A 71,562-nucleotide genomic window follows, 5' to 3' on the forward strand; every position below is an offset into this window, starting at 1 on the left:
TGGCAGACCTCCGTCTCCTGAACCCACTCTGACTACGCTCATCACCTCTTTTATTGTCAGGGCCTTGGTTATCTCTGTACTAACTGTAACCAGGGAATCCATGGCAGACCTCCGTCTCCTGAACCCACTCTGACTACGCTCATCACCTCTTTTATTGTCAGGGCCTTGGTTATCTCTGTACTAACTGTAACCAGGGAATCCATGGCAGACCACCCTCTCCTGAACCCACTCTGACTACGCTCATCACCTCTTTTATTGTCAGGGCCTTGGTTATCTCTGTACTAACTGTAACCAGGGAATCCATGGCAGACCTCCGTCTCCTGAACCCACTCTGACTACGCTCATCACCTCTTTTATTGTCAGGGCCTTGGTTATCTCTGTACTAACTGTAACCAGGGAATCCATGGCAGACCTCCGTCTCCTGAACCCACTCTGACTACGCTCATCACCTCTTTTATTGTCAGGGCCTTGGTTATCTCTGTACTAACTGTAACCAGGGAATCCATGGCAGACCTCCGTCTCCTGAACCCACTCTGACTACGCTCATCACCTCTTTTATTGTCAGGGCCTTGGTTATCTCTGTACTAACTGTAACCAGGGAATCCATGGCAGACCTCCCTCTCCTGATCCCACTCTGACTACGCTCATCACCTCTTTTATTGTCAGGGCCTTGGTTATCTCTGTACTAACTGTAACCAGGGAATCCATGGCAGACCTCCCTCTCCTGAACCCACTCTGACTACGCTCATCACATCTTTTATTGTCAGGGCCTTGGTTATCTCTGTACTAACTGTAACCAGGGAATCCATGGCAGACCTCCCTCTCCTGAACCCACTCTGACTACGCTCATCACCTCTTTTATTGTCAGGGCCTTGGTTATCTCTGTACTAACTGTAACCAGGGAATCCATGGCAGACCTCCGTCTCCTGAACCCACTCTGACTACGCTCATCACCTCTTTTATTGTCAGGGCCTTGGTTATCTCTGTACTAACTGTAACCAGGGAATCCATGGCAGACCTCCGTCTCCTGAACCCACTCTGACTACGCTCATCACCTCTTTTATTGTCAGGGCCTTGGTTATCTCTGTACTAACTGTAACCAGGGAATCCATGGCAGACCTCCGTCTCCTGAACCCACTCTGACTACGCTCATCACCTCTTTTATTGTCAGGGCCTTGGTTATCTCTGTACTAACTGTAACCAGGGAATCCATGGCAGACCTCCGTCTCCTGAACCCACTCTGACTACGCTCATCACCTCTTTTATTGTCAGGGCCTTGGTTATCTCTGTACTAACTGTAACCAGGGAATCCATGGCAGACCTCCGTCTCCTGAACCCACTCTGACTACGCTCATCACCTCTTTTATTGTCAGGGCCTTGGTTATCTCTGTACTAACTGTAACCAGGGAATCCATGGCAGACCTCCGTCTCCTGAACCCACTCTGACTACGCTCATCACCTCTTTTATTGTCAGGGCCTTGGTTATCTCTGTACTAACTGTAACCAGGGAATCCATGGCAGACCTCCGTCTCCTGAACCCACTCTGACTACGCTCATCACCTCTTTTATTGTCAGGGCCTTGGTTATCTCTGTACTAACTGTAACCAGGGAATCCATGGCAGACCACCCTCTCCTGAACCCACTCTGACTACGCTCATCACCTCTTTTATTGTCAGGGCCTTGGTTATCTCTGTACTAACTGTAACCAGGGAATCCATGGCAGACCTCCGTCTCCTGAACCCACTCTGACTACGCTCATCACCTCTTTTATTGTCAGGGCCTTGGTTATCTCTGTACTAACTGTAACCAGGGAATCCATGGCAGACCTCCGTCTCCTGAACCCACTCTGACTACGCTCATCACCTCTTTTATTGTCAGGGTCTTGGTTATCTCTGTACTAACTGTAACCAGGGAATCCATGGCAGACCTCCGTCTCCTGAACCCACTCTGACTACGCTCATCACCTCTTTTATTGTCAGGGCCTTGGTTATCTCTGTACTAACTGTAACCAGGGAATCCATGGCAGACCTCCGTCTCCTGAACCCACTCTGACTACGCTCATCACCTCTTTTATTGTCAGGGCCTTGGTTATCTCTGTACTAACTGTAACCAGGGAATCCATGGCAGACCTCCGTCTCCTGAACCCACTCTGACTACGCTCATCACCTCTTTTATTGTCAGGGCCTTGGTTATCTCTGTACTAACTGTAACCAGGGAATCCATGGCAGACCTCCGTCTCCTGAACCCACTCTGACTACGCTCATCACCTCTTTTATTGTCAGGGCCTTGGTTATCTCTGTACTAACTGTAACCAGGGAATCCATGGCAGACCTCCGTCTCCTGAACCCACTCTGACTACGCTCATCACCTCTTTTATTGTCAGGGCCTTGGTTATCTCTGTACTAACTGTAACCAGGGAATCCATGGCAGACCTCCGTCTCCTGAACCCACTCTGACTACGCTCATCACCTCTTTTATTGTCAGGGCCTTGGTTATCTCTGTACTAACTGTAACCAGGGAATCCATGGCAGACCTCCGTCTCCTGAACCCACTCTGACTACGCTCATCACCTCTTTTATTGTCAGGGCCTTGGTTATCTCTGTACTAACTGTAACCAGGGAATCCATGGCAGACCTCCGTCTCCTGAACCCACTCTGACTACGCTCATCACCTCTTTTATTGTCAGGGCCTTGGTTATCTCTGTACTAACTGTAACCAGGGAATCCATGGCAGACCTCCCTCTCCTGAACCCACTCTGACTACGCTCATCAAAACCCTAACTTCCAACAGATACATCATTCTACTCACTATCACCTTTTCCATCAATTAACACATGTTGGATGTCAGAGCGATAGGCCTATAACTGCCCGCCCTAGCAGGATCTTTACCTGGTTTTACAAACGGTAACACAACCACACGTGTCCACCCAGCAGGAATCATCCCAGTCCTCCACAGCACCTTTTGGGGTGGCAGGTAGCCTAGTGGTTAGAGCATTGGACTAGTAACTGAAAGGTTGCAAGATCAAATCCCTAGCTGACGAGGTAAAAATATGTTGTTCTGCCCCCGAACAAGGCAGTTAACCCACTGTTCCTAGGCCATCATTGAAAATAAGAATTTGTTCTTAACTGACCTGCCTAATTAAATAATTAACAAAAAAATACAACCCTAACACTGCTTCCAACACGCTGTCTGGTGTGTGCTTAAACATCACAGAACACACACTATCTTCTCCAGGGGTAGTCTGCCCGCAGCCCTCCAACGCCCTTGTCATCTCAAACATAAAGAACTCTACATCCATAGCTTCTCTGGACTCTCCATACTCATTTAACTTTTCCCTGTCTCCTCTTACTCTGATCACACAGGTGTCTACATCTATGAACCACTGTAAATGCACCACCTAGGACATTTGCCTTTTCTTTACTTGATACAGCTGTGACGTTTCTTTTAAACAATTAACAATCCCTCTACCAATAATGGAGCAAAATTCCCGCCATGCTGCTGTGGGAGCTTTTATTCTGAAAGCTCAATTTACGCGCACTTACACCGGAACTAGAACCTAGGTAAATTTCCTGAGTCATGTTGATGTTTATTTCAGTCCAATTTACCGCTTAGTGAGTTGAGCTAGCTATCGTTCATGATGGAGCAAACTGTTTCAAATGTGGAAGTCTGTAATTTAGCCTTCACTGGTGAATTTGACAAATTAAAGAAATGTATTTTAACGGATAAATCGCTCGCTTGCAAAACGGACCAGGTAAATTATCATCACTTGAAATACATTACCAGAGCTAGCTGCTTCAGGCACCAGTCACTTAGTCAGTCAATTAGCTAGCTAGCTACATTTGCTGATACATCCACATGTCCCTTCCTTATTCATCTGGTCTCCTGTGCTCTTCCCCTCTCCCAGGACCAAAGGACCGCTCTCCACTGGGCCTGCTCGGCTGGACACGTCAAGATCGTTGAGTTTCTGTTGGATTTGGGGGTGGAAGTCAACCTACAAGATGATGTAAATATTGAGAAGCCATTGTCTGCAACATTGTACAGTTATATTGACTTGCTGTGTTGCAATAATCTGATCTTAAATCGATCTTGTAAATACTGTAGATGTTTCAGCTATTGATGTCACTATAGTGTATTTGTACAGATGAACAGGGGAATTGGTTATAAGTGTCTTTGGTAGTAGTTTCCCCAACATTTATTTCTACGGGCTCTGTCAAGAGGTCTGGAGACACTGGACCTGTATGTTACAGGAGACACACGTACTCTAACCACTGAGCCTCTGGTTCATACCTGCTCAGTTACTCCCTCTATCACTACATGACTATCCTAGAAGAAGAAGAAGTTACTGTCCATCTGAGAGTGATGTCTCATCTTTTGTCCTTGTCCCCAGGCCGGTTGGACTCCCCTCCACATCGCAGCATCTGCAGGCAGGGAGGAGATAGTGAAGTCACTGATTAACAAAGGAGCCCAGCTGAACTCAGTCAACCAGAATGGCTGCACCCCTCTGCACTATGCTGCCTCCAAGGACAGATATGAGGTACACCAACACTGGGTCCACAATGTTAGACAGCTACTGTTCTGAAGTAATCTGGTTTACTCAATACCAAGTGGGTTAGTTAGTTGGCACAGGGGCCATTAGCTCCGTCTGGGGATTGAGTGTTGCTAGTTCAATCCCTGCCAGAACCAACTATGTTCCCCTGGCTTTGCTACAATAGTTCTGCAGCTATTAAAGCAGAAAATAAGAACTGTATAACGTTATATTGATTGATCATGCAAATGGTTGTTCTTCTTCACAGATCGCCCTCCTGTTGCTGGAGAGTGGAGCGAACCCTAATGTCACAGATAAACTGGAGTCTACTCCCCTACACAGAGCTTCAACCAAAGGCAACTGCCGTCTGATCCAGCTGCTGCTCAAACAGCGCGCTTCTACCAACATACAGGACTCTGAGGGAAACACTGCACTGTAAGCACTGGAGTGTGTGTATTGAAGTTGTGTTCTAGATGCTGTGTGTTTTACTGTGCTTAATGTTTGTGTCTGTGTGATGATGCTGTTTTCTACACTTTTTACACCATGCTAAATATTTGTCTCCCCCAGCCACCTGGCGTGTGACGAGGAGCGTGTGGAGGCAGCTAAACTCCTGGTAGAGAACGGAGCCAGCATCTACATAGAGAACAAAGAGGAGAAGACGCCATTACAGATCTCTAAAGGTGGTCTGGCCACTCTGCTGCGGAGGATCGTAGGAGGAAACGTCTGATCCATCTGACTACACACTGAAGCAGCGAGAAGATCCAGTCGACGTGGTCTAAATGGTCTTCCTCATCTCACCTCTCCATCCTTTTTCCTCATCTCACCTCTCCATCCTTTCTCCTCATCTCACCTCTCCATCCTTTCTCCTCATCCATCCTTTCTCCTCATCTCTCCTTTCTCCTCATCTCTCCTTTATCTGCACTGATTTGAGGAAACTTGAGGATGAACGCTTCCATATTGCGTTGACCTATCCTCTCTATATTCCAGTCCGGGGGGAGGGTACTTCCACCAGGCCAGTAACAGTTCAGTGGAGATGAGGGAGAGGCGATGAGGAGGCCACTGGACTATTGAGATGCAGTCTGTATGGCAGCATTTTTGTTGGAGGAAAGAGATTTTCTGCCTGGACTGGATGTATCTCAGAGACTGACCATGATAATACCCTACAGCTACTTACCAGAGAAACCTATGTTGTAAGTTTGAAACTGTTCTAGAAATTCAGCTTCTTAAAACTTGTTTTAAAAAAAAGATGTAATAAGTTGGTGTCTTAACAACTTGATTAAATGAATCACCTCAACTACATATGTTAATATCCAGGCCTATTTAAAACATGTTTCACTGTCTGGATGTGTAATTTGATTTGGTAGTAAGTTCATTGCATTCATTTGATTCCAATTAAATTGATCATCTGTAACAAGTTACATTAAATTCCTATTTTGGTTGTGAATCTGAATGTGTCAGTGTTTGATAATGAACAGTAGTGATTGAGGAGGAGCAGGAACCGTGCTTGAACCAATAACCGTGCAGTATGGGGTGAGTGCACTATCCTGTGCCATAAAGGTTCAGACCTCTTGGCAGAGGCCATAGCACTAACCTCACATACATCACATACTATTTTTCCCATGTCAGCCTAGTGGTTAGAGTGTTGGGCCAGTAACCGAAAGGTGGTTGGATTGAATCCCCGAGCTGACAAGGTAAAAATCTGTCCTCCCCCTGAGGAAGGCAGTTCCCCAGATGTCGATTAAGGCAGCCCCCCGCACCTCTCTGATTCAGAAGGGTTGGGTTAAATGCGAACCTCTACGTTGTCAGTGTCCCCCTAATGCTCTACCCAGCACCAATTGTATTGTGGACTTTGCTGAACTGGTACTAACCTCCATCTATTTTCTCTTCATAGGAGACTTCTTCCTCCAGACAAAAGGGACAGCGATGGGGAACACTATGGCTCCTAATCATGCTAACCTATATCTAGGAATGTTTGAAAAACAGGTGCTGCTGAATCCAGACCTTAACCCTTTTCTCTCCAACATTCTCCTAATTCTGAGATATTTGGTGACATTTTCGTGATCTATACAGACACACAGGAAGAACTTTTGGAATGCCATGCTTATCTAAACTCTATGAATGAACACCTTCATTTCAGCATTAACTATGACCTATAACAAATCAGTTTTTTGTTGATGTGATGGTTATTAAGGACAAACCTCCCTCTCTACAGATCTCTATAGGAAACCTACGGACAGGAATACCCTCCTTAGAGGTGACGGCTTTCATCCATGTCCACTTATTAAAAGTCTCCTTATAAGTCAATTCAGTCGTGTCAGAAGAATATGCATCTCTGATGCTGCTTATCTGAAACAGACCACGGACCTCACACAAAGATTTTTAAGGAAAGGGGGTACAAAGATAATTGGGTAAAATGCTAATGATCGTTTTGAAGGACTAACAGCTGGAAAGCCTAAAACCAAAAGAAAAAGCAGAACATGTCCCATCATAATTTACCCAATACTCACCATTGGGGAAGGCATTTAAGGACAGTATCAGGAAGCACTGGTACATTATTGATACTGGCCCACAACTGAAACCCATATTTAAATATTTCCCACGTATTAAAAGACCTCCAAAGGTAAGTGATATTGTGGTTAAATCTGATTACCCACCAGAGAAAAGGGACACTTCCGAAGGGTAATTACAAATGTGGTCAACGTGCTCAATGCATCTTCACATACAAATGCAACTCATTTACCCCCAGTACTGCCTCTTTATATAGGACCTTCCACCCCCACCTGGGATATGGATGCCTGATGAAGACCTACGGGTCATAACGTTGTAAATAAATGTCACCTGAGAGAATGAGAAGCACTGTGCTGCGTTTTCCTTTCTGTTTTCCATGAGTTTGCCTACAACTCCAGCACTTGCAGAAAGTACCTGGATGTGCGGATGTTCTTGAGCTTTTGAGCTAATGTAGGCTAATGTGATTAGTATGAGGTTGTAAGTAACAAAAAAAAATCCCAGGACATAGATGTATCTGATATGGGCAGAACGCTTAATTTCTTGTTAATCTAACTGCACTGTCCAATTTACAGTAGCTATTACAGTGAAACAATACTATGCTATTGTTTGAAGAGAGTGCACAAGTATGAACTTGAAAATGTATTAATAAACCAATTAGGCACATTTTGGCAGTCTTGATACATTTTGAACAGAAATAAAATGGTTAATTGGATCAGTTAAAAAATGTGAACATGCACTACTGCCATCTAGTGGCCTAAATCTAGAATAATACATTATGGTCTTACATTTTAAAGATGGTACCAAAAAAAAACGTTTTTTTTCCTTTATATTATCTTTTACCAGATCTAATGTGTTATCTCCTACATTAATTTCAAATTTCCACAAACTTGTGAAACAAAGTGTTTCCTTTAAAATGGTGTCAAGAAATTGACATCCTTGCTTCAGGTCCTGAGCTACAGGCAGTTAGATTTGGTATGTCAATTTAGAAAAGGTTCAGATCCTTGAGGTTTAAATGCGGAAGACACATTTCAGTTGAAGGCTTTCAGTCGTACAACTGACTAAATATCAGTTTTCTGGCACACAGAGCTGCTGAGGCGTCACCCAAGTGGCTGATACACAGAGTGGAAGAGGAGAAGTTCAGTGGCTATAAGAGCAGTGCTTTCTTGGGCAGGAGCTTATTGGAGCTGAGTAACTGGAGATGAGTAACTGGAGCTGAGTAACTGGAGATGAGTAACTACACCGCAAATGTTCTACTGCTTGAGCTCCTGTTCCTCTTGTAGAATATTAGCTCAAACGTATTGTTGAGTTCCTGCACCTAAACTGTAAACTGTACCGACACCCAAAATGAGTACCGGCACCTATTTCAGTCCAAGTCGAGCGTTGTATAAGAGTCAGGCTGGTTCCCAGACTTGCTCTCTACAAGACCATCAGCAGACTCCATCATCTACCATCCTCTGACCAGCTGTCTCCACTCAAGCCATAAATAAACTGACCCACTCTTCTGAGGATGCAGCTTTCAAAGACTTGGCCTCTATTGGTTGACCTGTCATGATATATTGCTTGTTTGTTTTTTGCTCTTGAAGTGCTTTGAGATTCTATGAAAATCACTGTGGAAATGTAATAAATAATAATTATTATTATAGGCTATTTGTTCATTGAATCAGTCATAAAAATACATTTTGGGTAGGAGGATGTTTGGATTAATGAACAACTCCAAATATGGAAATAAATGCATCACATTTCCGATGTCACATAGGCCTAATGTGTAAACTTCACAGAAAGTCTGGGGTGGTTTTAGAAAGAAGGATCTGTGCTGTTTCACCTTTAAAACCATGGAAATGCCCATATTCTTCCCATATCACTTTTGTTTTGGTCAGGGTTTACAAGATCTCTCTCTCGCTTTGTGTGTGTAGACTTGGGAGAATCAAATGGTGGATAATTGGTTTGAACATATAACATAAAAAGCAGGCCCTTTGCCTCCCTTGTTGAAAGTCAATGTATAGCCAAAGAGTATCTATTATGTTGACAAGATGGTCGAGTGACTGCTCTAACAATGAAAATACATGTCCTCAAACATGGAAGGGAGGTGAGGTGTGACCATTCTAGCCCATGAGAGGGCAAATAGGTGGGAATAACAGGCACAACTCCAATAATATATATATTTTTTTATTTTTTTCAAAGTTTCCCACGAACATCCACTTATATCTGTGCAGTCATAACAACCTAGCCATTACGAAACGTATATTCTATCAAACAAGCCTCACCTAGCAAATTAGCAATTACATTTTTTTGTTGACCAAATTCGACACTCATTGATCTTCATACAAAAGCTCCTCACTTTGTGGCATTATTTTCGTGGACAGGTTTTGGTTAGAGTAAACCCTATCGCTTCGCCTCTTCCTCTCTGGTATAGCCTACATCTCTGTCCATATATCCACTGTCATCAAAACAGCCTATTAGTCATTTCTCATTTATAATTTTTTATTTTATTTATTTCACCTTTATTTAACAAGGTAAGCCAGTTGAGAACAAGTTCTTATTTCCAACTGCGACCTGGCCAAGATAAGGCAAAGCAGTGCGACAAAAACAACAGAGTTACACATAAACAAACGTACAGTCAAGGCAAATGTAGAAGAGTAGGGAGGTAAGGCAATACATAGGCCCTAGAAGTGAAAATAATTACAATTTAGCATTAATACTGGAATGATGCATGTGCAGATGATGATGTGCAAGTAGAGATACTGTGGTGCAAAAGAGAAAGCGGGTAAGTAATAATATGGGGATGAGGTAGTTGGGTGTGCTATTTACAGATTGGCTGTGTACAGGTATAGTGATCGGTAAAGCTGCTCTGACAGCTGATGCTTAAAGTTAGAGGGAGATATAAGACTCCAGCTTCAGAGATTTTTGCAATTCGTTCCAGTTATTGGCAGCAGAGAACTGGAAGGAAAGGCGGCCAAAGGTCAATGAGCCAATGCGAGCATACAGATCACAGTGGTGGGTTTCGACCCCAATGTAATGTAAATGCGGCGTTGAAATACTAGTCGGAACTAGGACTTGCCTATTCAGGGGTGTCAAACTCATTCCATGGAGGGCCAAGTGTCTGCAGGTTTTTGATTTCAATTAAGCTCTAGACAACCAGGTGTGGGGAGTTCCTTGCTAATTAGTGACCTTAATTCATCAATCAAGTACAAGGGAGGAGCAAAACCCTGCAGACACTGTCCTCTGTGGAATAAGTTTGACAGTTAAGTTTGGTTGTAGTTATAAGTTTGGTTGTAGTTATAGACGTGCTCCGTTCAACCATTTAGCAAGTCAGAAATGTCAGTTTCCTAGTTCTGATTTGAACTTGAACACAGCAAAACTACGCACTAATCCCCCTATACTTCCCCCCTTTCCGTCCTACGTCATAAACGATCTATTTCCACAATGGTGGTCAGGTGGCCTGCGCCTTTACTGGTGCGCAGAACAACACCAACGCTGAATTTACTTCCCCAAACCATGGTTAAATAGTCTGGTCAAAAAATACTGGCCATCTATCTTATTTGGAAAGGAGACAGTCAGCATTCATTACCTCAGAGGCACTAGGTGACATCCAAGCTTTTCCAAGGTATGTGTATTGGGTATGTCTTTGCATGCATTTTCAACTGTTACGGTTGACAGCTCGTCGGTCGTGCTATGGCGAAACAGCTTAATATCGACTGATCAAAGTGCATTTAAAGTTGGTTTGTTTGTTTTCGTTATTAGACAACTTTGTTTTATTTAACTATGTCCTAAATATCATTGGAAGAGTGCTTAATCCCTGACAGCGCGCATCCATGCCCAGCAGAGTACTCAACTGTCAAGCAGGACAATCGGCAGCACATTGCGATCCGCGTCAACCTATATTTATGTTTGGCGCTTTTGTCTGACTATAGACACAAACAAGAGCCTGTGAACTTTCCAGAATGTACGTGGTCGTCCATCTGATTGAGTGGGAACAGTGAGTCGGAGTGGAGTTTGAACCAATGACACGGCGATAGTGTGCGGAAAAGGTCACCCAGACCCCTTGGCATGCACTTTGCACACATATGGTCAGCCTATTGCTGTCATTCGACCAAGTGGCGCCACATCCATCCATCCATCCATATCTATCCTTCCTGTGCGTTGAGATTAAGATTCAGCTCTGGTCAGCAACAGACGGGCCACACATAAAAGTACTAAGCTGTAGTTATAGTTAGTTATACAATCATGAAAAGCTAGCCAGTTCATAGTCAAGAATATGTTATGCTCAGGGCCCTGTTTATGATGATGCCATCCACATGATGCCTTTTGGAGCTGTCAGGGAGAGCATGGGATGAGTGGATACAGCACATTTTCCTAGGATATCATCACATATTTACTCAACTGTTTTCACAGCAATGTGGCAGGTTCATATTAGTGTGAGAGTGCTGCCTGCCAAACCATGACAACCTCCAGTCTAACTGCGTTTTTAAGTCTGAAGCTTGCCTTGCTTGCTGCGATGGGGATGGCAGGTATACAAAATATTAAAACCAGCATGACCAATATTGATTGGTAGCATTGACAGTAGCCAATTTATATTCTCGAAATTATTGTTCTATGTTTGGTAGCCTGGGTGCGAGTCTGTTGCTGCTTTAACAAACTTATCTAACCTAACACAAGGCAGCGATGTGCTATATGTAATTGATTGCATTACTGTTGATAGCAGGAACAGTGATAGGATTGGATCATATTTGATTGGTGAATACAGCCTGAGGGGAAATATCTGACTGTTCTAACTGACAATGGTTCCTGATCCTCCCTGTTGGTGGAGGTGTGTTAGGTGTGAAAGTAGCATAACGCCTAGCCTACAGTAGCCCAACATTGATAAGGCTGGGTATTGATTGTGTTGCAACACACTACTCAGAGGGCTGATTGATTCACTTCAAAATAAGTGTTATGTAACCCCTTTCCTATGAAATGCTGAGCTTTGTTGATCATAGGAACGAATGGAAAACTGAGGCCAGTGCTCACTTAAAATAATAGTTACATTTGTTACATTTGGCTGTGTGTGTCATTGTGTGCTCGCTGTGTGTGTGTTATGGTCTATGTATTCCTGTGGTGAGCAGGGCGGCCTAGTAGTGTGAGAACATATCCTAGAGCCTGTTCCTGCCTCCCCACCCCTCACATGTAACAGCCAACGCCTCCATGTGACCATAGCAATGTGCACATTGCCATCTAGTGGTACTCTAGCAAATACAATGCTCTCTCTTGTCAAACTTATGCATTTACATGGTGTCTGTCCAGATTCCTGATAGCTTGTTCACTAGCGCCTCTAGAAATGACTTTATATATATATTTTTCAGCTCATTCATCCTAGGCAGCCCAGCCCTGTGTCTTGATGTCAGGCCCCGGGAGAGACGGTGATATGGAGTCAGACCACGCAGTAGACTGGTCCATGATGGACATGCGGCTGGACTCGTTCCGGGGTTCCCTCCTGGCCCAGCAGGTGTCAGCGGAGAGGCTGGCCCGCGCTGGGTTCTACTTCACGGGACAGGCCGACAAGGTGCGCTGCTTCAGTTGCCACAAGACTGTAGAGAACTGGTGTGGAGGTGACGCACCCGTGGAGAGGCACGCGGAGGTGAGGGTGAAAATGGGATGACGATGATGTGCAAAACTTTTTTGTATTTATTTTTTATTTTTCCATTATCTCATGTTTCTGCCAAATTATCATACTAATGTTGCAATGTTTCAGGTCTCCCCCAGCTGTAAGTTCCTGAGCTGCACCCATCGATCCAGGGTTAACTCTCTTCAAGGTGCCATGCTGACCAATGAAACCTCCTACAACGAAGACGCTGAGGACATGGAGTTCCGTCTGAGGACGGGAGAGGTGGTAGACGATACCACCTACCCCATGGCCCCACACATGGCCAGCGAAGACTCCCGGTTCAACACCTTCGGCCCGTGGCCCTCCACATCCCCGGTCCGACCTAGAGAGCTGGCCCAGGCGGGGCTCTTCTATCTGGGGGAGGGAGACCAGGTGCAGTGTTTCTGCTGTGGAAGGATGCTGAAGGGCTGGGAGGCTGGGGACACGGCGTGGGGAGAGCACTCCAAACACTACCCCTACTGCTTCTTCATCCTGGGGCATGATGTGGGGAACCTCCCCTCTCAGAGGGGGAGGGAGGTGGAGGAGACCAGGCCATGCCCGGGTCCTCGGGTCCCCATGCAGAGCTTTGAGGAGAGGCTAGGCAGCTTTGCAGGAATCCAGCACCACCCTATTGACCACGAGAGGCTGGCCAGAGCAGGCTTCTACAACACAGGTGAGACCTGGGAGTGGGGTAGACAAGAGCTTTGGCTGTGAGAAAAGTCATTAACAAATGCAATTCCTGCTTACCATTACTTGCTATGGTAAAAGGGCCAGGGAGGAGTTGACATAGAAAGTACTGGGTTTATTTTCTAATGTGTGTTGGTGCAGGTGCACCAGACCATGTGCGGTGTTTCCACTGTGGTGGAGGTCTGAAGGGCTGGCAGCAGGATGAGGATCCCTGGGAGGAGCACGCCAAACACTATCCTGGGTAACGCACACACTCACAAGTAGAAAGTAAACAACCATATGCATGCTTCTTCTCCCTGTCACTAACATTGCGTGTCATGTTTTAATCCAGGTGCAGTTTTCTACTGGCAGAGAAAGGACAGGAGTTCGTCAGCAGCGTTCAGCTACAAGGTCCTGGCCGGAACAATGCTGTAAGTCTCCAAGACTTCATCCTCCTAACCCTGACCTCTAACCCCTAAACCTGTGGTCAAACATATTAAACTGCACCCATCCTTGCATGACTCCTACCATATCAAATTCATTCCTTCTATTGATTTCCCAGGCTTCAAGTCACCTAAATGGATGTTCAAGTCATGAGACGGGTAAAAACCATTTTTTGAAGTAACATAAACATTTTTGTAAAGTTGTACCCCTTTCACTTTTGTTTTGGAACTTTAGCTAAAGGTATTGTTAGATTATATATATATATATATATGCAGTACCTGTCAAAAGTTGGCACACCTACTCATTCAAGGGTTTTTCTTCACTTTTACTATTTTCTACATTGTAAAATAATTGTGAAGACATAAAAATGAAGAAATAACACATGGAATCATGTAGTAACCAAAAAAGTATTAAACAAATCAAAATATACCTGATGACAGCTTTGCACAATCTTGGCATTCTCTCAACCAGCTTCACCTGGAATGCTTTTCCAAAAAGGAGTTCCCACATATACTGAGCACTTGTTGGCTGCTTTTCCTTCACTCTGCGGTCCAACTCATCTCAAACCATCTCAATTGGGTTGAGGTTGACTGATTGGTCAAATAGCCCTTACACAGCCTGGAGGTGTGTTTTGGGTCATTGTCCTGTTGAAAAACAAATTATAGTCCCACTAAGGGCAAATCAGATGAGATGGCGTATTGATGCAGAATTCTGTGGCAGCCAGGCTGGTTAAGTGTGCCTTGAATTCTAAATTAATCACTAAGTGTCACCAGCAAAGCACATCACACCTCCTACTCTATGCGTAATGGTGGGAACCACACCTGCGGTCATCAGTTCACCTACCCTGCGTCTCACAAAGACACTGCGGTTGGAACCAAAAATCTCAAATTTGGACAGATTTCCACTGGTCTAATGTCCATTGCTCATGTTTCTTGGCCAAAGCAAGTCTCTTCTTATTATTGGTGTCCTTTAGTAGTGGTTTCTTTGCAGCAATCGACCATGAAGGCCTGGTTCACGCAGTCTCTTCTGAACAGTTGATGTATCTGTTACTTGAACTCTGTAAAGCATTTATTTAGGCTGCAATTTCTGAGACTGGTAACTCTAATGAACTTATCCTCTGCAGCAGAGGTATCTCTGGGTCTTTCCTGTGGTGGTCCTCATGAGAGCCAGTTTCATCATAGCGCTTGATGGCTTTTGCGACTGCACTTGAAGAAACCTTCAAAGTTCCTGATTGACTGACCTTCATATTTTAAAGTAATGATTGACTGTCGTTTCTCTTTGCTTATTTGAGCTGTTCCTGCCATAATATGGACTTGGTCTTTTACCAAATAGGGCGATCTTCTGTATACCACCCCTACCTTGTCAAAACACAACTGATTGGCTCAAACGCATAATAAGGAAAGAAATTCCACAAAGGAACTTTTAACAAGGCACACCTGTTAATTGAAATGCATTCCAGGTGACTACCTAATGAAGCTGGTTAAGAGACTGCCAAGAGTGTGCAAAGCTGTTATCAAGGCAAAGGGTGGCTTCTTTCAAGAATCTCAAATATAAAATATATTTTGATTTAACACTTTGTTGTTGGATACTACATGATTCCATATGTTATGTCATAGTTTTGATGTCTTCACTATTCTACAATGTAGAAAATAGCAAAAATAAAGAAAAACCCTTGAATGAGTTGGTGTGTCTATATATATCTCTCACAGGGTGCGATTTCCAACACCTACTAGTACATGCTCAGTCTCCTCCCTCTCTCTACAGAGGTGCTGCAGTCAGCCAATGCCCAGAAGGCGGTGGAGATGGGTCTGGAGCCTGCCTTGGTAGAGAGGACTATACAGGAGAGGCTACGCAGGGATGGGACAGGCTACTCCACCCTGGAAACTCTGCTGCAGGACTGCTTTAACAGAGACCTTGACAGCGACGCAGAGAACCATGGTATGTGTCTCATAAGGGGGAACACTGTTAACATTGCTTGGTAGTATCATTATATCCGGGCACTGTTCTATTAAAACTGGTATTGAGGTTTACAGTATAAGTCAAATAAATTCCTGAAATAATTCCACAGGATTTTGCAGTTTGACTTAGTTTATCCAGGAACAGTGCTATTCACACTGTAGGCCTACATGAGGCTTGGCTATAGAAAGAACATTAAAAAAATATACTATAATAATATTTAACCTTCATTTAGGCAAGTCAGTTAACAAATTCTTATTTACAATGACAACCTTGGAACAGGGGGATAACTGCCTTGTTCAGGGGATTCGATCTAGCAACCTTTCGGGTTACTGGCCCAACGCTAATAACCACTAGGCTACCTGCCGCCCCCCAAAACATGATCGAGTTGTGTTGGTCAGTATTCTAACTACTTCATTGTGCTCGGTTACCAACTGCTGTTTCTCCCCTATTTCAGACGAGGGTCCCCTTGAGAAGCTACGGAAGCTGCAGAGGGAGAAACAGTGCAAAGTGTGTATGGACAGAGACATCTGCATCGTCTTCATCCCCTGTGGGCACCTGGTCGTCTGCAAGGAGTGTTCCGAGGCCCTCGACAAGTGTCCCATCTGCTGTTGTGCCATCACACAAAAGATCAAGACATACATCTCCTAACATGCAACCTGGTGCCAGGGATTGTTGTCTCAGAGTAGGAGTGCTGACCTAGGGCCAGGTCCCGTCTCTTACTCATTATGTTTTAAAAGGCAAAAGTGATCCTAGATCAGCACCTAATATGAGATGTTTAAATAATGTGGGCCCAAGAGGATGAGACTCTTTTTAAATTGCAATGCTGCTTTACCTTCTCAATTATTTTATTAACACATGCTTTCCTACTACAAATGTACATAAAGATATATTATATTTGAGGAGGACCACTGTAAATATGAATAAGAGAACCATGAGTAGTGTGGGGATTTTGTTTTTCAATGATTGTTTTAAAGATAATGAGAGACACTTCCTTGTTATGTGATGTAGTGTTCACTCACTGATACAATACCCAAGAGGCAATGGGCCTCAATCTTCAAACCAAGATGAGAAACTAAGGTTGAGAATAGATGGAGTACAGCTACGGACAGAAGGGACTTTACGTAGCAGGTTAGCAGGACTAATGAAGGTGAGTCAAACAGGCAACTTCTTGTCCATGGCTGTACTCCATATACCCACAGTTTTGATACTTCTGCTGTACAGAACCATGATCTACCATTGCAGTTATCAACAGTGCCTTTTCAAATAGTTTAATTTACTTATTGTGTGTATATTTTCTTTATTCTATTATGCCATTTCCATGTTTTTGTCATATTTCTCTTAATATTACGAAGTTGTTGACTGGGCATTCCTTATTGGTTTGCAAATGACAGGTTTCTGAAATAGAAGTCCTGAGGGTTCCCAAACGTATGTTCCTTAGGCCAACTAGTATGCTTTCACTTGTATGATTCATTGTGTGCTCTGTGAATAAATGGATGAATTGTATACTTGGATCAATTTCCAATATTTAGGTATAACGGCATAACTGATATCATGTTATTCTGAAATTAATCTTTCCTTTGCACTTCAGTGCAACTCCTGTTTGACCAAAGTGGAAAATAATGTTTTCAAAATATCTGCACTTTCATGTATGCTGCTAACACTACCTACGCTGCTATTACTAACACTACCTACGCTGCTATTCCTAACACTACCTACGCTGCTATTACCAACACTACCTACGCTGCTATTACCAACACTACCTACGCTGCTATTACCAACACTACCTACGCTGCTATTACCAACACTACCTACGCTGCTATTACTAACATTACCTACGCTGCTATTACTAACACTACCTACGCTGCTATTACTAATGCTACAAATATTACTAACGCTGCTATTACTAACATTAATAGCTCTGCTATTACTAACATTAATAGCGCTGCTATTACTAACATTAATAGCGCTGCTATTACTAACATTAATAGCGCTGCTATTACTAACACTAACATTAATGTTGCTAACACTGCTATTACTAACGCTGCTAGCATTACCAACGCTACTTACACTGCTAACATTACTAACACGGCTAACAATGACACTAACGCTACTAACACTGCTAGCATTACTAACGCTACTAGCATTACTAACACTGCTAACAATAACACTAACATTATTGTAACCCTGGACAAGCACACCTGATTCAATTTATCATCAAGCCCTCAATGAGTTGAATGGGGTGTGTTTGTCAAAAACTACAACGAAACTGTGTACTGTTGGGTGTACTCATGGACCAGGGTTGGGAAACACTGTCTTACACTATATGAGTCTTCAGAATCTGAAACAGTTCTGATAAAGGAGAGAAGGAAGGAGGAAGATTATTCCTCCCACAATGGGATAATCTCAATTAGATTTCCTTGATTCCAGATGTCCTCCCCTCTGACCTTCTCCTCCAATGGATTTTGAGGAGGTGAGAAGAGAGGACATGGGGAGTCAAGGAAATGCAATTGAGATTCACTTGGTATTGAGATGCGGCCACTCCATTGACTGCAGGGCCAAAGATAGTACAGTATGAAGATAGTCAGAAACTGCTTCTCCAATAGAAATCCGTATGTATAGATTATGTCATGGCGACATTGGTAAACTAAACTGATGCACAAAAACCCGTCATCGGGTCTAACGTTCGTCTCGCGCCTAACTGCGTAAGTGCAGGCCGTCAAATCAAAGGCATTCCTCCGATGTAACTTTTTTTTACGAAAATGAAAACGTGTCAGTTTGTCACTTTCACGAAGTTGGAGAAATAACATGTTCCTCTACTCAAAACATTGGCTCAAGTCTAGGTTGTGGCTTTAGATTTTGAGAAAATGAACAACTAAGGAAGAATTGTTCACTTCTCTCATTGACTTCTCAAACCAAGGGCGCCACTTTGGTTTTAGAAGTGGAGGGGGCATATCCTGGTGTGGGTTCTGAGGGTCCTCCCCCAGAATGTTTTGGGGGCATCGAAAGTTTATTTCCTGAATTTTTACACAATCCAATATGCCGTCTCTATGTAGAGCAAAAAGTAAGCAAAAATGCCCAAAGTCATCAAGCTAGGTAAGAGATCATTATTAAATAAAGACTAAACTAGATCAAAGATAATTCAATAATAAATATTGTGTTGCACCTTTAACCAATAGCCTAAAAAAACAACAATTCTTGAAAAAATACAGACTTTTGATTGTCTTTATTAAGACATCCTCTATATCAAATTTCGGCCAGACCGACCAGCCAGCCCGAGCTGCCTGCACGCCCAACCCCCACCAGTCTAGTCAATAACTCAACTCTCTCCCAACACAATTTCCTTCCCAGTTCACACCTTTAATTGTTTTAATTCCCAAGGAAATGGTTTAGAAACAAAAAAAACAACAAAAAATACACATACACCTCAAATATACATTAACACACAGAAACAGCAAATTCTCCATATAATTAATCTCATAGGCCTAATAGTACTGTAGAGGTCTTTTTACTTGCACACAATTTAGCTGGGTCACCCAGTCCTGTCCCTAGGGGTCCACCACCTTGCCCCAACCCAACACACCCCACTCAGCTTTAGGATCTCAGTGAAACATTCACTATTGGTTTTAGGTGTGTTAGGCCCAGGCCAGAGTGACAACCCACAGGACGGCAGACCCCCAGGGCCAAGACTGAGCACCCCAGCAGCTAGGTATTGCCTAAATAGGTATTTCCCCTGACGTGGCCATGTTTTCAATACAGAGTCCTTTACTTCTACTGTATTCCATATAAGGCATCCAGACCTTATGAAAGTTGCCCAGTTACCCTTAATCTTGTAAAAATGTCAATCTAATGATACATAAATTGACATTGTGGAAGGATAACCAACCTTCCAATTAATGGCAATGCATTACTTAGCCGCTATAAATGCTTGGTTACAGTTTCTTCCGTATCAACATTTTCAAGCAAACAAAACAGGGAGAAGGGAGAATCTGTAGACATGATGAGATAAAAGAATATACTATTTGACAGAATTCAGCCAGCCTTCACCAGACTATATGCAAATGTGTCTCATTTTGTGTTTTACACCTTTATTTGAGGAATGACATTTCTGAGTGCATGTAATTCAGTTTCACTGACTACGCAGACGCTCATTGACTGGAGCAAGCAGTTTGGATGAAATGATTGAAAAACATGTGTACCTTTATTTTGCAACACTCACACACGTAACGAGAGCAGTGTGGTCAGCATGCTGTGACCCCACCACAATACGAGCGTTGCAAAATAAATGTGCACATACATGTTATTCAATCGTTTTATCTAAACTACTCGAGTGTGTCAACGACCGTCTGCGTAGGCAGGCGCTAAAATAGAACTTGAGGTCCACACTCCAATCTAGTTGGTGGCGGTAATGCAACTTAAAAGTTGGTTGCCAACTGACATATAAAGTCCACAGAAGAAGAAAAAGACTACCACCACAGATAGAACAATAAGACAGATATTAAACTCCCCGGGTGTATAAATGTGAAGCATCCGTTTGGCGTTTCCACTCACTACCATATTTGGTAGTGAGAGGAAGCCCAGTGGCCGGCAGTGGGGAGAAGATGGAAAAAGATGGATTTTGGCCATCGTTCTGCTAATTTTCTCATCGATGAAACATTTCATCTCAATACCGTTTTCTGTTCCCAAAACTAGAATCTGTTACGAACAGAGTGGACTAAGTTTTGTATACTTTACCCTTTGCTAAAGTTTTTAAAAATTGGGTTGTTTAGGAGGCGTGCAAAGGAGAATTGAGTTATTGCACACACACGCTTAACAGAGAAGTCATTCCCTAACTGAAATATGCAAATGTATGCTAGAACGCACCAATAGGATCTCGCTAGCTTGTGCTTGGCTCTGCCCACCTCCTTGCTTGTTCTGCTCACTCTTTGCTACTACTACAACTACTGAAGGAGGAGATTTTACTAGAAACTATTAGATTCCCTTTTTATCTGTGGATTAAATGTCTGAGTAGAGAACACACTATTTTGTGTGACTCAAAATGCGTCCAAATTCTAAAAAGATACAGAAAAAAAGAACCTTGTGCATTTCAGGTAAAATAACATCCCAATGTTTATATCCCAGGACAAATTAGCTAGCAACAGAAGGTCGAGCTAGCTTAAATGTCCATTAATATTTAATTTGTTTCGACCTGTCCCCAAATTAATATAGTTGGGACAGAGTTTGTTTTGATATTTCAACCTGTGTGTCTGGATCGCGTCTGGTGTGGATGTACAAAATCAACATGCGCACGATGGCGCACACGGATGCATCTTTGTGCCTGGTCTAGACAGCAGGTAAAAAAATATATTGCGGGACTACTGTTGTTTTTGGGACCAGTTCTTGCAGTAGCTGGTAGGAGTCAGACCCGAAAGCCAGTGGGTGTGGTGGGAGCAGGATGAAGAAATCGGTTCTGCGCAGACCTCTACTGTGCACCATGACAGTGAAGCCTGTAATGTTAGAGCTGTTTATTAATGTGCCAGTGTGAAAAGTAGGGAATTAGCTAGGAAAACTGATAGATCAATAACATTGCCATACTGACTAATAAAACTCACGCTGCAATGAAAAAAACGTCTGGTTTCATCGTTTGATTCAGGTCTAGTGTGATTGAGGCAAAAATAATAGCTAAAGTTAGCCAAGTTTTGGCCAGCTCTCTCTAACAGTACACCAACTGGAGAAAGCTAGCCAAGTTAATTTACTTCTGAAACGGGACAAAACAAAGGCTACAAAACATGTCTATAAACAACAGCTGTTAGATAGCGATATGAGGTGGCGATTATTACTATCTGACAGATAACTGGAGGCTAAAGCTGACCTGGCTGTGGTAGCTACTAGCTAGTGTAGCTTATATATTCTCCTCAGTTAAGAGGGAATGAAACATTAGCTAACATTACATGTCAGTTACAATACTAGCTCAGCACTGCAAATAAACAATAGTTCAAAAAAAAATGTATGTTAAGTTAAACAGTAGTTACCTTGACAGCTAAATTACAACTCGGTGAATGAGCGCAACACATACACACTGACCTAAGCTCAACTCTCCTGTGCTGGTCCAGCCAGCCTTCCAGAAGCTTTGCCTTCACACAGCCTGTCTGCCAACTCTGTGGTGTCTGTGAGTCCTAAATACAGCCTGCTGACCACTCCAAACAGCCAACCTGACCGCTCGGAGGCGTCCGCATGGTCCTAAAGCACACCATTGCCGTTTTTTGTATCACATTGCAATGATAAAACTGTGGTGGTGGGGGGGGGGGATTTCAGAATGTGGTGGGGACATGACCCCTGTATCAAACCCCAAACCCTGGCCTGTTTGGTCTTTGCAAGCGTATCCGGAAGTCTTGCGATGTTGCGCCTTTAGGTTTAGAAACTCAGCAGTAGGGCCATCCAACCCCCATCTGTCACGTACTTGCTGGTAGCTGGCAGCTGCACAGCTTGTAAATAACCGCTAGATGTCAGATCACTTACGGTCACGGGGAATCGGAAGTATTTCATCTGGCCGCTAGGGGGCAGCTGTGCACCAAGAGTTTTCCTTCCCTCTCATCGTCGAAACAACAAACCCTACTACGGAGCAAGTGGCGGGGTGAGAGAGCGTCCAAAACCGCCTCTGACCGCCAGTTTCAAACTCATTTGCGGAAATCGTGGTAATATCAATACAAGAACAGACAACGACTCAACAAAGTAGTATCTCGTTTGGAAATAAATTGAATAACGGGGTAAGTTATAAAATGGCGGAGTGGAATCTCGAAGTTAGTTGGTTTGTAGCAATTTTTTGGTAGCTAGCTTTTCATGCTAGCTAGCTAACAGGCTAGAAGTGCGGAGGCTGCTAGCTACGGAAAGTCGTAAGCTAGCCGCTGGCGCTATAAGCTACTTTTTTTTGTCTAGAATCTGTGTTACGCATACCCGAAAGTAGACCCATTTCACTGAAACGTATCTAGCAAGTTAGCTAAGCTAATATATAACAAAGTGTTTGTTTACATCCAATAAATGTTGTTCTGTTGGGGAGTTAACGTTAGGTAGGAAACGTATCGGAACTCCCGAGGCAAGATGGAGGACGTAGGGACGAGGTGTTTTTATGTAACTAAATGGTTGTATTGTTGCTCCACAACAAGTGTGTTGTATAAACAAGCTAATTTAGATATTTACATTAACTTTGAGGGCCACGCCGTATTAGCTAGCTAGCTAAATATCAACTGTTTTATTGATAATATGGCTGGCTATCCGAACTCCGTTCGATTGCAAGCAACGGGCTAGGATAGCTAATGTTAACATGGCTAATTAGCTAACTAGCCATGAAACTAGCTAGCTAACATAACAAGATGGAGAATGGTAGCTATGCTGTAGCTATGCTAAGCTAACGTTAGTTAGCTACCCAGTCAAAATGTAGATTTTCCCGAATGTTTTGCCCTGTTTGAACTGTAACTAGTTAGTTTACGGAAAAGTGGGTACTACCGTTACTTGAAGGATACCATTTGAACTCTTTGTTTAACGTTAGCCGTAGAAGGCAAGTTGTTATTTTCATGTACGTAAAGGGTGACGTTCTGATGACAGCTGATGATGTTAAGCTAGCTAGCTTCGTTAGCTGGCTAGCTCTTTGGCAAGCCAGTCCGGGCAACCTCTCGACATTATACCGGTGTCAATTCGGGACAGTGGCCGTCACGGAGCAAACCCAGGAGAGCGGCTGTCATACTACCTAGCCAACGGTAGTTAGTCTTTTTCAGGATGCTCTCCGTCGGTTATTTCGACGACGTTAGTTATCGCTAATATAGTTTTAACGTGCTTTGTGTTGTCCAGGCACCCGGGTTTGGCGCCACTTTTTCAGTCCCCATCTTCAAGGCTTCCTCTCTAGTCAACCAGCCAGAGCGAATACTGTCTCCGCTTGTGCAATAAGAAACATAGGATGTTGCTTGCTGATGCTGTTTTATTGCTTGGCAATACAGTTCTAGTTTTATTGTACAATACACTGCTAGCATGTGTAGCTGTATTTGACCCAATTTCAAACAAAGTATGTATGAATTTAGCTTGTAATAATGGCTTTGGGCAATTAGATAACATTAAATAAGTCTAATGTCCATTGGAATTGTTGAATGTGTATTGGATGTCACGCGTTCTAATTCAAGACCATGGGATAAAGTACTTTCCTATCTGTCATTTTAAAGTTTAGTTTGAATCCATCCATTTCCCATTCCTTACATCTCACTGGTTAATGAGGGTAAAGATGCCCCACTTCTCCCCCATAAGTTTTATACAACCTGCAAAAAATCATAAACCGGTTACTTACAGACATGAGCAATTTTATTTTACAGTCAAATGCAATTGATTCCTCGTTGGTCCTTACAATTAATTTTTTGATTAACACACCTACTGTAATCCTCAGTACAGTATGCCCCGATCGTAATTAAGACACACCCAGGATAGGGTCGCTGCTAGGCTCATTTTGGCCTCCTGTAGCTCAAAACCCGTCCTGACGACATACTAGTATTAACAATATTGTTGATTCATTTTTATATATAAAAATGAAAACTATTAGATATGTGTTTTTAATGTCGTAATTTGGTTGAGTATCCCACTCTCTGCTCCCTGCTGTTTGCTTTGTAATATGTCAACTAGTGTTAATACTTTGTTCTGATTGGTTAGGATCTCTAACGGAGGATGAAGTGAACTCTCCTTTATATGGTCACGGGGGACGTTCCAATGTCCAGCCCTGGGGTGATGTTTCCTGTAAACCAAGGAGCGACATAGCCAATCAGCTCACAGTTGAGCATGACAGGAGGGATAGAGCCCGCCCCCTGTTACCATGTGAAAGCAGTATTTTGGTGTTTTTTGTCTGTGTGTGAAGAACCACTGGCTGATACTGAGGCCTGTTCAGGGGATGCAATGTGTATTTTGTAGAAGTTCAGCAGCAGGTTATCGTACAACTCCTCTCAAATTAAATTGTATTAGTCACATGCGCCGAATACAACAGGTGAAATGCTTACTTACGGGCCCTAACCAACAATGCAGTTTAAAAAAAATATGGATAAGAATAAGAGATAAAAGTAACAAGTAATTAAAGAGCAGCTGTAAAATAAACAATATCGAGACTATATACAGGGGGGTACTGACACAGAGCCAATGTGCTGGGGCCCTGGTTAGTTGAGGTAGTATGAACATGTAGGTAGAGATATATTAAAGTGACTATGCATAGATGATGACAACAGAGAGTAGCAGTGGTGTAAAGAGGGGGGGGGGGGGGGTCACTGCAAATAGCCTGGGTAGCCATTTGATTAGATGTTCAGGAGTCTTATGGCTTGAGGGTAGAAGCTGTTAAAAAGCCTCTTGGACCTAGATTTGGCGCTCTGGTACCGCTTGCCGTGCGGTAGCAGAGAGAACAGTCTATGACTGTTGGCTGGAGTCTTTGACAATTTTTAGGGCCTTCCTCTCTCGCCTGGTATAGAGGTCCTGGATGGCAGGAAGCTTGGTCCCAGTGGTGTACTGGGCCGTTCGCACTACCCCCTGTAGTGCCTTGCGGTCGGAGGCCGAGCAGTTGCCATACCAGGCAGTGATGCAACCAGTCAGGATGCTGTCTTCTCTGAATGTAACTCCAATACCCATGCATTATTTTCCCCTTCTGTTTTCTCCTCCAGGTCCTATGCTACCGTTCCACTGTCTTGTGGACACTGAGGGTCTGAGGTCTGTTCTTATTTGAGTTGGGTCAGACATGATAGAGAAATGATAGCAGCACCAGAGTTACCGTCAGAGTTCCACTATCCTCAGTAAGTGGCTACTTCCATTGTGTGTGTGTGTGTGTGTGTGTCAACCGGCATGCAGCAGACTTTCTAATGTGTGTGTGTGTTTTTGCCAGGGATTCGGACACCCGTTTCTCCTCAGACACAGACTTCTCTGAGGCTCCTGATGTCAGTATCAACCCAACCAAAGGAAAGGTATGACCAGGCTTCGTCTTCCTCAAGCTATACACCACAGCATATTCTTCCTCACTCTGTTCACCACAACGTCATATTAGAACCTCTTCCTCACGCTATACACCTCAACATATTTTTTGAACCTCTTCCTCACGCTATTCATAGGTTGCACCTCTGTTTTGGTCATGCCATTGTTATGAATGTTCACAAGATGTCCTCTATCGGCGATGTCCTAAAGTGGTGATAAGCCCAGTCATTCTGGATGGAGGCTAACTACTGTTTAGTCTAAATTACACTATAGTGCCTGGAAATACCATGACATTGGTAAAGTAGTAAAATATTTAGTAGGTAACAACTTTTCCAGCATTATCATGTCGTCAAATTTACTTTAAAGAGATGGCAATGTTGTTATTAGCTAGCAAAGTTTGTCAAAAATGGCTAGCAATGCTAAAGTTAGCGAGCTCAAATCCGATGGCCTCCCCTCATTGTTAGCTAGCTAGCTAGCTAGCTAACGTTATACTGCATCTAAAGTCAATCTGGTGACATCAAAAGATTTTCCTACTAATTATTTGACCCCCCCCTTGGAATGTCATTGTATTTTCAAGCCAATGTAATGCATTTTTTGATTAAATCTTCATCAGCGCTCTTTGATGATGCATTAATTAGAATGCTCATTCGGGCATCAGTCCAAAACAGACTTTCAAGACAATATTGTGGCAAAACATGCAACCCATCAATACACACCACGTAATGTTCACTTCATCCTCAAGCTACTGTATACACACACCACGTAATGTTCACTTCATCCTCAAGCTACTGTATACACACACCACGTAATGTTCACTTCATCCTCAAGCTACTGTATACACACACCACGTAATGTTCACTTCATCCTCAAGCTACTGTATACACACCACGTAATGTTCACTTCATCCTCAAGCTACTGTATACACACCACGTAATATTTGTAAGTATTATGCTGTTTACACCTTTATTGACTTTTCTCAACTCTTTCTCTCCACCACTCCCTCCATCCCAGGGGGGGAAGAAGGGGAAGAAGGCGGCAGGAGAGAAGGGTAAAGGAGGGAAGGGAGTGGGGGGTGCAGGGAGGATGAACGGCCACTACCAGGAGAATGGCATGGAGAACCTGATGCTGTTCGAGGTTGTCAAGATGGGCAAAAGCGCCATGCAGGTGTGTGTGTATACGCTGCTTGACCAAAAGTATGTGGACAGCTGCTCGTCGAACATCTCATTCCCAAATCTTAGGCATTAATATGGAGTTGGTCTCCCCCCTTGCTGCTATAACAGCCTCCACTCTTCGGGAAGGTTTTCCACTAGATGTTGGATCATTGCTGCGGGGACTTGCTTCCATTCAACCACAAACATTAGTGAGGTCGGGCACTGACGCTGGGCGATTAGTGCTGGCTCGCAATTTGTTGTTCCCAAGGCAGTGAGCTTTACACCACTACAGTTGACGCTTGGCATTGCGCATAGTGATCTTAGGCTTGTGTGCGGCTGCTTGGCCATGGAAACCCATTTCATGAATCTCTCCACAAACAGTGCTTGTGCTGATGTTGCTTCCAGAGGCAGTTTGGAACTCGGTAGTGAGGCTTGCAACCAAGGACAGGTGATTTTTACACGCTTCAGCACTTGGCAATCGTGTTCAGTGAGCTTGTGTGGCCTACCACTTCGCCAAGTTGTTGGTCCTAGACATTTCCACTTCACAACAACAGTTGACCGGGGCAGCTCTTGCAGGGCAGAAATTTGACACACTGACTTGTTGGAAAGCATCGTTGAAAGTCACTGCGCTCTTCAGTAAGGCCATTCTACTGCCAATGTTTGTCTATGGAGATTGCATGGCTGTGTGCCCGACTATATTTAATTAAAAAAAATATATATATATTTTTTATACACCTGTCAGCAGCTGGTGTGGCTGAAATAGCCGAATCCACTCATATGGGTGTCCACATACTTTTGTATATATAGTGTTTGTAACATTTACAGTGTGTGAAAAACAGTGTGTCTGTGAGCCTACACACAGAAGTGGTTTAGGCCTTTAACAGGCCAATCGTTTATTTGATTATCAACAGTTCTTGATTATTGAATGACCAGATCAGCTTTATTAGAGTTGAACCTCTGGGACTGTTTTAGTTGTACTTATTGTCTCTCTCTGCTGTTTGTCCTGGCTCCAGTCTGTGGTGGATGACTGGATTGAGGCATATAAAACTGACCGGGACATGGCTCTGCTAGACCTGATCAACTTCTTCATCCAGTGTTCTGGCTGTAAAGGAGTGGTCAGTGGAGAGATGTTCCGAAACATGCAGAACTCTGAGATCATCAGGAGGATGACAGAGGAGTTTGACGAGGTAGGTTTTGTGTGTGTGAGTGTGAGAGACGTGGTAGGTGCATCACTCTGGGTTCAAGTTTAGTCAGTCACCTGAAATGTACCAGTTGATTGGTTCAGTTTTAGATGTCATTACCCTTTGAGTTGCATGCAATAGTGAAGCCATAACTCCCATAAACCTTCTCTCTCTCTCCACCCTCCTCCTCCCCCTCTATAGGACAGCGGAGACTACCCTCTGACCATGGCAGGTCCGCTGTGGAAGAAGTTTAAGGGTAGTTTCTGTGAGTTCATTGCTGTCTTGGTGAGACAGTGTCAGTACAGCATCATCTATGATGAGTACCTCATGGACACGGTCATATCGCTCCTCACCGGACTGTCGGACTCACAGGTCCGAGCCTTCAGGCACACCAGCACCCTGGCAGGTAATAGAGTTGGTGAGGGGATATGTCTGTCTGTGTTAGTCGGTTATTTCTGTCTTCCCTGGGCACGCTGATTAACTGTGTGTGTGTGTGTAGCTATGAAACTGATGACAGCCCTGGTGAATGTAGCTCTGAACCTGAGCATCAACATGGACAACACACAGCGGCAGTACGAGACAGAGAGAAACAAGAATGTCGCCAAGAGAGCCAACGACCGGCTGGAGCTACTGCTGCAGAAACGCAAAGAGGTGAGCGGGATGAGGTCAGAGTTCGGCTCCTCCTGGGTTAGGGGTTGGGGAACTGGGTAAGGCTTCTTGGGCCTTTGGTTTAAGATTAGTTTGGCTCACGTTTTCCTTCCAGGGTTGTCTGCTCTCGCTGCCTCTCAGAATGTTACCCAGGTGCAGCAGCTTCGTGAGGGTTGTTTTCCAATCAGACGATGTATTACATTTAGAGATGAGGATGCTTGAAGACATGCTGTAGGAGCATAACCAGTCAGTTAGCCTGCAGTCAGACAGAGTTAAAGGGTTCTACTAGGCCCTGTGGTTGAGCTGGCATCAATGGCTGTGTCCTAGTTTACATAACACTATGTCCCACTGGGCTTCCATCTGCCCGATCATTCTACTGCGACCCCACCAGAACACGAAACACTGCTGTCTCCTACTACTAATACAACCCTACCAGAACAACATGAAACACTGCTGTCTCCTACTACTAATACAACCCCACCAGAACAACATGAAACACTGCTGTCTCCTACTACTAATACAACCCTACCGGAACAACATGAAACACTGCTGTCTCCTACTAATACAACCCTACCAGAACAACATGAAACACTGCTGTCTCCTACTACTAATACAACCCTACAAGAACAACATGAAACACTGCTGTCTCCTACTACTAATACAACCCCACCAGAACAACATGAAACACTGCTGTCTCCTACTACTAATACAACCCTACCAGAACAACATGAAACACTGCTGTCTCCTACTACTAATACAACCCTACCAGAACAACATGAAACACTGCTGTCTCCTACTACTAATACAACCCTACCAGAACAACATGAAACACTGCTGTCTCCTACTACTAATACAACCCTACCAGAACAACATGAAACACTGCTGTCTCCTACTAATACAACCCTACCAGAACAACATGAAACACTGCTGTCTCCTACTACTAATACAACCCTACCAGAACAACATGAAACACTGCTGTCTCCTACTAATACAACCCTACCAGAACAACATGAAACACTGCTGTCTCCTACTACTAATACAACCCTACCAGAACAACATGAAACACTGCTGTCTCCTACTACTAATACAACCCCACCAGAACAACATGAAACACTGCTGTCTCCTACTACTAATACAACCCTACCAGAACAACATGAAACACTGCTGTCTCCTACTGCTAATACAACCCTACCAGAACAACATGAAACACTGCTGTCTCCTACTACTAATACAACCCCACCAGAACAACATGAAACACTGCTGTCTCCTACTACTAATACAACCCTACCAGAACAACATGAAACACTGCTGTCTCCTACTAATACAACCCCACCAGAACAACATGAAACACTGCTGTCTCCTACTACTAATACAACCCCACCAGAACAACATGAAACACTGCTGTCTCCTACTACTAATACAACCCTACCAGAACAACATGAAACACTGCTGTCTCTTACTACTAATACAACCCTACCAGAACAACATGAAACACTGTAATTATACACCTCAGTGCCTTCATAACTATACTAGCTATCTCTCTGTAATGTTTGGTTATCTTGAAGTTCAGCCTGATGAACCCTGATCAAAATTGTATCTTACTGATTTCTTGTTCTAATTTCAGCTTCAAGAAAATCAGGACGAAATTGAAAACATGATGAATGCTATATTCAAGGGTGTGTTTGTACACCGATATCGGTACGTGGCCTGTCCATTGTTCTCATCATAGTAATGATCATAAATGGGATGGATTTCATTTGAGATACCCTCTATACAGATGGAAAATGTATGATGAAGGTTGTGTGTTGTGTTACAGTGATGCCATAGCAGAGATCAGAGCTATCACTATAGAGGAGATAGGAATGTGGATGAAGCTGTACAGTGATGCCTTCCTCAACGACAGCTACCTGAAATACGTAGGCTGGACCATGCACGACAAGGTGAGGGAGAGTGCGCATGCTTGTCAGCAAGGTGTTGTGATTGAGTTAGGAGTGTGGAACGAGTTTGTGTGTGTAATTCTAACGTGTGTGTGTGTGTGTGTGTGTGTAGCAAGGCGAGGTACGTCTGAAATGTTTGACAGCGCTGCAGGGTCTCTACTACAACAGAGAACTGAACACCAGACTGGAGCTGTTCACCAGCCGCTTCAAGGTCAGAGCGCCACCTGGTGGACACATTAACACACTACAACTAGTTGCCTCAAGGCTCAATTTTCATAACAAATGCCATTTAGCAGACTATTTTATCCAACAGGGCTTACAGTAAGTAGTACGTTCATGAGTTTTCATATGGGTGGCCACAGCGGTTTTGAGTAGAGGTCTTTCCTGCCTGAACCACTACTATCACCTGTTGATTTTGAGTAAAGTATTTCAGCTAAATCTGAAATGTTTGTCATTAATTTCCTCTCTTCACAGGACCGCATCGTCTCCATGACTCTAGACAAGGAGTACGATGTCGCAGTACAAGCAATTAAACTGCTCACTCTGGTACTACAGTAAGTTGCTACAGTCCAGATTTCAGTGTTTAATTTGTGTTTAATCTATACTGTGTGTATTACAGTAGTACAGATGAGATACTGAGCCCGGGGGACTGTATGTATTACAGTAGTACAGATGAGATACTGAGCCTGGGGGACTGTGTGTATTACAGTAGTACAGATGAGATACTGAGCCTGGGGGACTGTGTGTATTACAGTAGTACAGATGAGATACTGAGCCTGGGGGATTGTATGTATGGTGTGTGTATTACAGTAGTACAGATGAGATACTGAGCCTGGGGGATTGTATGTATGGTGTGTGTAGTACAGATGAGATACTGAGCCCGGGGGACTGTATGTATGGTGTGTGTATTACAGTAGTACAGATGAGATACTGAGCCCGGGGGACTGTATGTATGGTGTGTGTATTACAGTAGTACAGATGAGATACTGAGCCCGGAGGACTGTATGTATGGTGTGTGTATTACAGTAGTACAGCTGAGATACTGAGCCCGGGGGACTGTATGTATGGTGTGTGTATTACAGTAGTACAGATGAGGTACTGAGCCCGGGGGACTGTATGTATGGTGTGTGTATTACAGTAGTACAGATGAGATACTGAGCCCGGGGGACTGTATGTATGGTGTGTGTATTACAGTAGTACAATGAGATACTGAGCCCGGGGGACTGTATGTATGGTGTGTGTATTACAGTAGTACAGATGAGATACTGAGCCCGGGGGACTGTATGTATGGTGTGTGTATTACAGTAGTACAGATGAGATACTGAGCCCGGGGGACTGTATGTATGGTGTGTGTATTACAGTAGTACAGATGAGGTACTGAGCCTGGGGGACTGTATGTATGATGTGTGTGTAGTACAGATGAGATACTGAGCCCGGAGGATTGTATGTATGGTGTGTGTATTACAGTAGTACAGATGAGATACTGAGCCCGGAGGACCGTATGTATGGTGTGTGTATTACAGTAGTACAGATGAGATACTGAGCCTGGGGGACTGTGTGTATTACAGTAGTACAGATGAGATACTGAGCCCGGGGGACTGTATGTATGGTGTGTGTATTACAGTAGTACAGATGAGATACTGAGCCCGGAGGACTGTATGTATTGTGTGTGTATTACAGTAGTACAGATGAGGTACTGAGCCCGGAGGACTGTGAGAGCGTCTATCACCTGGTCTACTCCGCCCACCGACCGGTCGCCATAGCAGCCGGGGAGTTCCTCTTCAAGAAGTAGGATTTATTAAATGTTTTATTTAATCTGTTGTCACACGTTCTTCTATCATGTATTTATTTTCTCTTAAGTCCTATCAATCAATCAAAACACTCTGGAAAACAAGGTGGTGCAGTTCAAGAGATCGTCCTGCTAAAACCCCATGTCTGGTTTCTTCCCTGGAACAGCGAGAGAGAGAGGGAGCAGAGCTGAAGAGAGGAAGGTGGATGGGGTAGAGAAAGAGAGGGGCAGGCAGGAGGAGAAAGGGGGTGCGAGGAGGAGGAGAGAGTAGGAACTTGAGGTTGGTAGATCTGGGATATGGTTTTCTGGCGTGGACACATTCCATGTCTGTTTTATTTAGGCTGGGCTAGTGCCTATAAGTGAGGTTTATATACACTACATGACCAAACGTATGTGGACACCTGCTCGTCAAACATCTCATTCCAAAATCATGGGCATTAATATGGAGTTGGTCCCCCCTTTACTGCTTTAACAGCCTCCACTCTTCTGGGAAGGTTTTCCACTAGATGTTGGAACATTGCTGCGGGGACTTCCATTCAGCCACAAGTGCATTGGTGAGGTCGTTCCAATTCATCCCAAAAGTGTTCGATGGAGTTGAGGTCAGGGGGCTGTGTAGGCCAGTCAAGTTCATCCACACATATCTCGACAAACCAGAGTGGACCTCGCTTTGTGCACGGGGGCTTTGTCATGCTGGAACAGGAAAGGGCCTTCCCCAAATTGTTGCCACAAAGTTGGAAGGACAGAATCGTCTAGAATGTCATTGTATGCTGTAGCGTTAAAAATTCCTTTGGCTGGAGCTAAGGGGCCTAGCCCCAGACCATTATTCCTCCGCCAAACGTTACTGTTGGCACTATGCATTGGGGCAGGTAACGTTGTCATGGCATCCGCCAAACCCAGATTACTTTGTCGGACTGCCAGATGGTGAAGAGTGATTCATCCCTCCAGAGAACGCGTTTCCACTGCTCCAGAGTCCAGTGGTGGTGAGCTTTACACCTCTCCAGTCGACACTTTGGTATTTTATTAGGATCCCCATTGGCTGTTGCGAAGCAGCAGCTACTCTTCCTGGGGTCCACATGAAACATGGCATAATACAGAACATTAATAGACAAGGACAGAACTACATCAATGACATTTCTTTAAAGGCGTACATACATGTCAATACACAAACTGTCTAGGTCAAATAGGGGAGAGGCGCTGTGCCGTGAGGTGTTGCTTTATCTGTTTTTTGAAACCGGATTTGCTGTTGATTTGAGCAATATGAGATAGGAGTTACATGGCTCTATATAATACTGTACATTTAGTTGAATTTGATCTGGATTTGGGGACTGGTGGCATGTCTGGTGGAGGAAGTGTGTGTAAGTTCACTATGCAAACAATTTGGGTTTTTCCACACATTGTTTCTTATAAAAAGAAGTGATGCAGTCAGTCTCTCCTCAACTCTTAACCAAGAGAGACTCTCATGCATAGTATTTCTATCAGCCCTCTGTTTACAATGAAGAGCAAGACATGCTGCTCTGTTCTGGGCAAGTTGTAGTTTAACTAGGTCTTTCCTTGCAGCACTCTTCCACATGACTGGACCATAATCAAGATAAGACAAAACTAGAGCCTGCAGCAAAGCATCTCGTTATTATGGACAGACCTCTCCCCAACTTTACAACCATCCATATGCTTGGCGTCGCGCATGGTGATTTAGGCTTGTGTGTGGCTGCTCGGCCATGGAAACCCATTTCATGAGTCTCTCGATGAACAGTTCTTGTGCTGAAGTTGCTTTCGGAGGCTGTTTGGAGCTCAGTAGTGAGTTGCAAACAAGGACAGATTTTTACGCACTTCAGTACTCAGCAGTCCCGTTCTGTGAGCTTGTGTGGCCTACCACTTCGCTGCTGAGCCGTTGTTGCTCCTAGAAGTTCCCACTTCACAATAACACAACTTACAGTTGACTGGGGCAGGGCTAGAAATGGATTTAACTGACTTTTTGATGGTGCCACATTGAAGGTCACTGAGCTCTTCAGTAAGGCCATTCTACTGCTAATGTTTGTCTATGGAGATTGCATGGCAACGTGCCTGATTTTTATACACCTGTCAGTAACGGTTGTTGCTGAAATAGCCAAATCCACTAATTTGAAGGGGTGTCCACATACTTTTGTATATTTAGGGTAATTTGATATAGTTTTCTAAATCTAATACTCGTGACTCTGCTCTCCAGACTGTTCAGTACGCGGGAGCCAGAAGAAGAGGGCGCCCCCAAGAGGAGAGGAAGACAAAGCCCCAATGCCAACCTCATCAAAACTACTGTTTTCTTCTTCCTGGAGAGCGAGGTACACACACACACACACACACACACGGTCTCTGACCCTGTCTCTATCTCCATGAACATGCTGTATACTTACAAGACTCACTGGGAGAAATACCCTGCCCCTGCTTATCTCTCACGTGTATATTCCAGCTCCATGAGCACGCTGCGTACCTGGTGGATTCTCTGTGGGAGAGTGGAGCAGACCTACTGAAGGACTGGGAGTGTATGACCAGCCTGCTACTGGACGACCCTGTGCCGGGGGAGGAAGGTATGACCTCTGACCTCTATACTTGACCTTTGACCCATAACCTCTATACCTTGTCTCTAATATATCTGGTGTGTGTAGCCCTGACAGACAGACAGGAGACGGCTCTCATAGAGATAATGCTGTGTACGGTGCGCCAGGCAGCAGAGTGCCACCCGCCCGTAGGCCGCGGAACTGGGAAGAGGGTAAGACACTAGACTGGTCAGAAAAGGGAACTCTCTCTGTCTCTCAAGTCAATGGGCTTCCTTGGCATGGGAAACGTATGTTTATATTGCCAAAGCAAGCGAAATAGATGATAAACAATAAAAAAATGAACAGTAAACATCACACTCACGAGTTTCAAAAGAATAAAGACATTTCAAATATCATATTATGTCAAGTTTTGTTACTATGTGCAAAAGGGAAAATAAATAAACATGGGTTGTATTTACAATGGTGTTTGTTCTCCCGCCAGGTGATGACAGCGAAGGAGAAGAAGACCCAGCTAGATGACAGGACCAGAATGACAGAGCTGTTTGCTGTGACATTACCCCCTCTGCTGGCCAAGGTAGGACACTACACCTTCACCCTCTCTAATAAACGTGTGTCCCCTGCATGCAGTACTGTGTGTGAGTGTGCTGCCTCTCTTTGTTTCAGTACTCCATAGATACAGAGAAGGTGACCAACCTGCTGCAGCTCCCTCAGTTCTTTGACCTGGATATCTACACCACAGGACGACTAGAGAAGGTCTAACCCCCGACCCTACACTGTAGTCTAATTCAAACTCTAACCCCGACCCTGCACTGTAGTCTAATTCAAACTCTAACCCCCGACCCTGCACTGTAGTCTAATTCAAACTCTAACCCCCGACCCTGCACTGTAGTCTAATTCAAACTCTAACCCCCGACCCTGCACTGTAGTCTAATTCAAACTCTAACCCCCGACCCTGCACTGTAGTCTAATTCAAACTCTAACCCCCGACCCTACACTGTAGTCTAATTCAAACTCTAACCCCCGACCCTGCACTGTAGTCTAATTCAAACTCTAACCCCCGACCCAACACTAGTCTAATTCAAACTCTAACCCCCGACCCAACACTGTAGTCTAATTCAAACTCTAACCCCCGACCCTGCACTGTAGTCTAATTCAAACTCTAACCCCCGACCCTACACTGTAGTCTAATTCAAACTCTAACCCCCGACCCTGCACTGTAGTCTAATTCAAACTCTAACCCCCGACCCTGCACTGTAGTCTAATTCAAACTCTAACCCCCGACCCTGCACTGTAGTCTAATTCAAACTCTAACCCCCGACCCTACACTGTAGTCTAATTCAAACTCTAACCCCCGACCCTGCACTGTAGTCTAATTCAAACTCTAACCCCCGACCCAACACTGTAGTCTAATTCAAACTCTAACCCCCGACCCTGCACTGTAGTCTAATTCAAACTCTAACCCCTGACCCAACACTGTAGTCTAATTCAAACTCTAACCCCCGACCCTGCACTGTAGTCTAATTCAAACTCTAACCCCCGACCCTGCACTGTAGTCTAATTCAAACTCTAACCCCCGACCCTGCACTGTAGTCTAATTCAAACTCTAACCCCCGACCCTGCACTGTAGTCTAATTCAAACTCTAACCCCTGACCCAACACTGTAGTCTAATTCAAACTCTAACCCCCGACCCTGCACTGTAGTCTAATTCAAACTCTAACCCCCGACCCTGCACTGTAGTCTAATTCAAACTCTAACCCCCGACCCTGCACTGTAGTCTAATTCAAACTCTAACCCCCGACCCTGCACTGTAGTCTAATTCAAACTCTAACCCCCGACCCTGCACTGTAGTCTAATTCAAACTCTAACCCCCGACCCTACACTGTAGTCTAATTCAAACTCTAACCCCCGACCCTGCACTGTAGTCTAATTCAAACTCTAACCCCCGACCCTGCACTGTAGTCTAATTCAAACTCTAACCCCCGACCCTACACTGTAGTCTAATTCAAACTCTAACCCCCGACCCTACACTGTAGTCTAATTCAAACTCTAACCCCCGACCCTGCACTGTAGTCTAATTCAAACTCTAACCCCCGACCCAACACTGTAGTCTAATTCAAACTCTAACCCCCGACCCAACACTGTAGTCTAATTCAAACTCTAACCCCCGACCCTGCACTGTAGTCTAATTCAAACTCTAACCCCCGACCCTGCACTGTAGTCTAATTCAAACTCTAACCCCAGACCCTACACTGTAGTCTAATTCAAACTCTAACCCCCGACCCTGCACTGTAGTCTAATTCAAACTCTAACCCCCGACCCTGCACTGTAGTCTAATTCAAACTCTAACCCCCGACCCTACACTGTAGTCTAATTCAAACTCTAACCCCCGACCCAACACTGTAGTCTAATTCAAACTCTAACCCCCGACCCTGCACTGTAGTCTAATTCAAACTCTAACCCCCGACCCTGCACTGTAGTCTAATTCAAACTCTAACCCCAGACCCTACACTGTAGTCTAATTCAAACTCTAACCCCCGACCCTGCACTGTAGTCTAATTCAAACTCTAACCCCCGACCCTGCACTGTAGTCTAATTCAAACTCTAACCCCCGACCCTGCACTGTAGTCTAATTCAAACTCTAACCCCCGACCCAACACTGTAGTCTAATTCAAACTCTAACCCCCGACCCAACACTGTAGTCTAATTCAAACTCTAACCCCCGACCCTGCACTGTAGTCTAATTCAAACTCTAACCCCCGACCCTACACTGTAGTCTAATTCAAACTCTAACCCCCGACCCTGCACTGTAGTCTAATTCAAACTCTAACCCCCGACCCTACACTGTAGTCTAATTCAAACTCTAACCCCCGACCCAACACTGTAGTCTAATTCAAACTCTAACCCCCGACCCTGCACTGTAGTCTAATTCAAACTCTAACCCCCGACCCTACACTGTAGTCTAATTCAAACTCTAACCCCCGACCCAACACTGTAGTCTAATTCAAACTCTAACCCCCGACCCTGCACTGTAGTCTAATTCAAACTCTAACCCCCGACCCTGCACTGTAGTCTAATTCAAACTCTAACCCCCGACCCAACACTGTAGTCTAATTCAAACTCTAACCCCCGACCCTACACTGTAGTCTAATTCAAACTCTAACCCCCGACCCAACACTGTAGTCTAATTCAAACTCTAACCCCCGACCCTGCACTGTAGTCTAATTCAAACTCTAACCCCCGACCCTGCACTGTAGTCTAATTCAAACTCTAACCCCCGACCCAACACTGTAGTCTAATTCAAACTCTAACCCCCGACCCTGCACTGTAGTCTAATTCAAACTCTAACCCCCGACCCAACACTGTAGTCTAATTCAAACTCTAACCCCTGACCCAACACTGTAGTCTAATTCAAACTCTAACCCCCGACCCTACACTGTAGTCTAATTCAAACTCTAACCCCCGACCCTGCACTGTAGTCTAATTCAAACTCTAACCCCCGACCCTGCACTGTAGTCTAATTCAAACTCTAACCCCCGACCCTACACTGTAGTCTAATTCAAACTCTAACCCCCGACCCTACACTGTAGTCTAATTCAAACTCTAACCCCCGACCCAACACTGTAGTCTAATTCAAACTCTAACCCCCGACCCAACACTAGTCTAATTCAAACTCTAACCGCCGACCCAACACTAGTCTAATTCAAACTCTAACCCCCGACCCTGCACTGTAGTCTAATTCAAACTCTAATCCCCGACCCTGCACTGTAGTCTAATTCAAACTCTAACCCCCGACCCTGCACTGTAGTCTAATTCAAACTCTAACCGCCGACCCTGCACTGTAGTCTAATTCAAACTCTAACCCCAGACCCTACACTGTAGTCTAATTCAAACTCTAACCCCCGACCCTACACTGTAGTCTAATTCAAACTCTAACCGCCGACCCAACACTAGTCTAATTCAAACTCTAACCCCCGACCCTGCACTGTAGTCTAATTCAAAGCACTGTGCAGTACAATGACAGCTGTGAAATATCAAATGCATAACACTTCAAGACGTCTCTAAAACATATTTCCCGACTCCCTCCCTCTTCTTCTAGCACTTGGAGGCGTTGCTGCGTCAGATCAGGGAGATCGTGGAGAAACACACAGACACAGAGGTGCTGGAGGCGTGCTCGAAGACCTACCACGCTCTCTGTAACGAGGAGTTCACCATCTTTAACAGAGTGGACATCGCCAGGTCACAGCTTCTGGATGAAATGGTGGACAAATTCAACAGACTGCTGGAAGACTTCTTACAAGAGGTGAGAGGGGGAGTGATGAGGGAATAGGAGAGTGAACCGGTGCACAATCAACAGACAGTTAAAGGACTGCCTACAAGGGGTGAGAGGGGGAGTGATGAGGGAATGGGAGAGTGAACCGGTGCACAATCAACAGACAGCTAAAGGACTGCCTACAAGGGGTGAGAGGGGGAGGGATGAGGGAATGGGAGAGTGAACCGGTGCACAATCAACAGACAGCTAAAGGACTGCCTACAAGGGGTGAGAGGGGGAGTGATGAGGGAATGGGAGAGTGAACCGGTGCACAATCAACAGACAGCTAAAGGACTGCCTACAAGGGGTGAGAGGGGGAGGGATGAGGGAATGGGAGAGTGAACCGGTGCACAATCAACAGACAGCTAAAGGACTGCCTACAAGGGGTAAGAGGGGATTGGAGGAGAGCGCTCAGAGTGAGAAAGCTGTTTGGGCCAGAGGGACTTTCTACCACCAGTCTTCATTTTACATCAATTAGGGGGAGTGGACCAGTTTGTGTGGTTGATACTGACACTGGTGTGTCTCTGTCTGTGTGGTTGATACTGACACTGGTGTGTCTCTGTCTGTGTGGTTGATACTGACACTGGTCTCTCTGTCTGTGTGGTTGATACTGACACTGGTGTGTCTCTGTCTGTGTGGTTGATACTGACACTGGTGTGTCTCTGTCTGTGTGGTTGATACTGACACTGGTCTGTCTCTGTCTGTGTGGTTGATACTGACACTGGTCTGTCTCTGTCTGTGTGGTTGATACTGACACTGGTGTGTCTCTGTGTGTGGTTGATACTGACACTGGTGTGTCTCTGTGTGTGTGGTTGATTCTGACACTGGTCTGTCTGTGTGGTTGACTCTGACACTGGTCTGTCTGTGTGGTTGACTCTGACACTGGTCTGTCTGTGTGGTTGACTCTGACACTGGTCTGTCTGTGTGGTTGACTCTGACACTGGTCTGTCTCTGCGTGTGGTTGATACTGACACTGGTCTGTCTCTGTGTGTGTGGTTGACACTGGTCTGTCTCTGTGTTCAGGGTGAGGAGCCTGATGATGATGATGCCTACCAGGTCCTGTCTACTCTCAAGAGAATCACAGCATTCCACAAGTAAAGAACTCTCTGTCTCTCGCTGTCTGTCTCTCCCTCCTCGCTGTCTCTTCTCTCGCTGTCTGTGTCTCCCTCCTCGCTGTCTCCTCTCGCTGTCTGTGTCTCCCTCCTCGCTGTCTCTCTTCTCTCACTGTCTGTGTCTCCCTCCTCGCTGTCTCTGTCTGTCTTGCTGTCTGTGTCTCCCTCCTCGCTGTCTCTCTTCTCTCGCTGTCCTCTGTCTCTGGCTCCTGACGTTCTTAACTCTCTTCCCCCAGTGCCCATGACCTGTCCCAGTGGGACCTGTTCAGCAGTAACTTCAAGTTGCTCAACACGGGCATTGAGAACGGAGACATGCCAGAGCAGATAGTGGTCCATGCTCTACAGTGTACCCACTACGTTGTCCTGTGGTACTTGGCCAAGGTCTCGGAGGGCAGCCACAGAAAGGTATGCAGCTGGCTGGCAGCTCAGAACCTTCTCATTCATTTGTGTGTTATCTGGTAGCTAGGAAAATGGCATTGGGGAGCCAGTGAAGGTTTACACAGCAGATCTGTTGACGGTTCACTCGTGTTGTATGTAATCTCGGAGGATGTGTGTTGATCACGTAATCCTGTTTTTGTAGGAGGAGCTGGTGAGCCTGAGGAAACAGATGCGGATGTTCTGTCTGATGTGTCAACGTTACCTCACCAACGTCAACACAACCGTCAAGGAACAGGTACTGTCCTGTAGCAGCTATTCACGTCCTACTGATTTTAAATCTGGTTATTTTCAAACCTGAAATTCCCAGAATCCCCGTGCCACCCTATTGAGATGAGGAAGACGTGACCAAGGAGGCAGACCGCTGATAACCAACAGTCCATCTCCTCTCTCTCTCCCAGGCGTTTACCATCCTGTGTGATGTGTTGCTGGTCTTAGGTCATCAGATGGTCTCAGGAGGCAGACCACTGATAACCAACAGTCCATCTCCTCTCTCCACCAGGCGTTCACCATCCTGTGTGATGTGTTGCTGGTCTTAGGTCATCAGATGGTCTCAGGAGGCAGACCACTGATAACCAACAGTCCATCTCCTCTCTCCACCAGGCGTTCACCATCCTGTGTGATGTGTTGCTGGTCTTTAGTCATCAGATGGTATCGGGAGGCAGAGAGCAGCTGGAGCCGCTGGTCTACAGTCCTGATGACTCGTTACAGACAGAACTACTGTCCTTCATACTGCACCATGTGTTTATAGACCAGGACGATGACAACGGCAGCACAGGTACACACACTGCTAACCACACACATACCGCTACAGTCTTTTCTAGTAGGTTGCTTATTTTCACTTGAAAATAAGCTCTTGTTGGTTAGCGATGCCCGAAGGAGACCCTGCTAAGTGAATCACGTTACCGTCTGGCCCTGTGATGTGTGTGTGCCCGGCTTTACCTCTAGATAAGAGCTCTGTGACTGGCTGTGTAACTGTTTATCTGTTATGTTGTATCTACAGATGGCCAGCAGGATGACGAGGCAGCGAAGATAGAAGCTCTTCACAAGAGACGTAACCTCCTTGCGGCCTACTGTAAACTCATCATCTATAACGTAGTAGAGATGAACACTGGCGCTGACATCTTTAAGCAGTACATGAGGGTGAGAATGGAGAAAGGCTTTACACAGACCAGAGAAATAGGCTCTTTAGAAAGGACCTCTAACCCTGGCAATTTGACTGTTAAACTCATGGATACACTCGCAATGGTTGTCAGTCCACACAGTATGTCATCGTTGAGTTGAATAGGGAAGCCCGTTCCATAGATGATATGGTTATCACTTCTCCTTGCCTACGACACTCGTTAAACACCATATCAATACCGGAGTCATCCCATGTACGGCTTGGTTGCAAATGATCACAAGTCCTGTTTTCTTTTTCCCTTTAAGAGAGACTGACTTGTGGTTGAACTGTCTTCCTCTCTAGTATTATAATGACTATGGTGACATCATCAAGGAGACCATGTCAAAGACCAGACAGATAGACAAGATCCAATGTGCCAAGACACTCATCCTCAGTCTACAACAGGTGGGTTACACACACACACTGTTGTTTTAGTCAAGCTAGATCTCCTGATCTCCAGACTGCAGGCCAGCTTTTGTGGAACCAATCAGATTGAAAGAACCATGTCTTTATTCTTGCCCTCTCTTCCCCGTTTTGCCCTCTCTTCCCCCGTCTTGCCCTCTCTGCCCCCGTCTTGCCCTCTCTGCCCCCGTCTTGCCCTCTCTGCCCCCGTCTTGCCCTCTCTGCCCCCGTCTTGCCCTCTCTGCCCCCGTCTTGCCCTCTCTGCCCCCGTCTTGCCCTCTCTTCCCCCGTCTTGCCCTCTCTTCCCCCGTCTTGCCCTCTCTTCCCCCGTCTTGCCCTCTCTGCCCCCGTCTTGCCCTCTCTGCCCCCGTCTTGCCCTCTCTGCCCCCGTCTTGCCCTCTCTGCCCTGTCTTGCCCTCTCTGCCCCGTCTCCTCCAGTTGTTCCATGAGATGTTGTCAGAGTTGGGGACAGGATTTGACCGCTCGTCCTCGGCATTCTGTGGGATCAAGGAGCTGGCCAGACGTTTCTCTCTCACCTTCGGTCTGGACCAGGTCAAAACGCGAGATGCTATCGCCATGCTGCACAAGTCAGTCTCTTCTGATCTCTTTCTCCGTAGCTTTATTGTACACAAGACTGACATAACCAGCAGATAAGACAGCTTTTTAAAATGATTAGAATTACTGAACATGATTAACATATGATGAATGTGAGCTATGTATAGGACTAGTTAATGTATCTATCTACATATGCTGTTAGATACCTCCCATTTTTCTGATCTAAAATTGTCTCCCTCTACTCTCACTCCCCTCTCCCTACCTCTTCTCTCTCGCTCTCTTCCCCCCCAGGGATGGTATAGAGTTTGCGTTTAAGGAGCCCAGTCCACAGGGAGAGGGCAACCCTCCTCTTCACCTGGCCTTCCTAGACATCCTCTCTGAGTTTTCCTCCAAACTAATGAGGCAGGACAAGAGGACTGTGTGAGTACACACCTCTGCCTCCTAATCAGACACGTGTGTGTGTGTGTGTGTGTGTGTGTGTGTGTGGTAACTGATGTCTGTAAGTGATGACTCGTATGAAATGTCATGAAGCAGGATAAGAGGACTGTGTCCCCTCCCAGACACATGACCATAAGGACCTTCCAAATTACTTTGTTTAATTGTGTGTATGTATATATACTGAACAAAAATATAAACACAACCATTTCAAAGTTACAGTTCATATAAGGTTATCTGTCAATTTAAATAAATAAATGAGGCCCTAATCTATGGATTTCACATGACTGGGAGGCCACTTGGGAGCCAGGCCCAGCTAGTCAGAATGAGTTTTTCCCATTAAAAGGGCTTTATTACAGACATAAATACTCCTCAGTTTCATCAGCTGTCCAGGTGGCTGGTCCCAGATGATCCCACAGGTGAAGAAGCCAGATGTGGAGGTCCTGGGCTGGTGTGGTTACACGTGTCTGCTGTTGTGAGGCCAGTTGGATATACTGCCAAATTCTTGAAAATAACATTGGAGGGAGCTTATGTTCGAGAAATTCAATTTTCTGGCAACAGCTCTGGTTGACATTCCTGCAGTCAGCATGCCAATTACACGCTCCCTCAACGTGAGACATCTGTGGCATTGTGTTGTGACAAAACTGCACATTTTAGTAGTCTGTCCCCAGCACAAGGTGCACCTGTGTAATGATCATGCTGTTTAATCGGCTTCTTGACATGCCACACCTGTCCGGTGGATGGATTATCTTGGAAAAAGAGAAATGCTCACTAACAGGAATGTAAACAAATTTGAGAGAAATAAGCTTTTTGTTCTGGGATCTTTTATTTCAGCTCATGAAACCTGGGACGAACACTTTATGTTGCGTTTTTATGTTTTTGTTCAGTGTGTGTGTGTGTGTAACATCTCTCCTGTCTCCCCTGTAGTCACATGTATCTGGAGAGGTTCATGACCTTCCAGATGGCCCTCCAGAGAGACGACTGCTGGCTACCGCTCATCTCCTACAGGAACTCCCTGCAGGCTGGCGGGGACGATGACACCATGTCTGTTGTCTCCGGCTACTCCTCCAGAGGGTCGTCGGTCAGATCCAAGAAGACCAAGGCTGCTACTCCCACTGCTACTGTCGCTGCAGCTAAGAGGAAACTCCCTGAAGGTAGCTCCAGAACCAGGGTCTGGAAGTCGGACTGTAGTCACTACATGGCCATGTTAGAGTAGTGTGTGTGTGTGTTTAACAGTGTGTGTTCTCTCTAGCTGAGGAGAGCAGTAGCAGCAGTGCAGATATGTCGTGGCAGCACCAGAGCATGCAGACGCCCGTGATGATGCCCTCCCCCCACCTCACCTCTACCATGATGAGAGGACCAGGGGACATGAGGGAGGAGGCCAAACGGGGGAGAGACGACAGCTACATGGGAGTGTACGCCCTCCCTTCAGACTCCCAGCAGCATCCTCACCCTCACACACTCCCCCAAACCCCTCAACTCCACCAGACACCCATCGACTACAAGTAAGATTCTTTCTCCTCTCTCTGTCAACGTATACCTACCTGAACCACCAGTGGGGTTATTTAACTTACTGATGTCTGTGTTTGTAGTACCCAGGTGACGTGGATGCTGGCTCAGAGGCAGCAGGAGGAGGTTCGTCAGCAGCAGGAGAGAGCCATGAACTACGCCAAGCTCAGAACCAACCTGCAACAGGCCATGTAAGAATACACACACACATACCCATCCCTCCCTAACCCTGAGCTCAGGACCAACCTGCAACAGGCCATGTAAGAGCTACTTCCTTAACATATCTCTTTGTGGACTAACCATTTGTACTAATTATGGTGTGTGTAGTCGGCGTGGTACAGGGCTGATGGAGGAGGATGAGGAGCCTATCGTAGAGGACGTGATGATGTCGTCAGAGGGTCGTATGGAAGACCTCAACGAGGGCATGGACTTTGACACCATGGACATCGACCTGGTGAGACCTTTGACCTTTTACTACAAATAATGCATTTTGTTTATAAAACCTTTACAAGCGAATTATGTGGTGATCCACAAAGATTTCTGTCAAGAAACACTAAATATCCTGAAAAATATATATTAAAAAAATATAAACGCAACATGTAGAATGTTGGTTTCATGAGCTAAAATAAAAGATCCCAGAAATGTTCCGTAATTTCTACAATGCCTCAGCTGTCTCAAGTTGAGGGAGTGTGCAATTGGCATGTTGACTGCAGGAATGTCCATCAGAGCTGTTGCCAGATAATCTAATGTTAATTTCTCTACAATAAGCTACCTCAAACATCATTTTAACCCGGGTGTAAACTACATGACTTTAACAATCCTAACATCGCTAAACTTCTCACATTAATCTCTCCTGTAGTTTTTTGTCGTTGTTTTCCCAACGTAGTGGTGTGCACACTGAACCATGTAGCACGGACGGTAGGTCACACACTACAAGATTCTTCACTTGGTCGTGAGGATTCTCCATAGCACACTGTCTCGCCAAAACAATGATGTGATGTAAATTTTAAAGTAGTTACAACGATCTGTGGCTCAGAGCACGTATCACATGTCAAGATGTGATACCCTTCCTGCAGGCTCATGAGGGAGGAGGATGTCTTCCCTTTAACACACAGCGTTGAGATTGCCTGCAACGACCAAAAGCTCAGTCCGATGATGCTGTGACACACCGCCCAAGACCATGACGGACCCTCCACCTCCAAATCGATCCTGCTCCAGAGTACATGCCTCGGTGTAACGCTCAATCCTTTGACAATAAACGCGAATACGACCATCACCCCTGGTGAGACAAAACCGCGACTTGTCAGTGAAGAGCACTTTTTGCCAGTCCTGTCTGGTCCAGCGACAGTGGGTTTGTGCTCATAGGCGACATTGTTGCCGGTGACGTCTGGTGAGGATCTGCCTTACAACAGGCCTACAAGCCCTCAGTCCGGTCTCTCTCAGCCTATTGCAGACAGTCTGAGCACTGATGGAGGGATTGTGCGTTCCTGGTGTAACTCGGGCAGTTGTTGTTGCCATCCTGTACCTGTACTGCAGGTGTGATGTTCGGATGTACCGATCCTGTGCAGGTGTTGTTACACGTGGTCTGCCACTGCGAGGATGATCAGCTGTCTCCCTGTAGCTCTGTCTTAGGCATCTCACAGTACGGACATTGCAATTTATTGCCCTGGCCACATCTGCAGTCCTCATGCCTCCTTGCAGCATGCCTAAGGCACGTTCACGCGTATGAGCAGGGACCCTGGGCATCTTTCTTTTGGTGTTTTTCAGAGTCAGTAGAAAGGCCTCTTTAGTGTCCTTAGTTTTCATAACTGTGACCTAATTGCCTACCGTCTGTAAGCTTATCTTTGACAGACAGGGTCCTGAAAAGGGGATGTTACTTTTTTTGCTGAGTTTAGTAGTAGTCATGGCTCCTTTGAGAGTCTACACATTCTGGGTGATGTGAAGCATGCTCATCTCACTGGGTTCTTCTCTGGCGAGCTCTCATTGGCTATTGCTCATTGTCGTTGCACATCTCACTACAAAAGCATTGAAGAGTTTGTGCCGATAAAATCACAAGGTTTCAAAATATTTGGACGTGGGGCACTGCTCAAAGTCGAGATTGATAGACCTCGGATTGCGTCTCTAACCTGCTCACACTAAACGAGCGTCTGTGTGCCCCCCCCCTGAGTAGGCATCAACATGGGGGTTTTGTCTCTGATCTCAAAAATAGTGTGCCCCCCCGAGTAGGCATCAACATGGGGGTTTTGTCTCTGATCTCAAAAATGTGTCTGGACCAGCTAAATCGGGGATGAAATTGTGTAGTGTGCACCCAGCTTTAGAGAATTTGGGAGTCGTAACCAACTTCAGTGGGTAAATGCTCACCTTCGATGTCCTCTGGCACTCTGGAGAAGTGTGCTCTTCACAGATGAATCCCGGTTTCAAATGTACCGAGCAGGTGGCAGACAGCGTGTATGGCGTCGTGTGGGCGAACAGTTTACTGATGTCTACGTTGTGAACAGAGTGCCCCGTGGTGGCGGTGAGGTTATCGTATGGGCATGTATAAACTACGGACAATGAACACAATTGAAGTTTATCGATGGCAATTTGAATGCACAGAGATGCAGTCCATTCAGAAGAGAAAAAAACAAAATTTCCCTCATCAATCCCGATAATGACAACACAAAAACAGGTTTTTAGGAATGTTGGCAAAAAAATTAATACATTTTTTAAAAACTGATATCGTATTTAACGGAAGTATTCAGACCCTTGTTGAAGCCCTTGTTGACTTTGTTGAAGCACCTTGGCTGGGATTACAGCCTCGAGTCGTCTTGGGTATGACTACAAGCTTGGCACACCTGTATTTGGGTAGTTTCTCCCATTCTTCTCTGCAGATCGGATGGGTAGTGTTGCTGCACAGCTATTTTCAGGTCTCTCGAGATGTCGGGTCAAGTCCGGGCTTTGGCGGGCAACTCAAGGACATTTGGAGACTTGTCCTGAAGCCACTCGTGTTGTCTTGGCTGTGTGCTTAGGGTCGTTGTCCTGTTGGAAGGTGAACCTTCCCCACAGTCTAAGGTCGCTCTGGAGCAGGTTTTCATCAAGGATCTCTCTGTACTTTGCTCCATTCATCTTTCCCTCGATCCTGACTAGTCTCCCAGTCCCCGCCGCTGAAAAACATCCCCACAGCATGATGCTGCCACCACCATCCTTCACCGTAGGGATGGTGCCAGGTTTCCTCCAGACGTGGTGCTTGGCATTCAGGTCAAATAGTTGAGTCTTGGAGTCTTGGCAAACTCCAAGCGGGCAGTCATGTACCCTTTACTGGGGAGTGTACCCTTTACATGTACCCTTTACTGAGGAGTGTCCCCTTTACATGTACCCTTTCCTGGGGAGTGTACCCTTTACTGAGGAGTGGTTTCCGTCTGGCCACTCTACCATACAGGCCTGATTGTTGTAGTCCTGCAGAGATGGTTGTCCTTCTGGAAGGTTCTCCCATCTCTGCAGAGAAACTCTGGAGCTCTGTCCGTGACCATCGGTTTCTTGGTTTTTGCACTGATATACACGGTCAACTGTGGGACCTTATTGGTCTAAGGCACTGCATTGCAGTGTTGAGGCATCACTACAGACTGGGTTTCAATCCCGTGACCGGGAGTACCATAGGGCTTACAATTGGCCAAGCGTCGTCCGGGATATGGGAGGGTTTGGCCGGGTGGCTTTCCTTGGTTCATCGAGCTCTAGCAGCTCCTTGTGGCGGGCCAGGCGCCTGTAAGCTGACTTGGGTCGTCAGTTGAACGGTCTTTCCTCCGACAAGTTGGTGCAGCTGGCTTCCGGGTTAACTGAGCAGGTGTTAAGAAGTGGCGTGGCTTGGCAGGTCATGTTTCGGAGGACGCCTCTCCCAAGCCCATTGGGGAGTTGCAGCGATGACACGATCGCAATTGGATATCACGAAAAAGGGGCTAAAATTACCAACATCAAAAAAACAATTAAAATAAAACAGTGGGACCTTTTATATAGGCAGGTGTCTTTCCAAATCATGTCCAATCAATCAAGTTGTAGAAACATCTCAAGGATGATCAATGGAAACATTAAAACAGTTTTTGCTTTGTCATCATGGGGTAGATTGAGACATTTTTTAAAATCCGTTTTAGAATAAGTCTGTAATGTAACCAAATGTTGAAAAAGTGAAGTCTGAGAACTTTCCGAATGCACTGTCCCGTGACTAGATCCTGAGGACAATTGTCATGCCATTCATCCATCACCTCATGTTTTGCGAGGATCTGTACACAATTCCTTGAAGCTAGAAATGGCCCAGTTCTTCCATGGCCTGCGTACTCACCAGACATGACATCAATTGAGCATATTTGGGATGTTCTGGATCGACGTGTACGACAGTGTGTTCCAGTTCCTGCCAATATCCAGAAACTTAACACAGCCGTTAGAGTGGAACCATATTCCAAAGCTCACAAACCACCTGTTGAACTCTATGTGAAGATGTCACACTGCACGAGGCAAATGGTGGTCACACCAGATACTGACTGGTTTTCTGATCCACGTCCCTCCCCCCCTTTTTTTTTAAGGTCTGGGACCAACAAATTCATATGTTTTCCCAGTCATGTGAAATCCATAGATTAGGGCCTAATTAATGTATTTCAATTGACAGAGTTCCTCATATAAACTGTTACTCAGTAAAATCTTTAAAATCGTTGCATGTTGCGTTACATTTTTTTATTCAGTGTGTAATTATCACAATCGGTCCATATAAGCAGAATTTAAATAATTTCATATTTGTTTCTCTCTCCTTTCTCCAGCCCCCCTCTAAGAACAGGAGAGAGAGATCAGAGCTGAAACCAGACTACTTTGACCCTGGTTCTATCATGGACGAGTCTGTAAGTAACTCTCTCCTCTTATACTCAACCATTATTACTCTAGTAATACTCTTCCTTATACTAACACAGCGCTCTAAATTAAACATTTTCATTGGTTGTACTGGTGCTCTCAACTTAAATTAACCAGGTAGCCTGGTGGTTAGAGTGTAGGGGCGGCAGGTAGCCTGGTGGTTAGAGTGTAGGGGCGGCAGGTAGCCTGGTGGTTAGAGTGTAGGGGCGGCAGGTAGCCTGGTGGTTAGAGTGTAGGGGCGGCAGGTAGCCTGGTGGTTAGAGTGTAGGGGCGGCAGGTAGCTTGGTGGTTAGAGTGTAGGGACGGCAGGTAGCCTGGTGGTTAGAGCGTTGGACTAGTAACCAAAAGGTTGTCAACTCGGGGATTCGATCTTGCAAGGTAAAAATCTAACGTTCTGCCCCTGAACAAGGCAGTTAACCCACTGTTCCTGGACCGTCATTGAAAATAAGAATGTGTTCTTAACTGACTAGTTAAATAAAGGTAAAAAAAAATAATATATTTTTTTTAAGAGTTCTAGCTATGTTTTTAAAGCACTTATTGTTCCCTAGAACCTAATAAGTAACGAGCACTGCACTTCTGTGCTGAGTGATCACTACGCTTGTGGCCATACCACCCTAAACACGCCTGTTCAGGGTCGGCCTGGTAAACACGCCTGTTCAGGGTCGGCCTGGTTAATACTGAGACGGGAGACCGCCAGGAAATACCACATCAAATTGTATTCGTCACATGCACCGAAAACAACAGGTTTACTGTGTAAAGCTTACTTACAAACCAATCAACTAAAATAAACTAATATGTAACATTGTAATGACATTTAGTTTATTATAAAAGCTAAGATGTTATGAATACACGTCATTTAAATTAAAGTCATTTAGTAGATTATTAGGTTTCTATATTGTGTAAAATCGTCATTTTCCAATTGAGATGCATTACATTGACAATTCCAGCTGGCACCCAGTGTCTGTTTGCCAGCTGTAAATCATTGCGCGTGTTGGCTGGCGGGTAGGAGTGTTGGTCCAGTAGCCGAAAGGTTACTCGATCGAATCTCCAAGCTGACGAGGTAAAAATATGTTGTTCTACCCTTGAGCAAGGCAGTTAACCCACTGTTCCCCGGGCGCCGAAGACGTGGATGTCGATTTAAAGCAGCCTTTACACACCTCTCTCATTCAGGGGTTGGTTTAAATGCGGAAGATCCATTTCAGATAAATGTGTTCATTTCTCCATAGCAAGCTGCTCTGTCCGCACTGCGTGATTGGTGAAGTAATTTAATGTCTCACTAAATGTAAAAAATAAATAAATGTATTTCAGAAAGGATCGATATAAACCGTTACTTATTTTTGGTTTTGAACCGGTTCAGAACTTGATTTTGCTGGTCAGAACAGTGGAATGTAACAAAAATAATTATGGTTCTGTTCAGAACTGAATGATTGGAAAATAATTTAGGTTCCAACCTCTGGTTTTTATTGTAATGTTAGCCTCAGAAGCCCAGGCGTTACACTCTGGTTTTTATTGTAATGTTAGCCTCAGAAGCCCAGGCGTTACACTCTGGTTTTTATTGTAATGTTAGCCTCAGAAGCCCAGGCGTTACACTCTGGTTTTTATTGTAATATTAGCTTCGGAAGCCCAGGCGTTACACTCTGGTTTTTATTGTAATGTTAGCCTCAGAAGCCCAGGCGTTACTCTGGTTTTTATTGTAATGTTAGCCTCAGAAGCCCAGGCGTTACACACTCCTGTTTTTATTGTAATGTTAGCCTCAGAAGCCCAGGCGTTACACACTCCTGTTTTTATTGTAATGTTAGCCTCAGAAGCCCAGGCGTTACACTCTGGTTTTTATTGTAATGTTAGCCTCAGAAGCCCAGGCGTTACACACTCCTGTTTTTATTGTAATGTTAGCCTCAGAAGCCCAGGCGTTACACTCTGGTTTTTATTGTAATGTTAGCCTCAGAAGCCCAGGCGTTACACACTCCTGTTTTTATTGTAATGTTAGCCTCAGAAGCCCAGGCGTTACACACTCCTGTTTTTATTGTAATGTTAGCCTCAGAAGCCCAGGCGTTACACACTCCTGTTTTTATTGTAATGTTAGCCTCAGAAGCCCAGGCGTTACACACTCTGGTTTTTATTGTAATGTTAGCCTCAGAAGCCCAGGCGTTACACTCTGGTTTTTATTGTAATGTTAGCCTCAGAAGCCCAGGCGTTACACACTGGTTTTTATTGTAATATTAGCTTCGGAAGCCCAGGCGTTACACACTCTGGTTTTTATTGTAATATTAGCTTCGGAAGCCCAGGCGTTACACACTCTGGTTTTTATTGTAATATTAGCTTCGGAAGCCCAGGCGTTACACACTCTGGTTTTTATTGTAATGTTAGCCTCAGAAGCCCAGGCGTTACACACTCCTGTTTTTATTGTAATGTTAGCCTCAGAAGCCCAGGCGTTACACACTCCTGTTTTTATTGTAATGTTAGCCTCAGAAGCCCAGGCGTTACACACTCTGAGGCAGCAGGTAGCTGAGCGGTTAAGAACCTTTTGGGCCGGTAACCAAATGATTGCTGGTTGAAAATACGAGCCGGGCGCTGATGATGTGGACATGGATTAAGACTGGTGCGGGGGGGCACCTCTCTGATTCAGAGGGGTTGGGTTAAATGTGGAAGATCATTTGGTTGAATACATTCCTTTTGATATTTTTCTGTTGGAAAGCCTGGGGACGTTCTCCTCCAGGAAGAAGATACAAAGGGGTGGAGTACAGCGGTCGAGTGATGCAACAAGCTAGCATGCATAACATACAAACTAACTCCTCATAGGCTACTGAACCTTTGTCCAACACAGGAGGAAAACAAAAAGCTAGATCAAGGCAATGCCTCTCTTTAGGGGAAACATTGAATGCTTCATTTCTACTCCGAGTAGCTTTGACTGCCACTACGTTAAAACACCATTCAATACTGAAGTTCTCCAGACTTCCAATAGTCGAGATGAGATCTGGGCGGTTGGTTTAGCATCACTATAGTAATACGTAAGACCGACATGTTGTTGCTAAGTGCTTTTACAGATGTGTAATGATCACTTTTGTCTCTGCAGGTCCTTGGAGTGTCCATGTTTTAAACTGGTGTTTGTAGACGAAGAGGAGAGGCATTTTGTATTTATGGAGAAGTTAAGATGTGGATCTGAAGTCTTCTCTGATTTATCCTCCATGGTCTAACACACACACACACACACACACACACACACACACACACACACACACAGTGTTGCTTGCTCAGAGGGAACTGAATGAAAACAAAATACTTTTATAATCCTTGGGTAAGCTTTTCCCCTTTGTTAGCTTCAAACCTAAAGGAATCCTCAACATTTAGTCTGAAGAAAGTTCCATTATTCTACAAGGTTTTATTTTTCTTCCAAATGGAGATGGAATGAGATTTTTAAATGTCTTCTAACCCTGTCTCTATGCTAGTATAGTGAGTAACCCGGTGTGGTCTAGTAATTTATAAACAGGTTGTTAGTAGGAAAAGGTAACTAGCTAGCTGTGCTGTAGTAGTAGTGGATGGACATGGTCTTTATGCTGTTTTCCTTTCCTCCATGTTGGACTGTCAGAATCTGTTGGTTCTGTGGTTGTGATGACGACTGCTGGTGGTTCAGTTGGTGACCTGTTGACTAGATCAGCTGTAAGAGTCATGGATGTAGCAACACACATCCAACCGTTGGCCCAAGTAAAGCACACAACCGTTTTCCAAGAGCAGATTCCTTCATACGAAACACGTAGAAATAACGCCACGCTGTTGTAAACGCTTCAGTGTACTTTCTTGCAACGTTCGTCACATCCAGATGTGTGGGTACTGTTTCCATTCTGTGGTTGTTGGATACTGTCTTACTGAGGATCCCACTAGTTGCTGTGAAGAGGCCCAGGATGCATCTAAGAAGTAGTGCACTATATAGGGAATAGGGTGCCGTTTGGTATGCAGACAAAAGTGTTTAACAAGGAACTAGGCTGTCACACAAGTCCTGAAGCTTACCCAAAGATTTGCACCCTTCTACCTATCTGTGGAGTTTTTTCTCTCAACGGGACAGCGAGGTGATTTTCTCTCTGGTAGTGCCATCGCTGTGCTGACTCAGAGACAGGCAAGCAGCACGCTAATACACACAAAATACATTTCTCCATCTCCAGAAAATCCAGCATATTTAGTGTTGAAATAGCTATCTCTAAATTTTAAATAAAGTTATATATGAATCGGTGCTGATTTTATAACTGTGCTTTTTGTTTTGTTTTATTAAAATGTTCGACCTACAGTTAATGTTTCAGAAATGTGTAACTGTTTCAAATGAAAAGCATGGGTAGTCAGGTGTTGGAAGATTTTTAAATTTGTATTTTTTTTTCTTTCTTAACGTCTTGGGGTTTCTACCGTTTTTCCTACGTGTAAATTAGTTTGGATGAGACTCATTATGAGAAAATAAATCTGGCTTGTGAAATTTCAGCTTTAAGATTCTCAACATCCATGAGTAATAATAATGTCCTGTTGCGAAACTCCACAATATAAAACTGTGTAACTAACTAAAAACCAGTCATCATTATAATCCTATAGAAAAGTTGATTGTTTTCATCCCAAATGGTACCCTATTCCCTAGTGCCCTCACCAGGCCCTATATTCCCTATGGGCCCTGGTCAAAAGTAGTGCACTATATAGGGAATAAGGTGCCATTTGGAACACTTTTCAACAGTAGCAGCACTCTGGCAGCTAGACAAAGCTTAAATGTGACATGAACTATTATGTCGTCCATAGGTTTTAATTAAATGTTTTGTCTACTGAGGTAAATCTATCTACTTTGTAATCATTCCATGCCTGAGCCTTAAACATGCTATAGTGGAAGGAAATCAACTGCCCTGTCCAGAAACGCCCCCTAGCCCCATAGAAATAGTATTACTAGAATTAAATTGATATTGTCTAAGGGGCGCTTTTCCCCATTCTATTCATTCTATGCCTATATACCTAGACTCTCCAAGGCACCTGTGTATATCTGATAGGCATGGGTAAGGTATAAGCAATTTGGCTTCATCCCAACTAGTCTATCAGAGGTAAATGGTGAAGCTACTATCGTATTGCTTTTACCCATCAAATTACTATAGATCTACACTAGCACCTAGGGGTTAGGCTTGAGGTAGCCCCGGAAAGATTATGTAGATTTGTTTGTGCCTCGTGACACTAGGGGTGCTTGGGATTGTTTCTGGAAAGGGCCTACATTTGTTTTCTCTCACAACTTTCTTCCACGTCAGAGGTAGCCATGAAAGGTGATTATTGGTGTTTATGACGACAGAGAACATTCGAGATGGTCCAGATGTGATGTCGATGAAGTAGATACAAACAGCCTGTGTGTTTTACCTAATTATTATTTTATGTAAGTAAATATTTTGGAGTAAAAATGACTGTGGCTTTTGTTTTGTCACTTACTACCACTACATTGGTATAATTCCTTTATTTGAACCTTCCTGTATATAAAACAAACATCAAGCTTTATTTTCATTTGTGTTTTTCCTTTTTGGCCATTTGTGTGTGTTAATCTTTTCACATGCGTGCGTACATACACACACACACACACGCACACACTCTTCCGTGGTATTGTTTGTTCCTCATGCTATTGTCACTCAGTCAGATTTTTACTTGTCTGGAGACAGTCACTTTTGGATTAAAAGTAAACCAACTCGACATGAGTGCTGTGATTTTTATTTCATCAGTTCGCATTGTTTGAAATGAAACCATTTTTAGTTTATTTTACAACAACTACTCATTGCCACAAGGGGGTGATGTTTTCTCAGAAATGAAAGACCATATTCCCTACTCTACTGGCCAGTGCCCCATGCATTATATAGGCACATAAATCCCAGACACAAACATGTTTGGGTTTTCTTGTTGCATATCAAGTGTCAGAGTAGCCTTTGAAGCACAGGCTTCTCACGTTCTGTTTTTCTCATGAGTCAAGAAGACAACGTTTGGAAGGCTGGTCCTGTTATGACACTGTCTTTAGGATAACAGCTTTAAACACTTACTGTTAATGGGTTGAGCAGCCTGTGTTCAGTGTATATAGCTGGTGTCTTAATGTTAATAGGTTGAGCAGCCTGTGTTCAGTGTATATAGCTGGTGTCTTAATGTTAATGGGTTGAGCAGCCTGTGTTCAGTGTATATAGCTGGTGTCTTACTGTTAATGGGTTGAGCAGCCTGTGTTCAGTGTATATAGCTGGTGTCTTAATGTTAATAGGTTGAGCAGCCTGTGTTCAGTGTATATAGCTGGTGTCTTAATGTTAATGGGTTGAGCAGCCTGTGTTCAGTGTATATAGCTGGTGTCTTACTGTTAATGGGTTGAGCAGCCTGTGTTCAGTGTATATAGCTGGTGTCTTAATGTTAATGGGTTGAGCAGCCTGTGTTCAGTGTATATACCTGGTGTCTTACTGTTAATGGGTTGAGCAGCCTGTGTTCAGTGTATATAGCTGGTGTGTTAATGGGTTGAGCAGCCTGTGTTCAGTGTATATAGCTGGTGTGTTAATGGGTTGAGCAGCCTGTGTTCAGTGTGTATATAGCTGGTGTCTTAATGTTAATAGGTTGAGCAGCGTGTGTAGTGTGTATATATATTGAGTGCGTAGCCACTGTTAAGACTATGGATTCAACAATAGAAAATCAAAGTCCAACTTCCATCCCACTTCTGATATTCTAACTAGTGTATCATTCCATATCACTCCCGTCTGCTTTATACCTTGTTTTGATTTTATACCTACTGTTACAAGTTATGCAGGGCACAGCTCCCCCATGCTGGTAGCAATCAGTTTGTCTCTCTAGAGAAGGAGGAAGGAGAGATGGAGTCCATGGCTGTTATAGGAGATTCTGGCAGTAGATGAAAGACTGGAGACCTCTATGTTAAACACAGCGCTAAAGAGAACCCCCAGTCAATGGCTGCTCGTTAGAATAGTGCAGGGAAGGGATGAAGGGAAGGGATACATTCACTACGGCTGCTGCCTGTGATCTGGTGAATGGTGCAGAGAAGGAAAGAGGTGAAGAGATGAGCGGAATAGAGGGATGTGAAGGGAAGGGTTTCATTCAATACGCTACTTGTCTGGAGAGGTCTATCCTCCTCTCATCAGACTTCTCTCTCGTCATCCCTCCTTTCAGAATGACAAAGTACCGCTGTGTTGGGAAACTTAAAAGGTTCCTTTCTCAGCCCTGAACTTACTCAAACACGTGTCCATGATCCCTGTCACTGCCCTGCTCTGGTGTGTGTATGTCTAGAATCTCTCTCACTGCCCTGCTATAGTGTGTATACGTCCAGAATCTGTCTCAAATCAAACTATATTTAATACATGTGCCGAATACAACAAGTGAAGACCTTACCGTGAAATGCTTACTTAACCAACAGTGCAGTTCAAGAGGAGTTAAGAAAATATTTACCAAATAAACAAAAGTAACAATAACAACGAGGCTATATACAGGGGGTACTGGTACAGTCAGTGTGCGGGGGGTACTGGTACAGTCAGTGTGCGGGGGTACTGGTTAGTTGAGGTAAGTTGTATGACACCGACACGGCCCGCAACCAAAACCTGCGGACTCTGCTTCACTGCAGCCGACGTGAGGAAAACATTTAAACGTGTTAACCCTCGCAAGGCTGCAGGCCCAGACGGCATCCCCAGCCGCGTCCCCAGAGCATGCGCAGACCAGCTGGCTGGTGTGTTTACGGACATATTCAATCAATCCTTATCCCAGTCTGCTGTTCCCAAATGCTTCAAGAGGGCCACCATTGCCCCTGTTCCCAAGAACGCTAAGGTAACTGCGCTAAACGACTACCGCCTCGTAGCACTCACTTCCGTCATCATGAAGTGCTTTGAGAGACTAGTCAAGGACCATATCACCTCCACCCTACCTGACACCCTAGACCCACTCCAATTTGCTTACCGCCCAAATAGGTCCACAGACGATGCAATCTAAACCACACTGCACACTGCCCTAACCCATCTGGACAAGAGGAATACCTATGTGAGAATGCTGTTCATTGACTACAGCTCAGCATTTAACACCATAGTACCCTCCAAACTCGTCATCAAGCTTGAGACCCTGGATCTCGACCCCGCCCTGTGCAACAGGGTACTGGACTTCCTGACGGGCCGCCCCCAGGTGGTGAGGGTAGGTAACATCTCCACCCCGCTGATCCTCAACACTGGGGCCCCACAAGGGTGCGTTCTGAGCCCTCTCCTGTACTGTGTGGTGTGGTGTCAGGAAAATAACCTCACACTCAACGTCAACAAAACAAAGGAGATGATTGTGGACTTCAGGAAACAGCAGAGGGAGCACCCCCTCTATCCACATCGATGGGACAGTAGTGGAGAGGGTAGTACGTTTAAGTTCCTCGGCGTACCCATCACGGCAAACTGAATTGGTCCACCCACACAGACAGCGTGGTGAAGAAGGCGCAGCAGCGCCTCTTCAACCTCAGGAGGCTGAAGAAATTTGGCTTGTCACCAAAAGCACTCACAAACTTCTACAGATGCACAATCGAGAGCATCCTGTCGGGCTGTATCACCGCCTGGTATGGCAACTGCTCCGCCCACAACCGTAAGGCTCTCCAGAGGGTAGTGAGGTCTGCACAATGCAACACTGGGGGCAAACTACCTGCCCTCCAGGACACCTACACCACCCGATGTCACAGGAAGGCCATAAAGATCATCAAGGACAACAACCACCCGAGCCACTGCCTGTTCACCCCGCTATCATCCAGAAGGCAAGGTCAGTACAGGTGCATCAAAGCAGGGACCGAGAGACTGAAAAACAGCTTCTATCTCAAGGCCATCAGACTGTTAAACAGCCACCACTAACATTGAGTGGCTGCTGCCAACACACTGACTCAACTCCAGCCACTTTAATAATGGGAATTGATGGAAATGGATGTAAAATATACCACTAGCCACTTTAAACAATGCTACTTAATATAATTTGGATCAGCCTGTAGTGTGGTTTTCCACTTTAATTTTGAGTGTGACTCCAAATCCAGACCTCCATGGGTTGATAAATTTGATTTCCATTTAATTTTTGTGTGATTTTGTTGTCAGCACATTCAACTATGTAAAGAAATAAGTATTTAATAAGAATATTTCATTAATTCAGATCTAGGATGTGTTATTTTAGTGTTCCCTTTATTTTTTGGAGCAGTGTATATACTGTACCCTACATCATCTACTGCATCTTTATGTAATACATGTATCACTAGCCACTTTAAACTATGTCACTTTGTTTACATACCCTACATTACTCATCTCATATGTATATACTGTACTCGATACCATCTACTGCATCTTGCCTATGCCGTTCTGTACCATCACTCATTCATATCTTTATGTACATATTCTTTATCCCTTTACACTTGTGTGTATAAGGTAGTAGTTTTGGAATTGTTAGGTTAGATTATTCGTTGGTTATTACTGCATTGTCGGAACTAGAAGCACAAGAATTTCGCTACACTCGCATTAACATCTGCTAACCATGTGTATGTGAAAAATACATTTGATTTGATTTTTTACATCTTTTTTTTTAGATAATAAACAGAGAGTAGCAGCAGTGTACAAAACAAATAGAGGGGGTCAATCTAATAGTCCGGTGGCCGTTTGATTCATTGTTCAGCAGTCTTTTTGCTTGGGTGTAGACTCTGTTAAGGAGCCTTTTGGTCCTAGACTTGGCGCTCCGGTACTGATTGACGTGCGGTAGCAGAGAAAACAGTCTATGACTTGGGTGACTGGAGTCTCTGACAATTTTATGTGCTTTCCTCTGACACCGCCTATTATATAGGTCCTGGATGGCATGAGGCTTGGCCCCTGTGATGTACTGAGCCATACACACTACCCTCTGTAGTGCCTTGCGGTCAGATGCCAAGCAGTTGCCATACCATGCAGTGATGCAACTGGTCAGGATGCTCTCGATGGTGCAGCTGTAGAAACTTTTGAGGATCTGGGAACCCATTCCAAATCTTTTCAGTCTCCCGAGGGGGGAAAGGTTTTGTCGTGCCCTCTTTACAACTGTATTGGTGTGTTTGGACCATGATAGTTTGTTGGTGATGTGGACACAAAGGACCTTGAAGTTCTCAATCCGCTCCACTACAGCCCCGTTGATGTTAATGGGGGCCTGTTCGGCCCTCCTTTTCCTGTAGTCCACTATTAGCTCCTTTGTCTTGCACCACACTGCCCGGTCTCTGACCTCCCTATAGGCTGTCTCATCGTTTGTCGGTGATCAGGCCTACCACTGTTGTGTCGTCAGCAAACTTAATGATGGTGTTGGAGTCGTGTTTGGCCACGCAGTCGTGGGAGAATAGGGAGCACAGGAGGGGACTAAGTCCACACCCCTGAGGGGCCCCAGTGTTGAGGATCAGCGTGGCAGATGTGTAGTTGCCTATCCTTACCACCCGGGGTTGGACCGTCAGGAAGTCCAGGAACGAGTTGCAGAGGGAGGTGTTTAGTCCCAGGGTCCTTAGCTTAGTTATGAGCTTCGTGGGCGCTATGGTGTTGAACGCTGAGCTATAGTCAATGAACGGCATTCTCACGTAGGTGTTCCTTTTGTCCAGGTGGGAAAGGGCGATGTGGAGTGCGATTGAGATTGCGTCATCTGTGGATCTGTTGCGGCGGTATGCGAATTGGAGTGGGTCTAGGGTATCCGGGAGGATGCTGTTGATGTAAGCCATGACCAGCCTTTCAAAGCACTTCATGGCTACCAGCGTGAGTGCTATGGGGAAGTAATCATTTAGGCAGGTTACCATCACTTCCTTGGGCACAGGGACTATGGTGGTCTGCTTGAAACATGTAGGTATTACAGACTTGGTCGGGGAGAGGTTGAAAATGTTAGTGAAGACACTTGCCAGTTGGTCCGCACATGCTTTGAGTACACGTCCTGGTAATCCATCTGGACCGCGGCTTTGTGAATGTTGACCTGTTTAAAGGTCTTGCTCACATCGGCTACCGAGAGCGTTATCACACAGTCATCCAGAACAGCTGGTGCTCTCATTCACGCTTCAGTGTTGCTTGCCTCGAAGTGAGCATAAAAGGCATTTAGCTCGTCTGGTAGGCTCGCGTCACTGGGCAGCTCGCATCTGGGTTTCCCTTTGTAGTCTGTAATAGTTTTCAAGCCCTGCCACATCCGACGAGCGTCAGAGCTGGTGTAGTAGGATTCAATCTTAATCCTGTATTGACGCTTTGCTTGTTTGATGGTTTGTCGATTAGTGTCCTTGAAACCTTAAAAGCGTCAGCTCTAGCCTTTAGCTTGATGCGGATGTTGCATGTAATCCATGGCTTCTGGTTGGGATATGTACGTACGGTCACTGTGGGGATGACGTCGTCGATGCACTTATTGATGAAGCCGATGACTGAGGTGGTATACTTCTCAATGCCATTGGATGAATCCCGGAACATATTCCAGTCTGTGCTAGCAAAACAGTCCTGTAGCATAGCATCCTCGTCATCTGACCACTTCGTTATTGAGCGAGTCACTGGTGCTCCTGCTTTAGTTTTTGCTTGTAAGCAAGAATCAGGAGAATAGAATTGTGGTCAGATTTGCCAAATAGTGGGCGGTGGAGAGCTTTGTATGCATCTCTGTGTGTGGAGTAAAGGTGGTATAGAGTTTTTTCCCTCTGGTTGCATGTGACATGCTGGTAAACATTTGCTAAAACTGATTTTAGTAATGCAGGCAAAAAGTCCTCGCCTGCTAGGCATGCCACTTCTGGATGAGCATTTTCTTGTTTGCTTATGGCCTGATACAGCTCGTTGAGTGCGGTCTTAGTGCCAGCATCTGTTTGGGGTGGTAAATAGACGGCTACGAATAACATAGATGAGAACTCTCTTGGTAGGTAGTGTGGTCTACAACTTATCATAAGGTACTCTACCTCAGACGAGCAATGCCTCGAGACTTCTTTAATATTAGACATCGCGCACCAGCTGTTATTGACAAAAAGACACACACACCCAACCCTTCTCTTACCAGAGGCAGCATCTCTGTTCTGCCGGTGCATGGAAAATCCTGCCAGCTCTATATTATCCGTGTCGTCGTTCAGCCACGACTCGGTGAAGCATAAGATGTTACAGTTCTTAATGTCCAGTTGGTAGGATAATCGTAATTGTAGGTCATCAATTTTATTTTCCAATGATTGCATGTTAGCAAGTAGAATGGAAGGCAATGGGAGTTTACCCGCTCGGCTACGGATTCTCAGAAGGGAGCCCGATCTGCGTCCTCTTTTTTTACTCTCCCCACCTTTTCTTCACTCAAATTACGGGGATTTGGGCCTGTTCCCGGGATAGCAATATATCCTTCTCGTCAGACTCGTTAAAGGAAAAAGCTTCTTCCAGTTCGTGGTGAGTAATCGCTGTTCTGATGTCCAGAAGTTATTTTTGGTCATACGAGACGGTAGCAGCAACATTATGAACAAAATAAATTACAAACAACGCAAAAAAATGTACAAAATAGCACAATTGGTCAGGAGCATGTAAAACATCAGCCATCCTCTTCAGCGCCATCTCATTGCCCTGCTCTAGTATGTGTACGTCTAGACCTCTCACTCCCCTGCTCTAGTGTGTGTACGTCTAGAATCTCTCACTCCCCTGCTCTAGTGTGTGTACGTCTAGACCTCTCACTCCCCTGCTCTGGTGTGCATACGCCAATAATCTCCCTCACTGCCCTGCTCTGGTGTGTGTACATCTAGAATCTCTCACTCCCCTGCTCTAGTGTGTGTACGTCTAGACCTCTCACTCCCCTGCTCTGGTGTGCATACGCCAATAATCTCCCTCACTGCCCTGCTCTGGTGTGTGTACATCTAGAATCTCTCACTACCCTGCTGTAGTGTGTGTATGTCTAGATCTCTCACTCCCCTGCTCTAGTGTGTGTACGTCTAGAATCTCCCTCACTGCCCTGCTCTGGTGTGTCCCCGTTTATAATCTCTCTCACTGCCCTGCTCTGGTGTGTGTACGTCTATAATCTCTCTCACTGCCCTGCTCTGGTGTGTGTCCGTCTATAATCTCTCTCACTGCCCTGCTCTGGTGTATGTAGAATCTCTCACTGCCCTGCTCTGGTAGGTGTTGACAGGGTCAGGGCTGAGAGGTCAAATCTCAGCCTGGCAGTTCCTCCAGCTGCAGAGGCCAGAGATATGGCTTATAATTACTCCTGATAACCTAAGGGCGCCCTCTCCATACTAAATGGCACCCTGTTCCCTATTTAGTGCAGTACTTTTGACCAAGGCCCATAGAAAATATATAGGGACTAGGGTGCCATTTGGGATGCAACCCTTCAGACCAGCAATCTGAAGCCACGCTGGGCAGTGGACTTTAACGGATGTTTGAACCTAAAGCAGGAGGTCTGAGAACTGGTCTAAGTAAGGGGTCAGTTATACCTGCCCGACAGTTACTCCCATCGCTGTTCTATTCTGTTAATAACTGTTCAATGTGTATCGTTTTGTAATCTCATCGATTAGAATCGGATAGTGTTAAAACAAAGCCTTTAACATTTTGTCTGTAGGCTGCACCTCAAAGTGTTAAATCCATAGGATTCTACTTCCCTGGTTAAGTCATTAATGAAGTAATCAGTTGTAATCTCACTGGGGATGTCAGGGCAGAGATAAGAGAATATTCATTAACTAGTCTCCTCTGGCCTCACACAGACAGACTGGCAGACCAGCAAGTGTGGAAAGTACCCTATAGAGTAATTTAATAATGATTTAAAAAAAAATGTAACAAGCAAAAAGACATCTATCGGATTAGAAAATAAAAACTTTGTGGATCAGAGCAGACGTGGATGTTAAATCTAAGAATCAATGCATTTCTGATCATTATAGAGAGAGGTGGTTTTGCGAAGTATGACGACAAGCAGGAAGAGGTCAGGGATTCCACGGCATGTCTGTTCTAACTATATTTGTTTGTTTTACAATTTGTTTGATAAAATCAATTTGCAGGCCAAAAAAATGGCATTTATTTCAAAACTGATACCCCAAATATAATTTACATACTGCCTATCTAGTTATATACGTAATTATAGTTTACATACTAGTTATATACGTAATTATAATTTACATAGACAGTATCTAGTTATATATGTCCATTATAATTTACATAGACAGTATCTAGTTATATATGTCCATTATAATTTACATAGACAGTATCTAGTTATATATGTCCATTATAATTTACATACAGTCTATCTAGTTTAAGATATTCAAGAGTGGCCTGGAGTGTTGTTTTTACCCAAATTGAGAATTTTCCACCAAACGAATCTGTCCAGGATTGAATGACGTAGTTACACCTGGTATAGACGCACCAAGCTATTCACCAAACTATACTCCAGGCAGATAACACCAAGCTATACCCCTGGTAGAGACACACCAAGCTATATCCCTGGCAGAGACACACCAAGCTATATCCCTGGTAGAGACACACCAAGCTATATCCCTGGTATAGACACACCAAGCTATATCCCTGGCAGAGACACACCAAGCTATACCCCTGGTAGAGACACACCAAGCTATATCCCTGGCAGAGACACACCAAGCTATATCCCTAGTAGAGACACACCAAGCTATATCCCGGGTATAGACGGACCAAAATATACTCCTGGTAGAGCGACACCAAGCTATACCCCTGGTATAGACGCACCAAGCTATACCCCTGGTATAGACGCACCATGCTATACCCCTGGTATAGACGCACCAAGCTACACTCCTGGTAGAGACACACCAAGCTATACCCCTGGTATAGACGCACCAAGCTACACTCCTGGTAGAGACACACCAAGCTATACCCCTGGTATAGACGCACCAAGCTATACCCCTGGTATAGACACACCAAGCTATACCCCTGGTATAGACGCACCATGCTATACCCCTGGTATAGACGCACCAAGCTACACTCCTGGTAGAGACACACCAAGCTATACCCCTGGTATAGACACACCAAGCTATACCCCTGGTATAGACGCACCATGCTATACTCCTGGTTTGGACACACCAAGCTATACCCCTGGTATAGACGCACCAAGCTACACTCTTGGTAGAGACACACCAAGCTATTCCCCTGGTATAGTCGTACCAAGTTATACCCCTGGTATAGACGCACCAAGCTATACTCCTGGTATAGACGCACCATGCTATACTCCTGGTATAGTCGTACCAAGTTATACCCCTGGTATAGACACACCAAGCTACACTCCTGGTAGAGACACACCAAGCTATACCCCTGGTAGAGACACACCAAGCTATTCACCTGGTATAGACGCACCAAGCTATACTCCTGGCATAGAGACACCAAGCTATACTCCTGGTACAGACGCACCAAGCTATACCCCTGGTATAGAAGCACCAAGCCATACCCCTGGTATAGACGCACCAAGCTATACACCTGGTAGAGACACACCAAGCGATTCACCAAGCTCTACCCCTGGTAGAGACACACCAAGCTATACACCTGGTAGAGACGCACCAAGCGATTCACCAAGCTATACCCCTGGTATAGACGCACCAAGCTATACTCCTGGTATAGACGCACCAAGCTATTCACCTGGTATAGACACACCAAGCTATACCCCTGGTATAGACACACCAAGCTATACTCCTGGTAAAGACGCACCATGCTATACTCCTGGTTTGGACACACCAAGCTATACCCCTGGTAGAGACACACCAAGCTATACCCTTGGTAGAGACACACCAAGCTATTCACCTGGTATAGACACACCAAGCTATACCCCTGGTAGAGACACACCAAGCTATTCACCTGGTATAGACGCACCAAGCTATTCACCTGGTATAGACACACCAAGCTATTCACCTGGTATAGACACACCAAGTTATACCCCTGGTATAGACACACCAAGCAATACCCCTGGTATAGACACACCAAGCTATACTCCTGGTATAGACACACCAAGCTATACTCCTGGTATAGACGCACCAAGCTATACCCCTGGTATAGACACACCAAGCAATACCCCTGGTATAGACACACCAAGCTATACTTCTGGTATAGACGCATCAATCTATACCCCTGGTATAGACACACCAAGCTATACTTCTGGTATAGACGCATCAATCTATACCCCTGGTATAGACGCATCAATCTATACCCCTGGTATTGACGCATCAAGCTATACTCCTGGTATAGACGCACCATGCTATACTCCTGGTAGAGACGCACCAAGCTATACCCCTGGTATAGACTCACCAAGCTATACTCCTGGTAGAGACGCACCAAGCTATACCCCTGGTATAGACTCACCAAGCTATACACCTGGAAGAGACACACCTAGCTATACCCCTGGTATTGACGCACCAAGCTACACCCCTGGTAGAGACACACCAAGCTATTCACCTGGTATAGACACACCAAGCTATACCCCTGGTAGAGACACACCAAGCTATTCACCTGGTATAGACACACCAAGCAATACCCCTGGTATAGACACACCAAGCTATACCCCTGGTATAGACGCACCAAGCTATACCCCTGGTATTGACGCATCAAGCTTCACCCCTGGTATTGACACACCAAGCTATACCCCTGGTATAGACTCACCAAGCTATACACCTGGAAGAGACACACCAAGCTATTCACCTGGTATAAACGCACCAAGCTATACCTCTGGTAGAGACAGACCAAGCGATTCACCAAGCTATACCCCTGGTAGAGAAGGACAAAGCCATTCTGTGGTGTTTTTAGAGGTGATGCATGTAGATGGACCAGAGAAATCCTGCATATGGAGAGAGAGAGGGGGAGAGGGAGGGAAAGAGTGGGGAGGAGGGAGGGAAAGAGTGGGGAGGAGGGAGGGAGAGAGGGGGGAGGAGAGAGAGAGACCAAGAGAGGGACAGACAGAGGGGAGAGAGAGACAGAGAGAGGAGAGAGAGCCCCTGAAACCTCTGGTTCTTATTAAAACCTCACATGTATAGGTAGTCCCTGGGTGTGTGTGCTCTCCTTAAAGTGTGTGTGTGTGTGTGTGTGTGTGTGTGTGTGTGTGTGTGCGTGTGTGTGTGCGTGTGTGCGTGCGTGCGTGCGTGCGTGTGTGTGTGTGTGTGTGTGTGTGTGTGTGTGTTTTCTCTGTCCCGGCGTGACGTCACTGAGACAGGCAGTGACAGTGACACGTTAATCCAGGGACTCAGGACTGTGACCTGACAGCTGATGGGAGCAAGTGGGTTCAGACATCTATGATACCACTCTGTCTCTTTCACACACAAACATACATACACACACACACACACACACACACACTTTTGTCCTTCCCAAAGCCCTCCATCCCTCTGTTTTCCGCTCTCTCTCACTTACTAACTCCAATCTAAAATCTGAGTAACCTAACGACAGGCAGAGAGCCTGAGGGACCTAACGACAGACAGACAGCCTGAGGGACCTAACGACAGGCAGAGAGCCTGAGGGACCTAACGACAGACAGACAGCCTGAGGGACCTAACGACAGACAGACAGCCTGAGGGACCTAACGACAGGCAGACAGCCTGAGGGACCTAACGACAGACAGACAGCCTGAGTGAGAGATTCTTCCTCTAGAATGGAAACAGTCCTTCAGGCCATGAAGCCATCAAAGGAGGGACATTAGTTTGTGTTAAACACATCGATGTGAGATCAGATCAGAGAGGAGGACGCTGTCTGACTCATTTCCTACAGCAATTATGAATCGGTTACTTTTGTAACGGTGACTCAGTGATATCAGAAGAATAATTCCCGTAGAAATTACAAGTGAGGCTGTGAGAGAGGAGGACATCTGCATTAATCAGAATTCTAAACAGGAAGTGGTTTTATTTGACTTTTATTGTGGCTGTGGTGAAATCAAAGCTTCATGAATCACTGTAACAACAAAGAAAATCACTCAGGGGCCAAATTCGCCAGTGAGCTGCCAGTTGAGAAACCCTGCCCTATTATGTATTGATTTAATAGGTTCCCATGAAGTTCATTGTGATGAGATTCAGGGGAGCAATTCACACCACTCGTTTTGTATAAAACATGCTTGAAATAGCCTGAAGATGTAAACATAACTGTAGGTGTAGGTCGGCATTAGCATTAGTTTCCTTTTGCGATGTTCACACAAGCAGTATAATTATTAAGGGGGAAAAGTTGTAAATGGCTATCAGAGCAATGGACAGGGGTAATGGACCGGACCAACACACACACTGCTGCTGGAGTTCGGACCGAGCTATCTGATTGGTTGCGGCGGCTGACATGATGGGCTGTCCCTTTCGCACCCGGGCGTCAGGTTACCGTACAACTGTTTAGCCCGAGGAGAGACTCAAACCCGGAGACTTCGGGCTCCACGCAGTGAACGAGAGACAGAGGAAGAGAGCAGTCCTGGCCCTTGGTAGACTAGACCTCTTCTAACTGTGCGTCCTTCGTCTACTAGCCCAATAAATAACTCTAGACTCAGGGACAAAGAGGACATAGCTACTGACCGGTCTACTGCTGCATGGAGGCATCTGGGCAGTGCGTGCAGGAATACAGCTCCAGCTCAATCGGACCTCTCAAATGTTCTAGGACGAATAGAGAAGAGGAGAGGGGGAGCGCAGCGGATGAAAGGAAAGGAAATATTTACTACATTGACTCACCGCAGTTTCTCCGCTCTGGGGAAGAGGGGAGAATGGAGGAATGAGGAGAAGAGACGGTTAAAGTGTGTTATGTCAGGGGTGCTGCTGATGGAGTTCTAAATGATGGATACGTGTTGTCATCTATTCTATGAAATACAGCGACGGGTAGAGAGAGAGAGCTTTGCTGGGTGATAATATTCATCTGACAAAGACATCTGCCGTTAGGCTACCCTTCTGACCGCAATAATAGTCCAGGCTGCAAAGAGACCTCGGCATAGGCTACCTGATCTAACGAGGAACCGAGTCGGTGTGACATTAGGGACAAAGACGAGAAGAAGGAACTTCCCCGGTTTCTCAGCTACAGGTCAACAACGGATCACATCGGCTTTCATCCCTCCCTGAACCTCTCAAAACCGGAATTAAGATTCAACGGCTGTTGAAACGCGCGCTTTGCGGACGGTTCAACCAAAGACAGGTCTAAACGAGGATCTGAAGACATACTGGACAGAGGGACATGTATCTAACATCGACCTCACATGCACCCGACTAACAAACACACGAGCCACAGAAGAAAGCGATAGATAGCGGCTGCTCCCCTGCCACGCGCACTGCCGGTCAGACTCTCTCCTCCGCTCGTTCTATCTCCGGGTTGTGAGAATGACTGGGGTTGCGTGCTTGAAGTGTTACCTCTGGATCTTTATCTTCGTATTTAGGTCGACGTTACCTTCTGACGCCAAATTACTGGAAACTATAATGTGGAGCACTCAGAATGCCAAGTAAGTGTCCTATTTAAACTCAATAGAGTGTCAAGCTTGGCAAATTCGCTGTGTGTGTGGAGAAGTGGAACTTAAAAAATGTATTCAAATTCACTCTTTTCCAATGATGATGACACGTCAAGTTGGCACCCATGATGCGCATTGGCCTTTAGGCAATTTTTCTTACCCAAAGTTGTGTCTTGAGATTGGAGGTGAATGTAAGCCTAGTCTACGTGTCAGAAATACTATCAGAAGTCAGTATTACAATATTATCTGGATAGCATTGTGTATTTGGCACATTCCTTAAAGCTAGAATCCTTTAATCGAAAACAATAGCAAAACCAACTTCTCTGTTTTGGTAAAAAGCTGAGGGAGAATTGTAAGAAATGTAACCACTCTCAAATTAATAGACAGAGCTATGGATGTAAGGACTGACCATTCATTATATCAACATGATAGTTTTAACCATGTTTCGAGTCTATACAGTGTTTATGTTTACTTTGTTTACAAATATTGGAGAAAATCAGACTTACGCTATATTTTCGGTTCTGATGGTGTATGCTCACCAGGCATTTAGAAGTTATATTCTTCAAGAGTTAATGGGTATATAGGTAATCATTCATTTTTAAGCATGGATGTAAATTAAGATAATATGCTAGCCTGGCTAGTGACATTTTCTCGTTTCAAATATTACATGGCACATATTTAGGACCCGTGCTAGTAAACATTGCAGTCTACTAGCCCAGCTGGCGAGTGCCCAAAGAAACACAAATTCCATCCCTGTTTATAAATCCAAAACATTGATGTAATAACCAAGGATTATAGCTTTAAGCAAGTGGTATTCAGCCAGGCGTACTGCAGGGGGTCCATGTATTTTTCTTGAACAATTCTAAAGTGGAAAAAATACATTTTTATTTAATTTTGTTTTTAAATGAAAATCGCTAGCAACAACATAAACTAATTTTGAATTATATACCGGACAGTTGAAAATAGGAGAATATCTTCTTTCTAATGATGTCAACTTTACTTCTCAACTCCTAATGTTGAGCACATTACACTCACTGGCGTATCTGATATTGTTTCTGAAAAAGGTTCAGAAAAAGCACCCGCGATAGGCTACCAGTGCAGCAGGTAACCCTAACATTTGTTTAACCAGATAAACAGCTGCATTTAGCGAAAGTGAGTTACCTTTCTAGCTAATAGGCTATGTTTAGAGTTTACACTTCCTCTTCCAATGACATAATGGGGAAGTCAAAATAATGCAAACGATCCAAATCTATTCGTTTTAAAATTGCCATTTCATTCACCTTTATTTAAATAGACAAGTCAGTTAAGAACAAATTCTTATTCTCAATAACGGCCTAGGAACAGTGGCTTAACTGCCTTGTTCATGGGCAGAACGACAGATTCCCCTGCCAGCTCGGGGATTCGATCTTGCAACCTTTCGGTTACTAGTCCAACGGTCTAACCTCCCAGGCTACCTGCCGCAATTTCTAACGTATGATGGTGGTCCCTGGGTCCCCGTTTTGCCTGGGAGGGGGTCCCTGGGCAAGAAAAAGTTGAAGACCCCTGATTTAAGCTATAACAGAGGCCCAATGTGTGCTGTATTTTCCTCTCTAACACCCCACCTTATGGTGGAATGAGAGGAAAAGCCACCGGCGAACGGTGGTGGGTCTAGGTGTACTGTAGGCTAGCTCCCAGCTCGCTCAACTCCCTCAAGGAAATAAAACATCTCTCCAGTTTGTCTCGAACTCTGAACATTCCCTGGCGACAGAGAAAGCCGTGCCTGTGCACGCGCTGAGCAGCATGCTAGGGCTGCAAGCACACACACTTTCCTAATTATAGTTTCAGAGAGCCTTATCGAGGCTACTGGCAGTATAATAATGTGTTCTGGTAACATTTATCACTCACACTAGACTGAGTCTCTCTCTCTACACCCACATCACATGGCCCGTTTATGGAAATCAATTTCTGCCGCATTTGGTAAAGGCACAAGGTATTAATTGTTAATATCCCAGGTTCATGATTTAACTGCAGACTCATGACATTCAGAATTATAAATTAGACCTAACTAACTGTGATTGGCAAAGCACCAGCACAACAGTGTGCATTTTTGTGACCACCAATGTCAACTGATCAGTGTAGTCTCGTCTTTGTTGTGGGGTCAGTGTCACTGACTGACCTCTACTCTGTCTGACCTCTAGGGTCCATATGTCAGTGGCAAGGGCAGAAGAACAAAACTCCTGGTGTTCTTTTCCCATCCTCTCCCTCCCCTCCCCTGTCCCGTCTTCCCTCCGCTGACCTCCGTAGATTACAGCTAATAGAATAAATATGGAGAATGGACAGAGTATGCTGAATGCTCGGGTGATCATTGCCAAGCTGATGCGCAGCAGGAAACTGTTACAGTTCATCTAAGGAAATTAGTCAATTTAAATAAATAAATTAGGACTTAATCTATGGATTTCATATGACTGGGAGGCCACTTGGGAGCCAGGTCCAGACAATCAGAATGGGTTTTCCCCACAAAAGGGCTTTAT

The 71,562-nt window shown here is 44.9% G+C and overlaps 4 protein-coding genes across 4 annotated transcripts in view; all 4 read left to right on the top strand.

The window, feature by feature from the left end:
• The first annotated feature begins 3,536 nt into the window (after positions 1–3,536).
• Positions 3,537–5,969, top strand: LOC139366072 (proteasome 26S subunit, non-ATPase 10). Its single transcript, XM_071103159.1, has 5 exons — positions 3,537–3,751; positions 3,905–4,003; positions 4,388–4,534; positions 4,794–4,960; positions 5,093–5,969. Exons 1-5 carry the CDS (start codon positions 3,635–3,637, stop codon positions 5,250–5,252), a joined length of 690 nt encoding a protein of 229 aa, XP_070959260.1. The 5' UTR covers positions 3,537–3,634; the 3' UTR covers positions 5,253–5,969.
• A 4,078-nt stretch (positions 5,970–10,047) lies between these two features.
• On the top strand, positions 10,048–17,225 carry LOC139366503 (E3 ubiquitin-protein ligase XIAP-like). The gene is made up of 8 exons (XM_071104042.1): positions 10,048–10,637; positions 12,373–12,647; positions 12,762–13,326; positions 13,482–13,581; positions 13,672–13,750; positions 13,882–13,921; positions 15,528–15,701; positions 16,177–17,225. Exons 2-8 carry the CDS (start codon positions 12,408–12,410, stop codon positions 16,368–16,370), a joined length of 1,392 nt encoding a protein of 463 aa, XP_070960143.1. The 5' UTR covers positions 10,048–10,637; positions 12,373–12,407; the 3' UTR covers positions 16,371–17,225.
• A 5,057-nt stretch (positions 17,226–22,282) lies between these two features.
• Positions 22,283–55,399, top strand: LOC139366504 (cohesin subunit SA-2-like). The gene is made up of 32 exons (XM_071104043.1): positions 22,283–22,465; positions 25,376–25,504; positions 25,594–25,672; positions 26,691–26,843; positions 27,844–28,017; positions 28,213–28,417; positions 28,511–28,662; positions 30,284–30,357; positions 30,476–30,599; positions 30,709–30,807; positions 31,071–31,150; positions 32,277–32,384; positions 34,589–34,700; positions 34,829–34,946; positions 35,025–35,128; positions 35,398–35,490; positions 35,580–35,669; positions 39,014–39,217; positions 40,250–40,320; positions 40,575–40,743; positions 40,919–41,011; positions 41,377–41,551; positions 41,777–41,916; positions 42,239–42,340; positions 42,776–42,924; positions 43,184–43,312; positions 44,255–44,481; positions 44,580–44,832; positions 44,920–45,027; positions 45,164–45,290; positions 49,621–49,698; positions 52,782–55,399. Exons 2-32 carry the CDS (start codon positions 25,461–25,463, stop codon positions 52,803–52,805), a joined length of 3,858 nt encoding a protein of 1,285 aa, XP_070960144.1. The 5' UTR covers positions 22,283–22,465; positions 25,376–25,460; the 3' UTR covers positions 52,806–55,399.
• A 12,695-nt stretch (positions 55,400–68,094) lies between these two features.
• Positions 68,095–71,562, top strand: part of LOC139366506 (ephrin-B1-like) — a 133,278-nt gene continuing 129,810 nt past the window's right edge. The window contains exon 1 of the mRNA XM_071104044.1: positions 68,095–69,046. Coding sequence (XP_070960145.1) covers positions 68,928–69,046 — 119 coding nt within the window. The 5' untranslated portion in view covers positions 68,095–68,927. The remainder of the gene's footprint in view (positions 69,047–71,562) is intronic.

Source organism: Oncorhynchus clarkii, chromosome 14 (genome assembly GCF_045791955.1).
Source record: "Oncorhynchus clarkii lewisi isolate Uvic-CL-2024 chromosome 14, UVic_Ocla_1.0, whole genome shotgun sequence".
Lineage (NCBI taxonomy): Eukaryota > Metazoa > Chordata > Actinopteri > Salmoniformes > Salmonidae > Oncorhynchus > Oncorhynchus clarkii.

Bases quoted from the DNA above. Each gene is read 5' to 3' on its own strand.
- LOC139366503 (XM_071104042.1), top strand. From the start codon at position 12,408: ATGTCAGGCCCCGGGAGAGACGGTGATATGGAGTCAGACCACGCAGTA. The intron at 13,327-13,481 runs GTGAGACCTGGG...GTGTTGGTGCAG, and splicing joins AGCAGGCTTCTACAACACAG to GTGCACCAGACCATGTGCGG. The intron at 13,582-13,671 runs GTAACGCACACA...GTTTTAATCCAG, and splicing joins CACGCCAAACACTATCCTGG to GTGCAGTTTTCTACTGGCAG.
- LOC139366504 (XM_071104043.1), top strand. From the start codon at position 25,461: ATGATAGCAGCACCAGAGTTACCGTCAGAGTTCCACTATCCTCA. The intron at 40,321-40,574 runs GTAAAGAACTCT...CTCTTCCCCCAG, and splicing joins AGAATCACAGCATTCCACAA to TGCCCATGACCTGTCCCAGT. The intron at 42,925-43,183 runs GTCAGTCTCTTC...CTTCCCCCCCAG, and splicing joins GCTATCGCCATGCTGCACAA to GGATGGTATAGAGTTTGCGT.
- LOC139366072 (XM_071103159.1), top strand. From the start codon at position 3,635: ATGATGGAGCAAACTGTTTCAAATGTGGAAGTCTGTAATTTAGCCTTC. The intron at 4,535-4,793 runs GTACACCAACAC...TCTTCTTCACAG, and splicing joins CCTCCAAGGACAGATATGAG to ATCGCCCTCCTGTTGCTGGA. The intron at 4,961-5,092 runs GTAAGCACTGGA...TGTCTCCCCCAG, and splicing joins TCTGAGGGAAACACTGCACT to CCACCTGGCGTGTGACGAGG.